Here is a 72,089-nt window from a genome sequence, read left to right as displayed (position 1 = left end):
GATCAGGTTGTCCCACCGGGGGCTGATAGTCTTAATCCCCATTTTACAGATGAGGTAACTGAGGAGCAGAGAAGTAAAGTGACTTGCCCAAAGTCACACAGCTGACAAGTGGGGGAGCTGGGATTTGAACCCATGACCTCTGACTTCAAAGCCTGTGCTCTTTCTATTGAGCCACGCTGCTTGCTATGTGTCAGACACTGTATTAAGCGCTGGGGGGAATGCACCAAATTGGGTTGGACACAGTCCCTGTCTCACATCAGGTTCACGGTCTTAATCCCCATTTTACAGATGAGGTAACGGGCCCAGAGAAGTGAAGTGACTTCCCTAAAGTCACACAGCAGATAAGTGGCAGAGCCAGGATTGGAACCCATGACCTTCTGACTCCCATGCCCATTGCATCTACCAACTCACTGCAGTCCCAGGTGACTATTGCTGCAGCTCAGCTGGTTTTGTGGTTGTTTCTCCTGCCCTGCTTGATGTAGAATAGTAAACTTCAAGGAGCAGACATGGGAGGAGAAATGATTCTAAGCTTAGCTGGGCTGTAGCAGTAGCCACCCATGGCTCCAGAGGCCTGGAGCATATGGGTAGCTCTAAAGTGCCTAGAGATGCATGAGTGACAGAAACAGTGGAGAAGAGATCGCTCACCTAGGAGTTTTCTGCTAAGAAGAGCTGAACTCAGGTTTAAAAACAAAATTTACCAAAGCCCCTCAGTAAAGGGAAGCAGCGAGCCCCAGTGGAAATAGCACAGGTTTGGGAGTCCTCTGACCTGGATTCTAATCCCAACTCTGCCACTTTACCTGCTCTGTGATTTTAGGCAGTCATTTAACTTGTCTGTACCTCAGCTTCCCCCATCTGCAAAATGGGGATTCAATACCTGTGCTCCCTCCTACTTAGAATGGGAGCCCCATGTGGGACCTGATTTTATTGTATCTACCCCAGTACAGTGCTTGGCACGTAGTAAGCGCTTAACAAATACTACAATTACCTCATTGATTAATACAGAATACTTAATACTGAAGCACTATGTAAAGAGTTTCCTTCTGGGGCATTAAACTGTGGATCATCCACTTCCCTGTTCCTCATGCAGGGACATAGTGAACACTTTTGGAAATGCATAACCAACTGTAGTTCAAATTGGGTCCCCCAGCTGGGTAAAATATTGTTTCAAAATATCAGTTACCAACAGTCCATCTGGGCCTGGCAGGTTCCCTGAGTGTACCACCAGAATAGCTGTAATAATTTCATCTTTGGAAATTACTGGTCTAGAGTTTTTGTTTGCTCTCCAGGAAGTTCATGCCATGCAAATTGGTTGGGTGAATGGATGGGTTGTGATGCATGGTAGGAGACTATGATTTTACACAAAATTTCATTAGTAGCTTTAGAATTAAAAATGACTCCTGAATTGGCAGGAATTGCTCTGGCTCCCTCATAGGTTTGAAGTGCCCAAGTAGCTTAGTGTTTGGATTAACTCATTCCATCCTTTCTCCAGCAATCTCGCTCTCATTCTAAGAGCCATTTTCCATCATTACTACTCCGGGCCTGGGGCCCAGGAGCATCAAGGTAGCCCCATTGCATTCATGTCATGATTCAGCTCCACGGTAGCCCAGACCAGGGAAAGGAGCCTCCAGAAACCCTTCTCTCATTGCCTCTTCCCCACCCCCACCCCAAAATACCTTCCACATCTCTCTGTGTCCTGTTATATGTGTCATGCTGGTGAATGTGGAATTGCTAAGCCCAGTGAATGGAATTGGATCTAACAACCTGGGTGTACTGCCACTGGGTTTTCTCCAATACACTGGCTTCCTATAGGTACATGTTGCCAGAACTGGACTGACTCAGAAAATCTTACTGGGAAATCTCCAGTTTGAAAGCTCCTCTAACTTCTGGCTGACACTCTCAAGCTCCAAGCAGCCCACAGAGACACCAGATAATTGTGATTTTCCACATAGCCCAGTGGATCAGTCTGGCCCTGTATATTTTTCCCAGAATTTCTTCCTCCTTCCAAGTACAGAAGTGCCAATATAGTAAGCATTAGGTGGGTAAAAAGAGTTGAGATTCACTAAACTTAATTTCCTCTTTACCAACACTGATATTATTCTATTCCATTGAATGACTATTTCATAACTGCTTTTCATTTTAATTGCTCTTTACATTTGAAATTTCCTTTTCATTCAAAAATTAGAATGCTACAGCACCAGGCAATACATCCTTTCAGAATTACCTGAAGCAGCATGGCTCAGTGGAAAGAGCACGGGCTTTGGAGTCAGAGGTCATGGGTTCAAATCCCAGCTCCCCCACTTGTCAGCTGTGTGACTTTGGGCAAGTCACTTAACTTCTCCTCAAAAATCTCCAGTGGCTACCAATCAATCTGCGCATCAGGCAGGAACTCCTCACCCTCGGTTTCAAGGCTCTCCATCACCTCGCCCCCTCCTACCTCACCTCCCTTCTCTCCTTCTACAGCCCAGCCCACACCCTGCGCACCTCTGCCGCTAAACTCCTCACCCTAACTCGTTCTCGCCTGTCCCGCCGTCGACCCCCGGCCCATGTCATTTCCCTGGCCTGGAATGCCCTCCCTCCCCACATCCGCCAAGCTACCTCTCTTCCTCCCTTCAAAACCCTACTGAGAGCTCACCTCCTCCAGGAGGCCTTCCCAAACTGAGCCCCCTCCTTCCGCTCCCCCTCGCCCCCCCCACCATCCCCCCGTCTTACCTCCTTCCCTTCCCCACAGCACCTGTATATATATATATATATATGTTTGTATGTATTTATTACTCTATTTTACTTGTACATATCTATTCTATTTATTTTATTTTGTTAATATGTTTGGTTTTGTTCTCTGTATCCCCCTTCTAGACTGTGAGCCCACTGTTGGGTAGGGACTGTCTCTATATGTTGCCAACTTGTACTTCCCAAGCGGTTAGTTCAGTGCTCTGCACATAGTAAGCACTCAATAAATACGATTGATTGATTGATTCTCTGTGCCTCAGTTACCTCATCTGCAAAATGGAGATTAAGACTATGAGCCCCCCGTGGGACAACCTGATCACTTTGTAACCTCCCCAGTGCTTAGAACAGTGCTTTGCACATAGTAAGCGCTTAATAAATGCTATTATTATTATTGTTACCTGGAAGCCTTCCTGTGTGATCTATCTAGAAGCAACATCTGTTTGTTTTTTTTAAATAAATCACTGAATTCCATTTGTAAGTAGAGGTAAAATTTACTTTGAACCATATTCTTAAATTAACATTGCTACCGTTTGGGAGGGGGAAACAAATAAGGCAAAAAGAAAACCAAGATAATTGAGGTGGATGATAGGAGATGGTGGCTGGGTAATACAGAACATTTCTGATTAGTGATGCACAGTTACATCAAATATAGTATTTTTTTGTGTAAGAATCATGTGCAGCAGAATAGTTTGATCGTCATGGTCCACATTTCCATTATTCAAGGTATTTTAGAACATACTTTAATTGTATTTTTTTGACTAAAAATATATGTGCAAGAGGTCTCAGGTTTTTTAAGTTCCTTTATCATAAAGTAATCTTTGGGGAGTGGTGGTGGTTGCATCAGCTGTTATTTTTTCCCTTATTTTCTCTTGTCATTGTTATTCCAGTCCAAAAAGAGCTCCTGGTCACTGCCATGATGGCCACCACCACCACCACAACTGCAAGCAGAAATATTGCAAGACTGCAGAGAGGGATATAGATCAGGACTGGAGATATAGGTTTGGGAATCATTCACATAGAGGAGGTAGTTGAAGCCATAGAAACTAATGAGTTCTTTAAGGGAGTGGGTATTGGTAGAGAATAGAAGGGGACCCAGAACTGAACCTTGAGGGACTCCCACAGTCAGTGGGTGGGAGGCAGAGGAGGAGCACTTAATAAATACCATTGATTGGCCATTGATCAATCCGTGAAATGTGGCAGAGAGCTCCTGAAGAGGTTTCTGATATGGCTCAGTAAAGGTAATGAGGTTGTCCCACGTGGGACTCACAGTTTCAGTTCCCATTTTCCAGAGGAGGTAACTGAGGCCCAGAGAAGTCAAGTGGCTTGCCCAAGGTCACCCAGCAGACAAGTGTCGGAGCTGGGATTAGAACTCACATCCTCTGACTGCCAGGCCCGGGATGTTACCACTATTCATTCATTGTCATATTTATTGAGCACTTACTGTGTGCAGAGCACTATATTAAGCGCTTGGGAAGTACAAATTGGCAACATGTAGAGATGGTCCCCATATCCATAATTCATTTTAATATCTGTCTCCCCCCTGTAGACTATAAGCTCCTTGTGGTCAAGGAGCATGTATACCAACTCTGGGGTGTATTGTACTCTCTTAAATGCTTAGTACAGTGCTCTGCATGCAGTAAATGCCCAATAAATGCCACTGATTGATTGATTGAAGCTTATCTTAGGAGAAGTGAAGAGAGCAAGTTTGGGAATTGCAGATGGAGAGCAGGTTGAAAGCATTTACATAGAGAGATTAAGACGTTTAGATATATGAACTAATATATCAATTATTCTGCTTTACTATAGAACTGATTAAAAATCCCAACTCTACAGTTCAATTGAAAGTGGCATAGTTTGACATTTTTTTTCCCATCCAAATTCCATCTCCCAAAGCAATATAACAAAGAGACAAGGAGCATAGAACAGGAGACTTAGTTTAGTTTTCAAACTTATGAATCCATATTCAGCATAAAACTTATCAAGTGACAATTTTTCCTTAGGGTTCAGGAAGAAATTCTAATTAAACACTATCACTAACCATTTACTTTCCTTGATACTCCTAATTTTTCAATATAGATTGGTAATGTTTAATATTTATGGCCCTAATATGTAGATGTTGTATTGAGTGTACAAATGATATTGACCTTGCTTTCTAGAAACCTCACTGTAAGGTGGAATAACATATACAGCATCCAGGGCATTATACAAAGAGCACAAATGTATAGTGATTGTGTCTTTTTAAAAATTGTTTTAGTGCTTTATTTTTTTCAAGTTTGCTATCCTTAGTATGTATATCAGAGGAAAGGACCTTTGCCCAACTGGTTTGAGTTCTCATCTGACTTGCGGAATAAACAGGAGGTTGCTTACATCAACACAGAGGTCATGAAACTTGGTAGAGAACCTAGAGGCAACATCCTGGACTATTTCAGGCAGATGGGTGGGTGGGGGGAGGGTGGCTAACTTTCTCTTTCCCTTGGAGAATTCAGACCTTTTCTGGTCGGCCTTTTCTTTGGGCAAACCACTATTTCAGAGACTGTGTTACATAGTCAGCTTTCCAAAATAAAATCTTCAGAGGTTTGAAAACTGCAGGCGATGAGAAATAGAACAAAATATTCTGAGGACCATAGGCTGGCTTCCAGCTTGAACCTCTGAGTCCAAGCATCTGCTGTAAAATTATTCATAGTCTAACATAGCGATTATTGGGTATTCTATAGCAGAAGCCTAGTGCACTGGCTCTCATCCAGATTTTAGAAAGCTGAAATGTTTTTGTTTTATTTTAGGACTGAGCAACACTGATGGAGTACAGTGGAAGATCCAGTGAGAGATCAATCCTTTTTTCCTGACCACCAAACATTATAATGAATATTTGTCCTGTTGTTGGTCCAGTGGGAAGGAGCAATGTCTTAAGGATGCAGGAGACCTGGATTCTAGGCCTGGTCCTGCTGATAGCGGCTGATGTAGGTGAAGATTGCACATGCACTTGGCAGTGTGTTGGCAGTGTGCCTGTCTACTTGTTTATTGCAACAGAAACATGGGTACTAGGGATTTGAGAGTGAAGTGCCAGCCACTAGTGCTATAATCAATTTCTCTGCGCAGATCTTCAGGACTGAGGCTCATCCATCATTCATGCCAGGAGACTCCAACATCCTAATGAGTATTCAAAAGGACTTAATCAGGTTTATTGATATTTACTGAGCACTTACTGTATTTAGAGCACTGTGCTAAGTGCTTGGAAGAGTACAAGAGAGTTGGTAGATACTATCCTTGCCCTCAAGGAGTTTACAGTCTAGTGGAGGAGGCGGACAATAAAATAAATTACAGCCACAAAATATAAGAATAATATTAATTAATAGTACCTGTGGAATTTGAGCATTTTTGTGATTTTGCTTTATGAGGACATGAATGGGCAACCATTAGAGGTCCTTGAGGAGTGGGGTGACCTGCACAAAACTATTTTTTTAATAGAAAAATTATCCAGGCAGTACAGTAAAGCATGGCCTGGAGAGGGAAGAAGCAGGAGACAGGGAGGTCAGGTAGGAGGCAGATACAGTACTCGATGAAGGATATGACAAGTGCTTGGAACAGTATGGTAGCAGTTTGGATGGAGAGGAAGAGGTAGATTCTAGTGATGCTGTGAAGGTAGAACTGATAGGATATGATAATAATAATTCTGGTATTTGTTGAGCACTTACCGTGTGCCAGGTACTTTACTAAGCACTGGGGTGGATACAAACAAATTGGGTTGGGCACAGTCCATGTCCCATATGGGACTCATAGCCTTAATCCCCATTTTACAAATGAGGATTTGGCGAGAGGTTGAACGTGCAAAGTTGAAGGAGAGAGTTGAGTTGAGGATAATGCCAAGGTTTATGGGCTTGTGAGACAAGGGAGGATGGTGGTGTTTACATTGTTGGGAAAGTCAGGGAAAGAGAGGGTTTGGATGGGAAGATGAGTAGTTCTGTTTTGCACATGTAAAGTTTGAGGTGTCAGATATTCAGGATATCAGTAAGGATATTCAGGATATTCCGTTAGAGAGGAGAAGCAGCGTGGTCTAGTGGAAAGAACATGGGCCTGGGAATCATTGTACCTGGGTTCTAGCATCATGGCTTGGCAGATAGAGCACGAGCCTGGGAGCCAGAAGGTTGTGGATTTTAATCCCGGCTCCACCATTTGTCTGCTGTGTGACCTTGGGCAAGTCACTTCACTTCTCAGTGCCTCAGTTCCCATCCTTCATCTGCAAAATGAGGATTCAGTACCTGTTCACCCTCCTACTTAGACTGTGAGACCCACATGAGACCTGATTATCTTGTATCTACCCCAGCACTTATTATAGTGCTTAGAACCTAGTAAGCACTTAACAAATATCATTCTTCTTCTTCTTCTTCTTCTTCTTCTTATTATTATTATTATTATCATCATCATATGTTCTGAGGCAGTAGGAAATGTGAGACTGCTGAGGAGAGATACAGGGTCTGGAGAGGTAGATTTGGGAGTCATCTGGTAGAGACAGTAGTTTGAACAAGTGGGACTGAATGAATTCTCCCTGGGAGATGGAAACTAGAAGGGGACCTAGAATTGAACTCTGATAAGCCTCCCCCGACTCTACCCCCCAGTTAGGGGGTGGGAGGCAGAGAAAGAGTTTTCAAAAGAGACTGAAAAGGAATGGCTAAAGAAGAAGAAGGAAAATCAGGAGAGGACAGTAGGACAGTGTCAATGAAATCAAGTAGAGAAAGTGTTTACAGGAGAAGAGAGTGGTCCACAGTGTTGAAGGCAGCTGAGAAGTTTAAAAAGATTACGATAGAGTAGAGTTCATTGGATTTGGCAAGAAGGGAGGTCATTGGTAACCTTGGAGATAGCAGTTTCAGTGGAGTGGAGGGGGTGGAAGACATTGGATGGAGTTGAGGAGAGAGTTAGAAGAGGAATGGAGGCAGCCAATGTAAACAGCCTGTTTAAGGAGTTTGGGAAGGAATGGTAGGATGGGGTGATAACTGGAGGGTGCATTGGGGTTATTTTCAGGGATATGTGAGCATGTTTGCAGAGAACTATACTAAAGGCTTTATTGTATTCTATCAAGCACTTAGTAGTGCAAATAGTAAGCTCTCAAATACAACTGATTGATTGAGGGTACAGTAGAGTTAGCAGATATTATTCCTGCCTTCAAAGATCTTACAACTAGCCAAGGAGTCAGATACTAAAAAGAAACTGAAGGTAGGGGTAAGCAATAGAGTTCAAAGATCTGCACATAAGTGCGTTCGAGGTGAAGGGGCAGGGAAGAATGAGGGATGCTACCCAAGTGCTTAGGTGATGCAGAAATGTTAAAATGGCAATAGGTGGGGAGATGAGACAATAATCTGGTAAGGCCTCTTGGAGGACATGTGGTTTCAGAAGGGCTTTGAAATTGGGGAGCCCTGTGGTCTGCCAGATAATTGATTATTGTAGTGTTCATTAAGCGCTTACTATATGCCACACACTGTGCTAAGTGCTGGGTTAGATACAGGGCAGTCAGGTCCCTCATGGGGCTCACAGACTAAGTAGGAGAATGTGAAGTGCGAGGGTGTTCCAGGCTCAAGGGACGATGTGAGCAAGAGAGGAGCAGGAAAAGGGATGAAAATGAGGCACAGTGAGGTGGTTTTCTTGAGAAGTGTTCTAGGGAAAGATTTGAAAGCTTTTGGAATTTAAGATTCTGTATTAGATGCTTTGACCTCTCTGCTGCTGCCACAGCTAGATAGCGGTGCCTCAACATCTATTTTTGTGCTATTACAGGACTATGCCAGTCTAGTTTAACAGGGGTTATGGAGTTGTAATCATGGAATAGCACAACAAAGTAACACACAAGACTGGGAAAGAGCAGGAGATTAAAAGGAGTGGAAGGTGTATATTATATTTTGGAGGGTGTCCAAAACCCACCACAAAGCAGATGTTGAATTTTTTACAGGTTTGTGGGGTTGCAATTATGATACTTAGAGAAGCAGCGTTGCCTAGTAGAAGAGCATGGGCTTGGGAGTCAGAATCAATCAGTCGTCCTACCTCTGTCCTGGACTGCCCTCCTTCCTCAAATATGCCAAACAATCACTCTTTCCCCCTACAAAGCCCTACTGAAGGCACACCTCCTCCAAGAGCCTTCCCAGACTAAGCCCCCCTTTTCCTCAGCTTCCCCTCCCTTCCGCTTCACCTAGACTCATTCCCTTTGTTCTCCCCCCTGCCCCACAGCACTTATGTATATATGTATGTATCTATAATTATATTTATTTATATTGATGCCTGTTCACTTGTTTTGATGTCTGTCTCCCCCATTCTAGACTGTAAGCCCAGTGTGGTCAGGGACTCTCTCTATTGCTGAATTGTACTTTCCAAGCACTTTGTACGGTGCTCTGCACACATTAAGTGCTCAATAAAGGTGATTGAATGAATTAATTAATCAAGCATACTTATTGAGCACTTACTATGTGCAGAGCACTGTATTAAGCACTTGGGAGAGTATAACTGAATTAGCAGACAAGTTCCCTGCCCATAATAAGCTTACAGTCTGGAGGGGAAGACAGGCATTAATATGAATAAATAATTTGTAATACATAATTTAAAGATATGTTCATAAATGCTGTGGGGTTGGGGAGAATATCATGTGCCTAAAGGTCACAGATTGAGGTGCATAGGTGACACAGAAGGGAGGGTGAGCTGGGAAAAGAGGGCTTAATTGGAGAAAGCCTTTGGAGGAGATGTGACCTTAGTAATCCTTTGAAGGTGGAGACAGTAGAGGTCTGGCATATATGAAGGGGGAGGGAGTTCCAGGCCAGGGGGATGATGTTGGAAAGGGGTTGGTGGAGAGATAGATGAGACTGGGGCACAGTGAGTAAACTGGTACTAGAGGAGAGGAGTGTGAGGGCTGTGCTGTAGCAGGATGTCAGTGATGTGAGATAGGATGGAGCGAGCTGATTGAATGCTTTAAAGCCAATGGTAAGGCATTTCTGTTTGATGTGGAGGTGGATGGGGCATCATTGGAGGTTCTTGATTAGTGGGGAGAAATGAATTGAACATTTTTGTTGATAAGTGATATGTGCAGCAGAGCCAAATATGGATTGGAATGGGGAGAGACAGGAGGCCAGGAGGTCAGCGAAGAGGCAGATGCAGTAGTCAAGGTGGGATAGTTTAAGTGCTTGGATCAGCGTGGTAGCAGTTTAGATGGAGAGAAAAGGGTGGCTTTTAGCAATGTTGTAAAGGACCTGGGTTCTAATTCCAGCTCTACCACTTATCTGCTGTGTGACCTTGAGCAAATCACATCTCTGTGCCTCAGTTCTCTGTAAAATGGGGATTAAGACTGTGAGCCCCATGTGGGATAGGGACTGTGTCCAACTCGATTTGCTTGTATCCACCCCAGCACTTAGAACAATGCCAGGCACATAGTAAATGCTTAATAAATTATTATTATTGCTATGTCTCTCTGATTTTACCACAATCAATCGTATTTATCAATCAATAGTATTTATTGAGCGCTTACTGTGTGCAGAGCACTGTACTAAGCGCTTGGGAAGTACAGGTTGGCAACATATAGAGACAGTCCCTACCCAACAGTAGGCTCACAGTCTAGAAGGGGGAGACAGAGAACAAAACCAAACATACTAACAAAATAAAGTATGACCACAAGTCACCCAGTTAATTGTATAGTCGTAAACAGTGGAAATGACATGTGCATGACTAGTTGTCTTGATTTGTAGGCCTTTAATAGGTAAGTTTTTAATGATGATGGTGCTGTTTTAATCACATTTTGCTATTTGTGTAATTAGGAGAGGAAGCCCAGCAGACCGTTTTAGGGTTAATGTTTCAAACCGGAAAAATATTTCCCCTTTATACATAGAATTTGTTCAGCACAGCTTTATTTCTACTGTTTTATTCATAGATTTTATATTCAAGATGGGGAAATTTTGTGTATTCTTATGTCTCAAATTCAAAAGGAAACTAAGGAGTCCAGGAGTTCTCATTTAAGCTAATTTATTTTTTCACTCTCCTAGATTTTGGTAAACATTTGATTTCTGTTCCTTTCTTTCTCTTAAGATGAACATTGGCTTGCTTACTCCAACAGAGTATATCTTTGTAAAAAAACTGACAGGGAGGGTAGAATCTGCCTCAGGGTGAAGTTTCCAGAAGAGCCTATTTACTGATTCAATAAATACGATTGAATGAATGAATGATTATTTAAAATCCACTTATGTGTTAAACTAAACCAAATGAAGCCTGTGTCCACCTTGAGAACACCTACCACATTATAAACCATTTTTTTTCTGCATCATGATAACTCAGGGTCACATCCATCTGTGACGTCTGTTCAGTTTTGCTCATTTTGTACATTATTTATGTATCATGCGGATTGTGAGGGAGTGTAGAAGGAGATGAATCATGGACAAAAACAGACGGAAACAGATTGCACAAGCTGAACTTCTCTCATTTGTGTCCCTTTCTTCCCCCGCCCCACCCCCAACACACACACAACATTGAGCCTCTTAGTATGCTGCTCCCTCCATGCCCTTCAAGTGCTTACTACATCTGAACACAGTACACAGCTTGGTGACTCGATTGTTTTCCATAGAACTGTCCATAAGCAGGTATACAGCAGGCTTAAGTACACAAAGACTTTAGAGAAAACATATGGGAAACTTGTATGCATGGCCTTAGTAGATGCTAATGAGGTATACTGAATGGTCTGAGCAGCCTGTAAACAGCACTGCTAAGAAACTGGTGATTCACAAGAGATTGAGTAACCCAAGCCCAGCAAGCTAAACTCCTGCTTTAGGGCATCTTCTTCACTAGCCGATTATTGGTTACTGCAGGCTTAAGTGGACCAGCAGTAACCTAGCAATTAACCTCTAGCTTTTCTTCTGAGAACATGTGAAGGGAGGGCAAGCAATGGAGGCTTTTAAAGCAGAATATCTCCTTGGACTAGCAGGAAAGAACTCTGGTAAAGGGCCTTCATTCTTCCCAACCAAGTTTAGCTTTACATCTGGACCATGGGGACATGGGTAAGAGGCTTGGGCATCCGATGGCCTGGATTCTAATCCCACCTCTGCCAATTGCCTGCTGTGTGACCTTGGACAAGTCACTTCACTTCTTTGTGCCTTAGTTTCCTCATCTGGAAAATGGGGATTCAGTGCCTGTTTTCCATCCTATTTAGACTGTAAGCCCCAGGTGGAACAGGGACTGTATCTACCCCAGTGCTTAGTATAGTGTTTGACACATAGTAAGTGCTTAACTATTATTATTATTATTATTATTATGTGTATGGTGCAATGCAAATCAGCATTTCTATGAACAATGCAAGTGCAAGCCTTGCTATTTGAGTTAACCATAGCAAACAATATTGACGGAAGCATTATCTTCAAATGAAAAGGGCTAAAATATCATTTCTCTGTGTCCTGTCCTGCTAATGCCACAACTTTATATACATTGTATTTATGTGTATGTGTATATACTTATATATGCATAGCTACAGTATAAACAGATATAAGCTATGTATGTGTGATTATGCATATATATATATATATGCTTATTTCAAAACTGCTCTGAACTGCTATGCAGATGGAGGTATATGCTAATGAATGCAGTGAAAGCCTGCAGAGCACATAAGGATTCCTCCTATATATGGTTAAAATAGAATTTTTGCCAAGGTAGTTCTCAAAACTATATTTATGAACATTTTGCTTATTTGCAGGGCATTTAGAGTTGTTTATGATTGCACAATGACTTGGTGGCCTAGTGAATGTGGGCTAGTAGTAATTCTGGCAAGAATGATTGGAAAACTTGTGTGGGAAACAAGGGATCTTTCTGAAGTAGCATTAAGACATATGGAGGGGTTGTTTTAGTTGTAAAGGATTCAGTCCTTAGAGGGATTGGCTGCTTATGCTGATCAAATTTCTTTACTTTTTTCCCATTAGCCTTTGTACTCCCATAATAATCATTTATCTTCATTTGCAGCTTTTATCTGGGTGTATTGTCTATATCTGTTCACCCAGAGATGTACTGCTCTACAGCAGTCATGTGATTCAAGGCAATTCTGTTGTTCTGATGCCATCTGAAGTGTCTTAACAGAGAGCAAACAAAGCCACAGATTTTCCAGAATAGAAGATGGATCAACCAATGCCATGTAAAATGGGGAAGATAGGGTTTTCTGGTTCATAAAGCAAACAGGTGACTTGATGGAGCCTATTTACCCCAGTGCAAAATTAGGATGACCCCCATCACTGCCATAAAGAATTATTAGTCACTGACTAGGTGCTGTAATCTCACACAGGTCACAAACCCTGTCCTCTAGGAGGTGTTATGATAGGAAACAAGGGAGCGAAAAAGGATCTGGGACTTTGAGTCTTTGCAGAGCTGAGGCTGGTTTACAATCAAGAAACATCATAAGAGTTTGATGCTGGAAAGCGACCAGTCGAGTGCAATTTATGGGGGTGTAGAAAAAGGTATGATCTTTTTTCTTGGGTAATCTGTGGAGCTAATGTGATCCTATTTTGAGCCAAAACAAAGAAAAGGCCAGTTTGGACCATCTGGTTCCTTTTCATCTGTAATCTAGGTTAATGACTTGCCCTGCCTGTTAACTATTGGTAAGTGAGTAAAAACTGACTCTTCAGGAGAAAACAGCTAAATAGGACTAGGTTCAAGTGGGATTAACTTTTCCAGACAAGACAAAATGAAAGATTGTCCAATGTGGCTGAAACCTTTCTACAAGCTAATTATTTTCTGAGTACAACAAAGCGTACATCAGGAAAATAATTCTGTGGAAAACCTATATGGAGAAAAGATCAGGTACCATGGCCCAAATTAAGTAAAACAATCCCTTAACCATAAGTAAATAGTAAACAACACAGTGTTCTAGCCAGATTCTCTAAGAGCAAAAAACTACCAACGAGGACTCTGTTACGCTTTTTGGGAATCAACATGAACTATTTCAGACCACTAGGGTGTTATTTAGTTGTGACCTTGACTGGACACAGAAGATGTCCCCATATATGAATCTTAAAAGGAATACCCAGAAGAGGGTTGGGAGAGGAGGAGCTGGGCTGAGATTAAAGGGGCTGAGGGGGACCAGGTGGGGCCAAGAAGGACTGAAAGGGTACAAGAGCAGAGTGAACTAAGGAATTGGGGCTGGGTTCTTTGGCTCACTGGTGACCATCCCTTGGGAGAACTCCCAGTGTGGTGCCTGGATGGGGCGATATCCCCATGTGGAGCATGGACTGCTTTGAGCAATAAATGACTATTGCTCGTTGGAAGCTGGGGGTACCTGGGGTTGGTTGTCTCCGATGGAGGTGAGGGTGACAACATTAAGTAGGTTGAGTTGAGTGGGATGAAGTGTGTGGATTGGGTTGTAGTGAGAGAGCAGCGAGATTAGGCTGATTGAGTGGCTTAAAAGCCGATGCTGAGGAGTTTCTGCTTGATGTGGACATGTATCCTACTTATGGTCCTATCCTGTCTCAGAAGTCTGTCACTTTGATTTCAAAGGCTATCAGAAGGATAGAGCTGTTGAAAAACTGAGGAAAAATGCTACTGCCCCAGAGGCTGCCATTTTAAATTTCCTTCTATGATAGTGACAGACTTTATAGACAATAGAGAAGCAATAGTTATGATCATCTGAGTTTCAATAAGGCCATGTGATAAATCAATATTGTCTTTTCCACACTACTGTTTGTATGACTTGTACCCTTTATTCATCCCCCCTCCCAGCTACACAGCACTTATGTATGTGTCTGTAATTCATTTATTTATATTAATGTCCGTTTCCCCCTCTAGATTGTAAGCTCACTATGTGCAGGGAATATGTCTGTTTATTGTTATATTGTGATCTCCCAAGTGCTTAGTACAGTGCTCTGCACACAGTAAGCACTCAATAAATATGATTAAATGAATGAATGAATGTGTGTCCAGCTGGCTTGAGGATTGCATTTAGAGGATAGTTCTCAGTGGTTGGTTCAAGCTGTGTAGGTATAAGGGAGTGAAGTCTTAGAAGGTTAAGTGCGTCTAATAGCTATATCTTTTTTTCTCTACATCCCCAACACTAGGATGAATGTCAAAGAGGGCAACCATCAGACTGTCAGTCCCAGCTTCCTGTTATCATCAGAGCTAGAATATTAGGTTGGATGGAGCATTGGTGTGACCAGTATTAAAATTTCTTACATTCCTTTGTTGATCACAAGCTGAATAAAAGTTCAAAATGAAGCAGTGCCATTGCAAGCATCCTATATCAATCACTGGTATTTATTGACTACCAGAATACCAGAGAAGCAGTGTGGCTCAGTGGAAAGAGCACAGGCTTTGGAGTCAGAGGTCAAGGGTTCAAATCCCGGCTCTGGCAATTGTCAGCTGTGTGACTTTAGGCAAGTCACTTAACTTCTCTGTGCCTGTTACCTCATCTGTAAAATGGGGATTAAGACTGTAAACCCCCTGTGGGACAACCTGATCACCTTGTAACCTCCCCAGCGCTTAAAACAGTGCTTTGCACATAGTAAGCTCTTAATAAATGCTATTATTATTATTATTATTGAGCACTTAGTGTGTACAGAGCACTGTACTAAGTGCTTGGGAGAGTACAATACTGGTCTTTGGATGATTGAACAGGTTGAAACAGCAAGTGATAGCTGGGATGTAATTCTTACACTGCATTGTAAATTGGTCAAATGCCAATAAGAGTGTGTTAAAAGCCCCTTATGTGGGTGTTTGGGATCAGGGGAGATAACTGTGTTAGAACACCTGAATGAAGTAACACAGCTGCAAGGGTGAAATAGGTTGACCTTTTACAGACCTTTGGTAGTTTTCCAGAAGCTCAGAAATTTAACCTAACCCCCTCACCCCCCCCCCCCCCCCAAACACACACACCACCACAGACACTTTTTTCTGGATGGGAAATGGGTTAAAATTACTACTTGAAGATTATTTTTACCTTGCCTTGAAGGACCTACATACAAAAAAAATTTAAGGGATAGAAAATTGGTCACATGAGAAAAGGTTAACTGAATTGACATTCTATAGCCTGAGGAAGAAACGGCCAAGGATTAACTTTAAAACTCTTTATATATCTTGTATGATTTAATCATTAACTTCCTTGGAGGCAGGGATCTGGTCTATATAATCACTCATGTTTTCTTTCAGCACTGTGATTCTATGATTATAGAATAACTTTTTGAGTGAAACCATTAGATCTAGCCTGCTCTAAGGACAGTGGATAAGTCTGCCATGTTACTTTCTGAGTGTTTTTACTCGTCCCGCATTTTACTAGCAAGCCCAAAAAGTGCCCAAGTAATTCCTCCCGACTTGGCTAAACCAATTTCAATCTTCAGATGCTGGGGACGTTTCAAATGAAATTCATCATCATCATCAATTGTATTTATTGAGTGCTTACTATGTGCAGAGCACTGTACTAAGCGCTTGGGAAGTACAAATTGGCAACATATAGAGACAGTCCCTACCCAACAGTGGGCTCACAGTCTAAAAGGGGGAGACAGAGAACAAAACCAAACATACTAACAAAATAAAATAAATAGAATAGATATGTACAAGTAAAATAAATAGAGTAATAAATATGTATAAAACATATACACATATATACAGGTGCTGTGGGGAAGGGAAGGAGGTAAGATGGGGGATGGAGAGGGGCACGAGGGGGAGAGGAAGGAAGGGGCTCAGTCTGGGAAGGCCTCCTGGAGGAGGTGAGCTCTCAGTAGGGCCTTGAAGGGAGGAAGAGAGCTAGCTTGGCGGATGGGCAGAGGGAGGGCATTCCAGGCCCCGGGGGATGATGTGGGCCGGGGGTCGACGGTGGGACAGGCAAGAACGAGGCACGGTGAGGAGATTAGCGGCGGAGGAGCGGAGGGTGCGGGCTGGGCTGTAGAAGGAGAGAAGGGAGGTGAGGTAGGAGGGGGCGAGGTGATGGAGATTCAAATCAAATGACTTGAATAGTCTGCAAATATCTATTTGATATTTACAAATGAAAGTAAAAGTGTTTTTGGCAGAATTTTCAAAAGAAATTGTGCAAATAGGGGTTGGTTGCAGTTAGGATATTTCAAAAATGCCAATATAAAAGCCAGAGTCTTGCTGGGTTATTACCCAGGTTGGGCTGTGTCCAATCAGATTACCTTACATCTAGCCCAGCGCTTAGAACAGTGTTTGGCACTAACTATAATTATTCCTTGTTTTTAAAGATAATATTCCTGTCGATGAAATCCCATCCCTTCCTGCCCTTTCAGTTCATCCATTCTTCTCCCATGTCCCACCCAGAAGATCTGTGGTGCTGTGAGCATTGCTTTATTAATGATGTGTATATATCTATAATTCTATTTATCTATTTTGATGTTATTGATGCCTGCCTACTTGTTTTGTTTTGTTGTCTGTCTCCCCCTTCTAGACTGTGAGCCCATTGTTGGGTAGGGATTGTCTCTCTCTGTTGACAAATTGTACTTTCCAAGCGCTTAGTACAATGCTCTTCACACAGTAAGCACTCAATAAATACAATTGAATGAATCAATGAATAGCTGACTACCAAGACCTCACTGGTGGTAACTTTATCTTGCCATTTAATGGTGTGTCCTTTGTAAGAAATGCTTTATGCGCCTTTGGTGTCGGTCCAAGCCCCAGTCACACACAAGGTTGGACACCACAATAGCCTTGTAGACTTTTATCTTGGCGTGAAGTTGGATGTCCTGTTGTAGGCAAACTCTGTCTATCCTTGTTGTCTTTTTTGATTGTTCTCTACTTCTTTGGCTGTCCAAAGAGGTAGATAGTATATGTTGGAAAGCATACAACATAGGTATCAGAATTCAGTGATATTCAGTGCTGTGATGCCCATTGAAGTATTTGGTTGTATGTGTCACTTTTCAAGCATTGGCTTGTACATAAGGCTCAGACTTTTTCAGGTTTACTACCAGTCCATAGTACTGGACCAAATTCAGGAAGAGATTTATGATCATTTGAATGCCTTTTTGCATGTACCTCAAAAGCAGAGTTGTCAGTATATAAACAGTCCTTGGATGACTGTTTGTCCTTGGATGATGTCTTTGTCCAGAAACGCTCTGGGCATGTTACTCCCCTCCTCAAAAATCTCCAGTGGCTACCAATCAACCTACGCATCAGGCAGAAACTCCTCACCCTCGGCTTCAAGGCTCTCCATCACCTCGGCCCCTCCTATCTCACCTCGCTTCTCTCCTTCTACAGCCCAGCCCGCACCCTCCGCTCCTCTGCTGCTAATCTCCTCACCGTGCCTCGTTCTTGCCTGTCCCGCTGTCGACCCCCGGCCCACGTCATCCCCCTGGCCTGGAATGCCCTCCCTCCCCACATCCGCCAAACTAGCTCTCTTCCTCCCTTCAGGGCCCTACTGAGAGCTCACCTCCTCCAGGAGGCCTTCCCATTCTGAGCCCCCTCCTTCCCCTCTCCATCCCCCCTGCCTTACCTCCTTCCCTTCCCCACAGCACCTGTATATATTTATATATGTTTGTACGTATTTATTACTCTATTTTACTTGTACATATCTATTCTATTTATTTTGTTGCTATGTTTTGTTCTTTGTCTCCCCCTTCTAGACTGTGAGCCCACTGTTGGGTAGGGACCGTCTCTATGTGTTGCCAACTTGTACTTCCCAAGCGCTTAGTACAGTGCTCGGCACACAGTAAGCGCTCAATAAATACGATTGATTGATTAATTAACTGTCTCAAATATTTTCTATGGTACTTGTAACCTGTTGAATTGGTAGGGTTTCCTGGTGGATTTGAAATGTATTTTAGATCCAGCTTTCAGATCCCTTGATGCATCTTTAGGCGTGGTGATAGAGAATAAATTGAACCAGACTAGACCTATCACACAAGTCTGTTTTACTCCATTGCTGATGGGAAAGGTGTCAGACAGGGTACCTCCAACTCTGAATCGACTGACCGTACGGCCATCAACTAGCCTAAGGATTTTGATGAACTCAGGGCAACTGAATTTGCTTAACAGTTACCAGAGCCCAGGTCTGTTCCTGGCGTCAAATAATTTTGTAAGATCTACAAAACACACAGAAGTCTTTGCATTGTTTGTTTTCTTAACACTATTGTGTGAATAGTGATGCAAATCATATCTACTGTGTTGTGATTAGGTCTGAAGCCACAGAGATATTCTTGCAGTGCACAGTTCACTGTATTTTTCAATAATGTACCCAGGAGAATTCTGGCTAGAATCTTCCTAGCCATGGAAAGCAGTGAGATGCCCTGGTAGTTTCCATAATCAGCTGTCTTCCCCCTTTTTCTCGAAGATGATAATTATGGTGACATCTTTGATGTCCTGTGATATTTTCTCCGTATTCTATATGTTGAGGAAAAGGTCATGCAGACCTTTTATATCCAAGCATTATATCCTCTCTTTCTTATTACGGTATTTCGGTATTTGATAAAGCATTATTTTTGGTCAAACACTGTTCTAAGCACTGAAGATGTAGAGGGTAGATTTGTGTGGGAATGCTATCAAAACTGGGTGCTTTACCATTTTTCATGGCTTTGACTCTGGTCGTAATGTGACTCTGGTCACATTTTGGCTGGTTTTCTTGCTTCAAAGAGACTCCTCCTCAGTCGTGAAGGGCTTGTTTAGAAGATAATTGTAGTGCTCTTACCATCTGTGCAAGATTCCCTTTGTCTGTGCTGAGGGTGGCTCCATCTGTACTCTTCAGTCATGTCATGGTAGAGGGTATGAGATTATACAGCTTCTTTGGTGATGAGTAAAAATTCATATATAGATTATTTTAGCCCTTGGATTTAACATTCTAAACCAATGTTTCTCTAATAACTTTTTGTGAGACCACTATTGCAGCAACTGCAACATTTTTGTAGTGGAAGCTTTTCAAAATTTATGATGGTAATGTGTTTTTGGTTGAGTATCTAGGCAAATAAGAACTTAGTGAGATATGTGAAAAAGAACAATTATTATTTTTGTTATTCTGTTGGAACCTGGGCCAAAATGAGCAGGTGGAAGTGGTCACTGAGGCAGCACTTGAGAGCATATTCCAAAAGTGAGTAAGTGTAAGCAACCCAAAATCCCTATAACTTTAAAGCTTGAAAAAGGTTAATGCCTTTTACCCACAACTCTCTCTAGTTTACAGATTACCCTTCTATGCCTTTTTACTTGCATTTTATCACAGTGCTAGCAGAAATATCCATGCATTGTGTGGGTGTGAGAGAAGTAAAGAGGTGTACTTGAGAGGAACACAACAGAGAGATATAGAGGAAATCAGAAACAGACGTAGACAAAAAGCACATATTCATACCTACATGCTCCCTCAGAAAACCACATCCATACACACAAAACATCTTATCTAGGTGATTATTTGGCTTTCAATTAGATCCTAGCATAGTGATTGGTCCACATTGCCAAGCCTCTCTTGAATGGCATTTTGTGTCACAGACTTAGAATAACTGGAAGAATTGTAGCTTTAAACCCTACTGTGTTGGTTTAACTGCCCACACTATGCCTGACCCTTTGCTATACATTTCCTATTTAGCAAGTGATAGAAACCCACCAGACTATTGCAGTGATTCTACAGGGAGAAGTTTTTCCCCAGTTAATCACTTCTTGAATGAGAAATGTTAGGATCATTTCATTATCATGGAATTCCATGCCTCCCCCGCCCTCCTGAATTTGCAAATAAGAAGCGTTCAGGGAAATAAGCTTTCAGAAAAAAAAACCCCAAAACGCAGGGTAGTTTCATTTGGTTGTATCTGTCCAGTATTTTCACAGTGTTTTAGCAAAAACTTATAAAATTTTTATTTCTGCACACCACTTTTATTTTTGGCAACAACAGCATTTTGTCTTGTCTTATGCTGTCGAGTCATCTCTGACCCATAGTTACTCCATGGACACATCTCTTCCAGAATGCCCCACCACCATCTGCAATTGTTCTGGTAATGTATCCATATAATTTTCTTGGTCAAAATACGGAAGTGTTTTACCATTGCCTTCTTCCACGCAGTAAACTTGAATCTCTGCCTTCAACTGTTTCCTATGCTGCTGCTGCCCAGCACAGGTGAGTTTTGACTTGTAGCAGATTGCCTTCCACTTGCTAGCCACTACCCAAGCTAGGAATGGAATGGGTATCCCTCTGCTTGACTCTCCCTCCTGTAGCCGAGACTGGTAGAGTTCTGGAAATTCTCCAGGTGTGACTCTGAGAGGGGACAACAGCATCTTACAGGTGAATATATCACTGTAGAAGAATCCCATGACCTTTGGGGAAATAGCTTAAAGCCATGTTAGTGAGGTAGGCATATTCACCCATCTGGGGATCATCAAAGTCTATCTGATCAAATGGTATCCATGAAAGTGAAGCTCGAGAGAGAGAGAGAGAGAGAGTGAGTCCCCACTTTCTTCTATTTAGGCTGGTCGAAGTAGAACAGAATTCTTAGGGAAGCTTCCTTTTGCAATAAGGCAGCCATAAAAACCAACATGCACTTAGGACCCCTTAAGTGGTGGGCCTAATAAAAACCAGACAGCAGGCCTATATACAATGCAATATACTATTTACTGTCTATTTCCCCTTTTATTTTGTTTTCATGGGAATCTATCAGAAGGATATGGGGAAACTGGGAGTATTTGCTCCAGGCAGATACTGTACTTGTGTTCCCTTGGCCTAGTGATATGGGAAGCAGTAGAAGGAGGTAGCAACAGAGAGAGAGAGTGAGGGACCTTAGTAAATGATGGCTGGGACCAATGTATAGGTGATGGCCAAATAGAACTTCCAGAGCCAAAATAATTTTGAAAAGAACAATTGCCAGGCTGCATTAATAGCTTGTTGTCCCACTCCTGCCTGCCTGGGGATTCAGAAATGAACATATCCTGGTAAGGGAATGGTTTGAGGCATTTTTCTCATGGGTTAGATACGCAGCACCCAGGTTTCCAGAGGACATGTTCAAGGTAGGCAGTGATTAAAGTCTGGAACAAGTAAAAGTTGCCATGACTTTAGAAACTCCCCCAAATCAGGAGGCTTCATGAAACTCTTCTTATGTTTGGGAAGCATTGGTTCTTATTCCTTTGTTCTTTTTTTTCCCCTCTTTACAAAGCATGTATACAGAACAAAATGGCTATCAGAAGACAGTGAACAAAAGTAATTGAACCTAACATTCTGGGTATTACTCTGAAGAAAGGTGTCTGTTGTGGAAAAAAAAAAATAATTGGCAGTGGAGAGAGGCAAATAAATGTAGGCTTAAGCCTGCAAGGCACCAGTGTGATTTATATATAAAGCAACTGGAAGACCACAGGGGGAAAATCAGACTGAGTTTATTTTTTTATGACAGAATCGATAGAATCTAATCAAGTTTTGAATGTGATCAGAGTGGTGAGGAGATATACCGAATAAGTCAGTGTAAGCAGTGACTAGAACATAATAGTGTCTGGAAGGGATTACCAAAATGATGTTCCACATCTCGCCCTGAGATCTGCAGTGAAAGCAGAATCTGAAATTAAGACATGTTGACTTCTTTCTACTCCTTAAAAATTTAGTTCACAACTCCAGAGCTTAATGCTCTTTTTATTTTCTGTAAAAGTCCATCTTGGGTTGCGACTAACAAAGAAACTAAAACAACAGTACACTCATAATGGAACACAGGTAGATAGCTCGCTGTGGACAAGGAATGTGTCTGTTTATTGTTATAATGTACTCTTCCAAGTGCTTAGTACAGTGCTCCTCATGCAGTAAGTGCTCAATAAATATGATTGACTGTTCACGTTTAAATAAATGTGATGTAGTGATGTGCTCAAGGAAGCTGTTTCTCTTTGGTGTTCTTGTGTTCAGATGATGGAAAATGGAAGCTCCTTTCCTTTTTCAGGATTGGATTAGGGTTATAATTTTTGAATGGATGGGACTATTAGGGGAAACCCAAATAATGCATTTAGACCTTCATGTTGAATGGTGAGCTGTTCTACTAATTGAGTGTAAACCTGGGTCAGAAACATTATCGCAGGCAGGCAGTGTGTCCAAAAACTCTGTTTTATCATATGCTCCCAAGTGCTTTTTATAGTGCTCTGCACACAGTATGCGCTCACTAAATATGATTGATTGACTGATTATACCCTGACACTGCAGAAAATGCTCTTGGGACCAAACCAAGACCTAACTTTCCAAAGGGATTTAAAGAGGAACCAATAAGGAAGTTGGACAAAGTAACATTTGCCAATGTATTTGTGTTTTTATTGGTTTCATCAAAGAACTGCATGGCTGATGCCTATAAAAATTAGTTATTTACTGGCCCCACATTCCTAAATCTTAATTACCAAATGGTTGGAGGGCAGCTCTAAATTGAAGTCCAAATCTAGGATCTAAGTTTGTCTGAAATAGGAGGGAGTTGGACCTTTAAAAAATGGTCTCTCTTCAGCCTACCTTGTTTGGGTAGTTGATTTAGAACCAACTAATGGAGCTCATTTACCATATGGGTAAGTGAACTTTTTTTAAGTAGGTGTTTTATATCACTGCAACACTATAATCTGTTGTCGTAGTAACATTTGCCCCCCCTTGAATTACAGAATGAACAAATCCATGAAGCCAGTGGAAATTTAGGTCACTCATGGAAATCTGTTTAGTCCCCAGTTGGACACAATCCGTAATCCTTAGTATTTCTTGCTCCAGAGAAAGCTCCAACTGGCAGTTAGAATTCTCCAGGCCAGACCTGAGGAGCAGCATATTGGAACAGGGACACAGACAAGGACCAGCAGGGAAATGCAAGAGCAAAACGTGGGTGCTCTTTCCAGATTGTTGAGAAATGTGAGCTGAGAAGAGCAAGGCTGTTACAAGGTCACAGCCAAAGTGAACTTGGAAAATTGGAAGAGGCAGCATACTCTGCTCACTGAGATTTTTTGACAGGACTGAGTGTATGTTATTTCCTCCATTTCAGAAGCACTCCATTCACAAAGGTTGTTTTTCTTAACAGTATAAATGCTCACTGTAAAAGTTATGGCTGTTTTCAGTTTCAATAATTGATGTCTCCTTTGCCCTTTCATTCTTTACTTTTGTGAATTACTCCCAAACTCTTACCCTGTCCTTTTTCTAGTCTCACTACATTTGTTCAGTGAGTCAAAGAAACTTAAGTGAGAAATGGCCAGGTAACTTTTGTAAATTCCCTAAGGAGAAGTTAATAAAGTTGAGTATATTGTTCATAGGAATCAGAAGGACTCAACTACATTAAAGAAAGAGGAGAAGGATCAAGTTTAGTGGAAAAACCCAATAAATTTTTGTTTGTTTAAAAAAGCCAGATTGCTTCAGCCTAGTTTCACTTGTTTCATTTGACAGAGCATCGTTAGGTTACTCTGTGTCTTGGTTTAGCTCTATTAAGAATAATGTAAATGGTTTAAAACTGCAACAGGGGGATTTAAATTAGACCTAAACAAAACCTTTTTTGAATGGGAGGATTGTGAATGCAATGGAGTCCATTTCCATCAAGCCTTTAAAGAGCAGGACAGACATCTGTCCATCTGTCTCTCTGGGATGGTTCAGGTGCAGTCCTGACTGCAAGCATTGAGGAAAGGGGAAAATAGGAAGCAATGGGGATTTCCTTTCTGACATGGAAGACACAGCTTACTGCCTGGAGTATATAATTGCATAGATGAGGTTTCTAGGCCTCCAGGTTCCCTAAACCAGGACAATTTAAGGAAACTGGGACAGTTTCCTCCAAAAGCAGTCCTATACTTATTGTTCTGGTTCCAAATGTTAGTGATGGTTCTGCCTGACATGTTTGAGTATGCGTTGCTTTCTTCTAATGGCAGCTGGCTTCATCTCTGCAGCTAATCCAACCCACCTTCTCACCATTTCATGTATTTTTGTTTTCTGGCTGCTTTTCTGCTTCTCATCCCTTAGTTGCCTCCAACCCCTTGTCCACATCCACCCTCTGTCCTGGACCTCCGTCCCCTCCATATACAATACACTGCCACTATCCCCACAGCATGGCTTAGTGGAAAGAGCACGGCTTTGGGAAACAGAGGTCTTGGGTTCTAATCCCAGCTCTGTCACCTGTCAGCTGTGTGACTCTGGGCAAGTCACTTAACTTGTTTATGCCTCAGTTACCTCATCTGTAAAATGGGGATTAAGACTGTGAGCCCCATGTGGGGCAACCTGATTACCTTGTATCTACCCCAGCGCTTAGAATCAATGCTTGGCACTCAGTAAGTAATAACATGTCATCATTATTATTATTTTTAAATCACATCTCTTCCAAGAGGCATTCCCCAACTGAGCCCTCACTGTCCCTACTACTTTCCCCTTCTGCACTTCCCTTGAACTTGGATTTGTACTACTGAAGTACTTGATATTCACTCCACCCTCTTCCCCACAGCACTTATATACATATCTGTACTTTATTTTAATGTCTGTCTCCCTCTCCAGCCTGTAAACTCCTTGCAGGCAGGGAACATGTCTACCAACTCCTGCATTGCACTTTCCCAAGCACTTAGTACAGTACTCTGTACACAGTAAGCACTCAATAAATGGCACTGATTAATTGAGAGTTGGGGATGTACCTTAAAGCAAATGGTGTGGCTTAGTGGAAAGAGCGCGGGCTTGGGAGTCAGAGGTTGTGGGCTCTAATCCTGGCTTCTCCACTTATCAGCTATGTGACTTTGAGCAAGTCACTTAACTTCTCTATGCCTCAGTTCCCTCGTCTGTAAAATAGGGATTAAGACTGTGAGCCCCTCATAGGACAGCCTGATAGATAACCTTGTATCTATCCCAGCGCTTAGAACAGTACTTGGCAAATAGTAATTGCTTAACAAATACCATCATTATTATTCTCACTCTACATAGGGAGCTATTCCACTTACATGACTTCAAATACCACCTCTGTGCAGATGATGGCTATGTTTATCTCTGATAATTTTCAGTCTCGTTGTGGGCCGGAAATGTGTCTGTTTATTGTTATAGTGTACTCTCCCAAGCGCTTAGTACCAGTGCCCTGCACACAGTAAGTGCTCAATAAGTACGACTGAGTGAATGAGTCTGAGTCTCCTTTTGCTTCCAGAACAGTTCTACTTGGGTGTCTCACTGGCATCTCAAACTTAACGTGACTAAAATCAAACTATTCATTTTTCCTATCTTAGTAACATCCCCATTTTCCCTGTCCCAGTAGCCCACAGTCTGTGTCATCCCTGACTCCTCTCTGTCCTTCAATTTTCACATTCCGTCTACTGCCAAATCTTGCCTGGTCTTCCTATGCGATCTCACCTATATCTGCCCCCTTCTTTCCATCCAAATAGTTTCCACTGTGGTATACACTCTGGTCATATTACAGGTAGACTATTGTATCAGTTTCCTCATTAGTCTCCTTGCCCCCCGACTACTATCTTCTCCAGTCTTTACTATATATTCCTGTATGGGTCATCTTCCTGCAATATTTCACAGCACGTATCTCTCTACTCGTCAAAAACCCTCCACTGGCTCCCCGTGTCCCTCAGCATCAAGCAAAAGCTTCTCACAATTGACTTTAAGGCTCTCCACCAACTCACCCAGTCTTAGATACTTGCTTTCTTCATGTCCTCCCAAGCTCACCTTCTAACTGTACCTCACTCTCAACTCTCCTGCTTCTGTCTCTGGCTTACAGTTTATCTGGCTTGGGTCAGCCTCCCTTCCCAAATCTGACAGACTAAAGCCCACTTCATATTCAGAGCCCTCCTGAAATACGACTCACTTTCCCAATTAAATCCCTGTACCCCAAGTTGTATATATCCATTAACCTTTTCTAGCATGTTCTATATATATTCAAATAAACTGAATAAAGCACCTGCATGTATGCCTTTATTCAATTTATTTGATTATTTATTTTGACTACTCTGTAAATACCTTTATGTCTGTCTCCCCCATTAGAGTGTAATCAATTAATTAATGGTATTGAGCACTTACTGTGTGCAGAACACTGTACTAAATGACTGGGAAATACAATTCAACAGGGTTGGTAGATGATGATTCCTGCCTACCAAGAGCTTACTGTCTAGACATTAAAATAAATTCCGGATAAGGGAAATGGGCAGGAAATGTGTCAATTCCTTGTTTTGTACTTCCTAAGCACTTAGCACAGTACATTGCACTCAGTGGGTGTTCAATAGAGGCTATTACTGCTTCTAAGAATTTATATGCCACAACTGCTGTGGATGTAGAAACATAACATTTTTCCATTTATTCAATAGGGGAAGAAGGAATTCTCTGTAGATAGGAAGCGTCTAGATTTCTCTATTAAATTCTCATTTGTCACCACATCTCCTAAGGGGACTAGAGTGCCATTAATTCCGAGAAGCTTTTTGGAGGAAGGTGATTTTTTTTTTTCTTCTTCTTCAGTCTGTGATGGAGTATCTCCTTCTCAGGTCATAGAGTTGACTACTCTTTAACTTCTGAGTTCTGTTTCAATAAACATGTCTTCACCCAGAATATCTATAGCACCCCAGGAATTAAAAATGAGTTCTTAATCTTGTTTGGAAACTTTATCAGTGCTTATTCAATAACATCAATTTTTCAAGTATTCTCATTACTAGAGTCCGATACTTTTCCCTGTTGCACCCAGGATGCTGCCTGCCTTAATGCAGGAAGCACAAGACTAGAAGTCAAATGCAACTCTCAGCTTAATTCTAACCACTGAGTGGATAGAGTGATCAGAATGTTTGTTCTTTATAGGAAGACCATTGCCTAAGGGTCTGTCGTAAAGATGAGGACACTTTGTTTTATACAGCATCATTTAAGAGTTCAGCATACACATAGCCCATCTAGATCCAATTGGTGGAATGGCTGCTAAATTTTCTTTTTCTAATAGTCTTCGATTTGCTGAGATTTTGAAGTGATTTGTGAAGGGAAATTTCCTTTAGAATGCTTTTATGTTGGGTGTTGAGAAAAGGGCCATCTAAAGGAAAGATCAGTTTTTGTCATGTGAATAACTGTTATCAGAATATGTTCGCCAGGGTATATCCCCTGAAAGTTTCCTCTTTCTGTATTTATTGGGCTATGACTGGAATTAGTAGGACAGACTTGAAGGGGTATAACAATGCCCTCATTTGGGAACAAAACCAGCAAAATTCCCAGAATGTTACTTAGCTATGCCTAATGTATGAAGAGCAAGAAGCAGCAGATGAAGAGTGAGGTCACATTAGCACTGCTCAATCAATAGTAGTGGTTCCTTTGGGAGAAGCAAAAGTTTAATGTTTAGGAGGCAGGTATAACTTTTCCCTTCTACTTGAAGAAGATGCCACTGATGGTGAAATCACCTATGAGCACATGTGTGATACTTTGATTCTCACCCAGTCCCACAATACTTATGTAAATATTTTATACTCTACAATTTCTCCTACCCCTAATCTATTGTAATGTCTGTCTCCCCCTTCAGACTGTGAGCTCCTTGTGGGCAGAGATCATGTCTACCAACTCAGTTGTACTGTACCCTCCCAAGCACCTAGTACTGTGTTCTGCACACAGTAAGCACTCAACAAATATGATTGATGTGAGACTGAAAAGGGGGATAAGGGAATCACAGTCCTAGCCACATTGAATGAACAAGAAGGCTGGTTCTTGTTGTATTGTCACATTTGTTGTTTGCAGTACCTGATAAAGTTTTTGTTTTTGCCTCTTTGTATCTCCTCGCTTATGAAGCTTTTACTCAGAGAGTTATTTTTTTCTTGATAGCAGTATGCCATGCAGTTTTGACTCCCAGTTTTCAGCTTGGGATGTAGCATTATTTGAGACTTGGTTTTACTGTGTTCTTAAAGTATCCTCTAGCCTCCTGGTTTTGTTTCCCAATTTCAACTCAGCATACAACAGTTGTTTTCATTGTCATATTTATTGAGTACTTACTCTGTGCAGAGCACTGTACTAAGTGCTTGGAAAGTACAATTCAGCAATTGTCTAGAAATATTACAGTCTAGAAATATTCTGCTGTTCATTCTCTTTTTGTGTCCTATGGCTTCCTCCGGTTTGGGCCCCTTCTCCCTCCTGCCATCCCTCTCCAAACTCTTTGAGTTTTCTACACCTGTTGCCTCCACTTCCTCTCCTCCTATTCTCTCCTTGACCCCTTCCAATCTGTCTTCCACCCCTTTCACTCCACAGAAATAGCCCTCTCTAAGGTCACCATTGGCATCCTTGTTGTCAAATCAAACAGCCCTCCTGTCTCTCCCCTTTGTGGACTACATTTCACTCTGCTTCGTGGATTGTCTTTCTAAAAATAGTTCAGTCCACATCTCTCTATTCTTCAAGAATCTCCAGTGGTTGCCCATCCACCTCCATATCAAACAGAAACTCCTTACCATCAGCTTTAAAACACTCAATCCTCACACCCCCTCCTCTCTTATCTCACTGATTTCATCCTACAAACCATCCTGCACACTTCACTCTAACTCCACCTACTCACTGTGCTTCAGTCTTCTCTATCTTACCACTGACCTCTTGCCCATGTCCTCCCTCTGGCCTGGAACTCACTCCCTCTTCATAGCTGACACACCACCAAGCTCCCCACCTTCAAAGTCTTGTCAAAGTCACATCTCCTCCAAGAAGACTCCCCCAATTAAGCTCTCATTTCTCCTACTCCTTCTCCCTTCTGTCATCCTTGGACTTTGGATATTCACCCCACCCTCAGCCCTACAACACAATGTACATAGCCATAATTTCTTATATTGTCTGCCTCCCCCTCTAGACTGTAAGCTCCTTATGGGCAGGGAACATGTCTACCAACTCTATCACATTGTACTCTCCCAAGTGCACAATGCTCTGCACACAGTAAGTGCTAAGTTAATACCATTGACTAACTGCTTGATCCCACATATAGCTGTGATGAGGTGAGAGTAGCTTCAGTGTTAGAAGACTGACTTCACTTCTGAATTTTGTTGTCTTGCATTTGATTTTGAGTATGGCCCATAAGTGATGCTGCTGGAACTGCTCAAGTAGCCAGATCTGGTGCCTGTGTGTGCTTCGGATATAACAGCTGTAGAGAAGTTTGGACAACACTATAACTCTGTAGACCTTCATTGGTCGGGAGCCTGTTACCATGCTACTGCCACATTCTGTTTGACAGTATTGCGCAGAATGTGCTGGCCTTCTTGATTCAGTGTTCTATTTCCTTGGTCCATTACTGCATCATTGGTCAGAGGTTTGTCTAGGTAACAGAGTTGCTTGGCCACATTTACCTCTGCATTACCAATGTAAACTTTGGTGGTGTGTATGGCTTCCCTGGTGCAGGCCAATGCATCACCTAGGGTTTCTTTAGACTAATCAATAGGCCATAAGTCCTGGCTGATTACCTGAAGTGGTTTGCAATCCTTTGTTAGTCTTCTTGGGTGTAGGCCTCTAGGACACAGTCATCTGCTTTCAGTATATCTTCAGTATTTTGTCTCTGGGACTTTGGACCGTGCTTGAAGTCTGAGTTGGAAAAGTTTTCCAGAGGGGTCAAGAATATTCCTTGCAGTGATAAAAATCTTTCCACAGGAAGAATCCAATTTTTTTTAGCTTTACCTACAGGACTATATTATATTGGAAGGGATGATCAATGTTTCACTCTACTTATGCTCAGAATTACAAAGGTTTCAAGGAAGGCTTGGGTATTAGAGAAGAAAGGTACTATACTACTCTTTCATCCAAAAACTTACCGAAGTGAAAGCACACTACCTTTCCTCACTTTCTTGAGGCTTCCGAAGACGATCCCAGGTGTGAGGTCCTGTGAGATTCTGTCTGCTTTTTTTGGAACTCAGAGGAAAATAAGAAACCTGCACTTGAGTGACAAAGCCCAGAATCTGTTATATTTCAAACATCTTCATTCATTTCCTTTTTGCCCCTTCAATTCCAGAAGTTCAACTAAAAGCAGTACTCAAATATCATGTTTTGTTTTAGAGTGTAGTTTCCTTGGGACTCTTTTAGGAGGTAAATTTTTTGTTCCATCTGGTTTCCTGTCAACACTGAACGACCATCAAAAATTCAGTTAAATGCAGGGATGTGAGAAAGGTCAGTTTAAACCAGAATCACCAAACCTGCCTGTCTTCCCTGCTACAAAGTAAAACAAACTGGCCTCTTCACATTGAAAAGGTTTGGGGAGAAAGAACAGGAGAGGAGCTGTGGGTATTGGCAGAACTTCAGATATTTTTTTTTTCCTCCAGGAGAGGTTCAATAATTCTATAAGTCCAAATTTAGAAGCACAAATGAAGTGACCTGAGAAACTTGTACTGCGACAACTAGGCTTCTTAGCATTTTTTCCAAGGGATCTAATGAAACTACTGAACAGTCATTTTCCAAGGTCAATATTCTTTTAATAGTTTTAATGAGCTACTTGAAATGTTCCTGAACTTTTGTCCATTGAGGCTATGTGGTGTGGGGGATGGCGGAGGTTAGAGGGAAGTGGAGAAGGGAGAAGGGGGAGGATAAGGCATAAAAGAGGCATATGCAAAGTTGAATTAAATCCTGCACAGAAGATCTTAGAAACAACGATGGATCAATCAATGGATTACAATGTCACAAAGACTCTCCAGAGTTACTAATCTTGGCTCACAATAAACCGAGAAGCTAGTCCTTTGGGGCCAGATATTAAAAGAGGACTCTACTGCTTATTAACTCTATAATTCTTGCCTGGCCTAAACTATGAACTCCTTGGGAGCAGAAACTACAGTGAATCTTGCTCTGTATTTCCACCCTTAATCACCCAATAGAGTTATTGACAGTACTTTAGAAACAAGGTGGGATGTGTGCTCCCTGCCTAGTGGTGGCTGACCTTATATGCTTAAAGAACTCCCATCACTAGTAGTCTAAGTAGGCTTAGGGTGAGGAAGACAGCATGGCCTAGTGGAAAGAGCACAGGCCTGAGAGTTAGAGGACATGGGTTCTAATCCGGACTCTGCCACATGTCTCCTGTATGACCTTGGGCAAGCAACTTAACTTCTCTGTCCTCAGGTACCTCATCTATCAAATGGGGATCAATGTGAGCCCCATGTGGGACAGGGACTGTGTCCAACCTGATTACCTTATATTTACCCCATTGCTTAGAACAGTGCTTGGTACATAGTAAGTGCTTAACAAATACCACAAATTATTATGATTATTAAAGTTGAGGAGGGCAGCAGGGAATGTAGAGAGAGCAGAGGGAGCTGTGGAATGGTGGCAGTAGCTGAGTGGTGGCCAGGAGCAGGTGCTAGGCCCTGGCAGTCAGGATGGGGACTGCCGTACCCTCATTAAATGAATACAATGCTATGCACTTACGACTGCCCAATTGATATTAATTGATAATCATGATGGTGAATAGTGATGGTGAGAAGAAGCGTGGCCTAGTGGAAAGAGCATGGGCCTGGGAGTCAAGAGAACCTATGGTTTACTTCTGCCCCCACCACTTGTCTGCTGTGTGACCTTGAGCAAGTCAATTCACTTCTCTGTGCCTGTTACCTCATCTGTAAAATGGGGATTACGATTGTGAGCCCTATGTGGACTGGGACTGTGTCCAACTCAATTATCATATGAACTGCTCCAGTGCTTAGTACAGTGCCTGGAACACAGTAAGCGCTTAACAAGTACCACAATTATTATATTTATTATTAGTAGTACGATCAACTCATTAAGTGCCTCTTCATTGGAAAAGCCACTCTCCCTTTGCATAACCTGAGCTAAAGCTGATGCCCCTGCATCGTGTCAAATTTGCTTAATACTCTCCTGGTAAACCCGACTTCAGATTGACACTACAGCTGTCCCCTATCTGATCTAGCCAAAGCAATGGAGAAATATTTTTCTAACGCTTTTTCTCAAATAGGCAGCTTGTCCTACAGGCCTCCAAGGAAATGATAAAAATGGTATATGATCAAGACACTACACAGGCATTATTAGGGCTGTGTCATAGGTCCTGAAATATCTAGGCATTGTCTTGGCTTTCCCAGTGCCACCTTCTCCGTTGACAAAATGGTGGTCATCATTACCTTTGTTGGGTAGGGACTGTCTGTATATGTTGCTGACTTGTACGTCTCAAGCGCTAAGTACAGTGCTCTGCACACAGTAAGTGCTCAATAAATACGATTGAATGAATGAATTGCCAAATGACAACTGCCATTTTGCGATCAGTCGCCTTATTGGCACAGAGTAAGTGCTCAATATATACTGTTGATTGGTTAATAATTCCTCTTTTCCCTAAACTGCCTTCTTTGTCTTCTTGTCTCTGCTCATAACCTGGATACAGCTCATTGTTCATTGGTTTTGTGTCATCTTTGCTCCTTAGGCTCAGGATGCTTAATCCGAACCCTGAGATGGAATTTCCAGGTAGCTGGCTTGCTCGTGTAGGCTTTTAAATTAAGGAGGGGAAAAGTGGAGGGAGGCATAATTGATATCCCTCTACCTTAGCTAGGGTATATAAATATATTACCATGATCACTTTTAATTAAGATTTACTGTTTTTGATTCCCTCTGAAACTCATTGTTTGCATAAATTATTTTAGAATTTTGCCCTGTACTTCGATTGTAGTGCTGCAGATTTTGAATAACTATTATCTCTAGGTGGCTACTGCTATTTCTAAAATTAATCTTAAAGGCTGTTCAAGTGAAAACCATTATTACTATAATTTAAATTAACCATAATGAGTCAGCAAAATGCGTCTTTCATTTGGGGTCAATCTATACTTTTTAAAAAAACTCTACTAGATGAATGTACGAGTTTGCAAAGTATTGTGTTTTCTTTCGGGAGGCATCAGTATTTTGGTGTTACAGAAGGCATGATTGCTGCAGGGCTTCATCTCTTCAAACTGGAAAAAAAAAGTAAAGTCAATGATTGTGTTTCAGTAAAAATAACATTTCCTGGTACAGTGTACAGATCAATTATAATATGGTTATAAGCACTCACAGACACACACACACACACAAATATATATAATATATGTAATATACTCTCATTCACACATAACTTCCTTTAGGTTGGATGATGATGTTACTGACAGTGATTTCTATCAGGTTGTGCAAGTGTGGCTGATAAGACTGCCCTGTTACATTTGCTTTCCACGGTGTCAGACACTGATTTAGTTTCTCCCTTTTGGTGTTCTGATTGTCTCTAAGATGCTAGCTACTGTGTGCCAAGCACTGTACTAGGAGCTTAGAAACATATATCTGAAGCAAAAGACACGAGTGTCCTTAAGGTTACCATCTAACGGGAAAGACAAGCAGACAGAAATTTTCAAACTACAATAGGTAGAAGAATAAGAGCAGAGATGAAAACTGAAGCAAAAAAAATCAAATAATAAATTGATAGCTGTGCATGTCTCAGTGCTATGAACATGTACAATAACCTGATTCATGCAGAGGCTGAAGGCTTTGAAACACAGTAAGGAGGCTGGTACTGTATTTGATTTGGGAGGAGATGAGTCCTTGGGGCCAGGTGGTGGGCAGAAGGCTGGAAAGTAAGAACCAGTAGTATTTTGATTTGGACTGAATTTGAGAGATGAAAGACATGGAATAGTCAAAGACACTACCGAGGTTACGAGTTCCTGGGAAGGAGAAGTTGTGAGTATTGTTGACAGTGATGGTAAAGTTAGGAGGACAAATAAAGGGATTAGGAAGAATGATGAGTAGTGTCATTTTTGACATATTCAATTGAAGTTGCCCAAGGGTCATCCAAGTGGTGTTATCGTGAAGGAAAGTGGAGCTATACGATTATAAAGTAGCTGAGAGAACATGGCTGATGAGATATTTTTATGCTATTTATTAAGCATGTACTATGTGCCAGGCACTATACAAAGTGCTGGGGTATATACAAGATAATTGGGTTGGACACAGTCTCTGTCCCACATGGGGCTCACAGTCTTAATCCCCATTTTACAGATGAGGTAACTGAGGCACAAGAAGTTAAATGACTTATCCAAGGTCATACAGCAGACAAGTGCAGAGCTGGGATTAAAACCCAGGTTCTCTAACTCCCAGGCCTGTACTCTTTCCACTAGGCCATTCTGCTTCCCTTGATTTGGGGAATCATGTGCATAGAAGGAGTAGCTGAAACCATGTGAACAGATGAACTCCCCAAAGAGAACTAGTGTAAAAGATTAGAGAACTCAGGACTGAGCTGTGCAGTGCCCACCCACTTAAAAGATGAAAGGAGGATGAAGGGCCCACAAAGGATCAATCAATAGCATTAATTAGGCATTTACAGGGTGCAGACCACTCAACTATTCACATGGGGGAGTATAATAGAGTCAGAAGATAGGATCTCTGCCCACAAGGAGCTTACAATAAAATGAGAAATACAGACACAGAATAATTTACAAATAGGAGAAAGAAATGGTTAAATAGTAGATTATATATAACAATATGAGGAGCAGTTTGCCTAGTGGAAAGAGTACAGGCCTGAGAGTCAGAGGACCTGAACTCTAATCCCACTCCTCCACTTGTTTGCTGTGTGACCTTGGGCAAATCATTAAACTTCTCTGTGCCTCAGTCCCTCATCTGCAAAATGGGGATTCAATACCTTATCCCACTGCTTAGACTGTGAGTCCCATGTGGGACCTGATTTATCTTTTATCTACCCCCGTGCTTAGTACAGTGCTTGGGGCATAATAGCACTTAACAAATACCATTATCATTATTATTATGTAGGACATGGACTATTTCCAACCTGATCATCATTTATCTACCCCAGCACTTAATACCATGCCTGGCACATAGTGAGTACTTAACAAATACCATTAAAAAAATAAAAAGATATATAGAAAAGTGTGACTAGAGACTGTGAATGCCGAAGTGCTGAGATGACATTTGGCAGGATGTGCTCTGGGGAAAAATTAACTGGGGCCTCTTGGAGGAGGTAGGATTTCAGAATGGCTTTGAAGGGGGAGGAAGTTCCAGCAGAAATAAGGGCATGTAGGAGTGTCAATAATGAGGCACAGTGAGAAATGAAAGCCCGGGAGGAAGGAGAGTGTGAACTAGGGTGCAGCATAAGTTAAGTAGGCAGGGATCATGCCTACTTTACTCTGCACTTCCCAAGAGCCTAGTTCAGTGTGAACTGCACCAACTGGGTGTTCACTAAATTCTACTACTGTTAAGAGACTGGATAGGTTAGGGGAAAAGAGGTAATGGAATGCCTTAAAGACTATGTCCAAGAGTTTCTGTTTGATGGGAGCTGAATATACACTGGGGAGTGGAGAGAGATGTCCAGAATGACATTTCAGAGAGATGAACTGAACAACAGAGTGAAGCATGGACTAGATAGGGAAGAGACTGGAAACAGGGAGCCTAGTGAGGAGGCTGATTCACTAGTAAAGCCTGGATATGAACAGACATTGGACCAGGATTTTGGCTAGAGAGGAACAGGCAGATCCAGGAAATATTGTGGAGGAAAGAGCAATAGGATTTAATAGAGTGGAAGTGAGAATTGAGAGAGAGAGAGAAATCAAGGGTAATGTCAATGTTACTGGCTTGAGATAGTTAACACCTCTATCCCACCTGTGATGGGGTAGCTAAATGGCTGAGAAGATTTGGAAGGGAATATGAGAAGTTTAGTTTTCAACTTAAGCCAAACATGCCAGTGGAACATTAATGCAGAATTCAATCAGTGACATTAAGTGTTTTCTGTGTGCAAAGCACTGTTCTAAGTACCTAGGAAAGTAGAAATGTCCTGCAGGCAAGCGGGAATGTGAGATTGCAGATGGGGAGAAAGGCCAGGGCTAGTAAGAGATTCAGGTGGTAGCTGTATCCGAAGGAGTGGATGAGAAGGAGCTGTCTGAGAGGTTGGAAGAGGCCCAGGAGAATACTTTTGGTAAAGCCAAGGCCAGAGAAAGTCTCTAGGAAAAAAGAGTGGCTAAGAATATCAATGGCAGCCATGAAGTCCAGGATGATTTGAACAGAATAGAGCCCATCAGATTTAGCCAGAAGGAGATTCAGTTTGCTGATTCAGTTTATCACTGTCTTCATGTCTTCTCGTGGGTCTGCTCCCAGAACACAGTCGACTGTGTAAGAGATCTCATTTGACTGATCCAAGGACTTTTGATGGTGCCCCCAGCCCATTGTTAGAGAGTTTTCCGTAGTGTCAGAATCATGTTATTTCACCAGCTCCTAGATTCCTTGTTGCATTTTAAAATAAGGCTGCTTAGGATAGATCAAATAAGAGCTAACCTAGGACATAATCATGCTTGGTGATGGGGAAAGGTTCTGACAAGACCCATGCACTTTATGGGGGTATTTATTGAGCACTTGGTGCAGAGTACAATGCAACAGAGTTGGCAGATATGTTCCCTTCCCACAAGGTGCTTATAGTCTCATGGTGGAGTATTCTTAGGAATTTTATGAACTCAGAACAGCCAAACATTTTCACTAATTACTAAAACCTAGATCTTCTGCTGGTTTCAAATGTTTTTGTAAGATCTATGCACACCATAAATTTATTATTCCCTTTGTCTATGCAGCAGAGATCATGTTGTCACTGTTCCACTGTGATCTGAAGCTGCTTTGCAATTCTGGAGCAGGATTAACACAGTTCTTAATGATGTGAGTATCTCTAGGTATAATTTTGGCACCCATGAAGCTCTTACTTTGTAATAATTATGGTATTAAGCGCTTACTATGTGCCAAGTACTGTTCTAAACACTGACCATTGTTCTAAGCTCTGAATATACCACACACTTTTCTAAGCACTGGGGTAGATAAAAGATAATAAGGTCCCATATGGGGCTTACAGTCTAATTAGTAAGGAGAACAGGTATTGAATCCTCATTTTGCAAATGAGGGAACTGAGGCACAGAGAAATTAAGTGACTTGCCCAAGGTTACGTAACAGACAAGTGCTGGAGCTGGTATTAGAGCCCAGGTCTTCTGACTCCCAGGCTCGTGCTCCTTCCAGTAGACCATGCTGCCTGTCTCAGATTTTCTATGAAAATCCTGTCAAGGACAACCAAAAATTCCAGCTTTTTTTCCTGTTTGAAAATCATACACCTTTTTGGAAAGCTGTGCTAGGGGATGTTTCTAGACTGACTAATCTAATAAAGATGATGGCAGATAAAGAGAGTTCCCACTTGAGGAGAATTTTATTTACAGTATTTAGTGATTTAGTTCCTCTCTCTAGAAGATTGCATTTTAGAAATGCTGAACAGCTTTCTTTTCTTTTCCCCTACTCTAATGAAGAAAAGTACTGTCAGTAAGGACTTGGTTAGAAATCGGGATTAATACCTGTTAGCAGAGGTTAGTACTTTGGATAGTACTATTTAAAATCAAAATGAAAATTTCAGCTAGAAAATAATTCCTTGATAGAATGAAATGGGAATGGGGTCTTTTTTTTTGTTAAAAAAAAAAAAAAAGGAAACGTCTTCCACTCTGCAGAGATGTCAATCCTGAAAGAATGGAACCATTTATCATAGGCTAAGTCACTCTTTACATTTGGGAAGTTAGTGGAATGATAATAAGCAATGAACCAGGAAGGACAACTGCTTCTGATGATGTTGTAACTTCACCCTTACCAATAGTTTAATTCTCCTTTGGAGTTCAGGGAGCTGGAATAGTTTCTTCTAGTTGACTTCCACTGGACAATTCGGGGTCTTCCTTGAAGGTGGGTCTATTGACATTTGCCTTAATATATAATTAGTACTTTGGACTATTGAGAACCCTACAGTCATCAGTTTCGAAGGTGAGCAATACAAAATGCTCATCAGCCTTGCTTAAGTTAACCATAGTAAGCGTTCAAGAAATACTATGTGTATATAACCCTCAGCTTAAGGGAATTTCAAAGCCAGTGTTGGAGGCAAGAACTTGGACTGATTCTTGAAGCTTCCTTTCTAAAATCAGGGATGGACTTCTTACCCCAAAGGACTGTTTGGAGAATTGGGGAAGGCAAAGGGAACTTCATTTGAAATTGACCTTTTTGCACAGGTGACCACTGCCTTTGAAAGGGGATGAAAATCAAATCAGAAGGGCCGTCATTAGGATTGTAGGGGTCAGCTTCAGTAAAGTGAGGCAACCGTCTTAGGGTGCCAATCAGGGCAACAGTCTGGGATGGTTTCAGCATGGTATGGCACAGCAGTAGATGAAAATTTGAAAGGGCCCAGCCTAATTCACAGGCGGTATATGTATAAAGAGAACCCAGGAGGGGAATGCAAAGGATCTGGAACAGGCCTAGGTCAAAGGATCCCCCTGGAGAAATGCTCTAGATTTAGGGGTTTGAGCTGATTATTTATTGATGGTGTGTGGAATAGGGGAGGGGTGGCAGTATTTTTTACCCCTGCCTCAGTGTGGCCAAATGTCTGATGCTGATCCTGGGCATAATGATTTAGAATGAACTCCCTTAGCATTCCTATTTGGCAGATTTGGACTTAATGAGGAGTTAGATGGTTAGGTGGGAAGTTCATGGCTGAAATTAAGCTGGAGGAAACCTTCCCTGGATGGGTCTATTCTATGCCAACAACAAACATCTGACACTCCCTTCTCTTTACTAAAATTATCCAGTGTATTTATATTCTCTCCTTGGTAAATTAATTAAAGCTCCTTGAGGCCAGGGCATGTGTCTTTTACTTATGTACGGTCCCAAGTTCTGCACAAAATAGGACCTTGGTAAATAATGATGACATTGCCAATTATGATGATGCAGAAACTGTATTTTGAGGACTCTGGAAGAGAAATATTTTGCTAAATATTTTAGGGTTAATCCAGTCTTGCTGTATTTTCAGGTTCGGTTCAAGTGAACCAAATTGTCTCAAACATTGTGATCTCTTTGAATTTATAATAGCTGATCCTTATTTATCAACTATTATTCCCAACCCTTTCACCTTATAGGTCTTATGGAGTCTAATTTTGTTCCCTTGAGAAAAGAGCCTTATTCATAGCAGATATGTATGTGTGGTTCTTAACTGTGTATGAAAGGTTATTATGTTTTTCCAGACTTTGATTCTCCTGATCCTCCTGAAATTATTAAATTGAGTAACTGTTAGGTTTAGGTTCAGGTAAAATACCACCTCTCTTTTTTGAAAAGGGCTGTTAGTATTTAAGACATGACTCTCTTTGCTGAAGCAACAATTCATAAGTTAAAATAGGCATGTTAATCTTTATTCCATTTAAGACCATTATAAACATTGTCTCCCTTTGTTCAGCTCCTCTTTTCCAAGACCCAGGTGATTCTAAATGATCATCTCTATTGGTCTGAATTTTGTCAGTTCCCTTTTTGGTTCTCGAATCTTTCTTTTAGATTTGTGTGTTCGTATTTATTTTAAATTGCCCATTTGTATTCTGGGAATGGAAAAGTTTGAAACAAATTCCTACATCTCACTGTGCAGGCTGGCAAGAAGTTAAGTTCTAAAAATTAAAAGAAAAACCACACATGAAATCTGCCAACATAGTCTGTATATCTGGATTAATATAGCTGTCTTTCAGGTTTGAAGACAGCACAATCAATAGTGAGATACGCTATCCGTATGTGCACCCATAAAATTCATGATTTGCTATGTGGTCACTTTTGTCACCCACAGGGTCTTTCCCTATTTTTGATTTGATCTCCTATGTTCTCTTCCTGAAGCTTTGTTTGAAAAGATCCGCCCTATTACTGATTACTGCACATCGAATTGAGCCATATGCCATACTAGCTTCCTAGCAGTCCAGAGTTATGCTGAATCATTTGAGATTGGGCTTCCCTCCCTTCTCTTTTGTTTTTGGCTCATCATACCTCAGTGCCATGTGGTGGTCTTTCTTGTAAGTCATGCTGTCAGAATATCTTTGAGCCATCTACCCATTGTCACAGCCTTCTGTCTGGAATGCCTCAGCCTCCCTTTCTTGCTTGGGAGCTTATGGAGCTCCCAAACCCTGTCTCTTTCCAGACCGCTTCCTCCACAGTTTCCAGATCCTATAGTCTCCCCTCAGCCTGACTTCTGTAGACTCAGGTCTCAGGGTTCAGCGTTTACCAAGATTGGGGGGAGGGTATGGGGGTCTCCCTGTGCCTCCAATCAGGGAAGGGAAACTAGACTCCATCCCCTGCAAATTCTAGAGACTTTCCACAGCCAAAGATGGATCTTGGTTCACTGAGGAATGGAAAAGGTTGTGGTTTGGGGTTGCTGCCCCCAATCTCTGGGACAGCCAGACAAATGCCTATTTTCCCCTATTTTCCCCCATTTTCCCATGGGCAAGGGAGGAAACTTGGGAAGGGACCCACCCCAGTCCCATCTTGTCCCTGCCACCTCAGGGCTTTCAGGGTCTGAGAGGTGTGGGATGTTAGGGAACCCATCTGGCAAGAAAGGAGCAGGAGTGGCTGCAGTGGAATGAGGTTTGACAAAAAATCCATGGGTTGAGTTCAGTTACAAGTCATGAGGCTGTCCGGGTTGTGGGCAGTGAAGAGAGAAGGGAATGGAGAACCACATGGAGGAACTGAAGGAGGTGAAGTTAAGCATTATGGGTTGGGGGCGGGTACAAAGGATCTGTTTGTGTGGGTGGGTTGAGTACAGAAAAAAGGTTTACCTGGGTGAAAGGAGGGGCTGCAACAATCCACTATGCCCATCATGCATCCAAGTCCAACTAAAAGATGCCCATCTAACATACATTTCACTCTGAATGTATGCCATTAGTTTGTAACACCTTTTTTGGTATCCTGCTGTCATCTCTTCTCCTTAAATGTCCTGTTCTGTAAAGCTGTATTAAGGCAAGGCTTGTTTTAATTCTGGTGGACTGAATGAGTTTCAGGATAACATTGTTGTTAAGAGCTATAGGTTGCACAGTTATTCGTCCTTATCTGCTCAATAGCTATAGTGAAAATGTAAGAGAAGACAGTTTATAAACCCTCAGAGACATCTTCAATTAATCTTAATCCTCAGTATGTGTATTTAGTATTGCTAAGAAATAGCATTACATACCTTCTTATTCTATTTAGCTGCACCTACAGGTTTGCCATACAAGTTTTGATTGATAAATTCAACTGTGGGTGAAAGAATCTTTTTGGTATGATGAATCCATCAATGGTAATTATTGAGCACTTACTGTGTGCAGAGCACTTTGCTAAGTACTTGGGAGAGTAAAATGCTGTAGAGTTGGTACAGATAATCCCTACTCACAAGGAGTTTACAATCTAGAGAGGGAGGCAGGCATTAAAATAAATTACAGGTAGGGAAAATAGAGTACTATGGAGATAGTAGTCGGAAGACTTGCCTCCAAAGATCTTACATAGGCTGAGCACTGCTTGGCAGAGTAGAGGGGGAGGATAGGGACGTGATCCCTGCCCTCAAGTAGTTACTGATCTATTGGGGATATTAAAATTTAAGGGAGAGCAAATTTACTTAAGTTTTGAATAAATTATGATCTCTGGAAAATCTATTTTGATTTATTTTTCAGAGGTAAAGCAGCCTGTAAAGAATGTCTTTTGTGGCCTAATTGCTTCAGTGCAAAAACCTAGAGAGATGGGAAAGTGAGTAGTTTTCAAGAAGCCCAACTGCTGCCTCCTTGTCATAGTCCAGTATTCCTTATCAGGGGCAATATTACCTACATGAGTCAGCTGTGGCCCTAAAATTGTTCATTGCCCTGTTTCAATTTCAAATGCCTAGGGAGAACCTGTTTTCTTGGGAAAACCATACTGAGCTCCATTCCAAAACACAGAGGTTTCCTTTCCCTGGAGGCGGCTTAGATTAGATGGCCAATTTGCTTCTCAACTTTTTTAAGACCTATTTAATACTGGGGCCATGACAAATGATTGCCCAGGGAGTGATGCCCAGCACACTACAATCCTGGATGGTGAGGAAATGGGGTCAAAGAGAGAGGGAAAGGAAGGAAGAAGAGCAACAGGGATTCTGGTTGATTTTTTTCTCAATAAGTTTTCTATTTTTTTTCCCTCAATCTCAAATTGCTTCTCATGGATTTTCTTTATGGGGTGGGAGTCTCACAGGAAAAATTCCCAAGAAGAGACTTTAAGGTGAAGGGGAAACAAACATGGCAAACAATTTTACTTTTAGAAAAATCCAAGAATGCTGAAATCTCCCTCCTGGATCAATTGCCTCCCAGGCACTATGTAGCATAGGACATTGATCGATGCATGACACTCTGCCAGGAACCTGACTGAACTACGTTTATTCTTTTAATTTGAAGACATATTTATTATGTCTTCATTAGATTTACATAACATCTTCTGAAGAGCACAAGGTGATGTACAGGAAACTTTTAACTATTTCAAATGACCTTGCAACAAGAAGGATATTAATATAATAATAGTAATAATGATGGTATTTGTTAAGCACTTACTATGTGCCAAGCACTATACTAAGCACTAGGGGAAATACAAGGTTATCAGGTTGTCCCAGGTGGGGCTCACAGTCTTATTTTCCAGATGAGGTAACTGAGGCACAGAGAAGTTGTGACCTGCCCAAAGTCACACAGCTGACAAGTAGTGGAGCTGGGATTAGAACCCATGTCCTCCGACTCCCAAGCCCATGCTCTTTCCAGTAAGCCTTGCTGCCATCCCCATTCCTTAACAGGGAGAGTGGAGGCATTGTGGAAGAAAGTAGAGAGGAAGGAATGGCAAGAAGGGAATGAGAAATTTGGGGGACAAGTGACAGTAAGTCCAAATAATTATTGTGGTATTTATTAAGCATTTATTATGTACCAAGCCCCATCCTAAGTGCTGGGGGGTAGTTCCAAGATAATCAAGTCGCATACAGTCCCTGTACCATATGTGACTTTAGTAAGGGGAACAGGTATTGAATCCCCATTATACAGATGAGGAAACTGAGGTACTGAGATAAGTGTCTTGGCCCAGGTCACACAGCAGGCAAGCAGTGAAGTGGGAATTAGAACCCAGGTCTTCTGATTCTCAGGCCTATGCTCTTTCCACTATTCCATGCTGCCATTCTTCACTTTTTCTACCAGAGACTTTCTGCTTTGGTTGGTCTATCCCCAAATCTACCTTTATTTCCCAAGGGACTACAGCTGAGCATGTGCATCTTTGGTCCAAAAGACAATAGCTGCCTAAGGAGATGTCTTCACCTTCTTGAGTGAGTCACAGACACCTTGTTGCTCTTTCCCTGGAATTTCTTCCCTTTTAATGTGTTTTTCTCCTCCTCCTCCTTGTTCTCCCAACCCACTGATTCATCTTTGTTTTCTGGATATTTCCATTCATCGCTTGTTTCCTGCTTTCCTTCAGTAATTCTATTTTCTGTGGGTTTTCTATTTCTAGAATAAAAACATACCTTTTATGACTGGTGGATTATATATTTTTGTTTCACTTCATAAATCTCAAGTGCATTTTATAGTTGCAGAACAAATCTCTCTTCCACTTTACTTTCAGTAGTCAAAGCAGAGCAGGGCTTTCCAATCTTTAGCCCCTCTCCCTCCATTTGTTACATTTCTCTGCTTGACTTCTTTGCCACCTGATTTAGCAAGGCAAACCACAGGGCACACCTTGAAGGTAGACTGGAAACTGTCATAGCAAGGACCTATAGGACCCATTTACCTCACTCCAGAGTTCTATTCTTAATGTTTATTGCTGTATTGTATTCTCCTAAGCACTTAGTACAGTGCTCTGCACATAGTAAGCATTTAATAAATATGATTGAATGAATAAATGAATATTTCTATCTCCTGAGGAAGGATGTTTTCTCCATTGCTGGCACTTATTTCTGGAAGGATGCATTCCTAATATGTATTAAGTGGGTATATTTTTCCCCTCTCAGGGTCACACCTGGGGAGTTTCCAGTACTCTATCAGTCTTGACTATGGGAGGGAGAGTCAAACTGAGGCATACCCATTCCATTCATAGCTTGGGCAGTGTCTAGCGAGTGGAAGGCCATCTGCTACAAGTCAAAACTCACCTGTGCTGGGCAACAGAGGCATGAGAGAGAGTCTTAGGGCAGAGATTCAGGTTTACTTCCTGGAAGGAAGCAATGGTAAACCACTTCTGTATTTTTATCGAGAAAACACTATGGATACACTACCAGAATGATAGCAGATGAAGGTGGGGAGTTCTGGGAGAGATTTGTCCATGGCGCCGCTATGGGTCAGAGACAACTCAATGGCATAAAACAAGAGTATGTTTTTGGTGACACTGGTAGAACTATTACTATTGTTAGACCAACTTCTAGTTTTTATGTCTGTATTAATGTAGCTTAGGGCTGTGTTTAATATTGTGTATATTTTTTGACTTGACTATTCATTGAAGAATTGTACTAATGGGTGGTACTGTTTCTGCTGAGTTGGATATAAAGATAATCCAAACGACATTCTTTATCTTCCCTATCCTTGTAGAAGATGCAACTTTCTTCTAGGCTATGTCCACATATTCCACTGAGGACAGTAAAGCTACAGAATTAATCATGGCAGTGAACCATGCTTTTCATGGCATTCACCCCACATGTCCAATCCATCACCAAAACCTGCCAGTCTCACCTCCTCAACATTGCCAAGATCTGCCCTTTCCTCTCCATCCAAACTGACTCAAGGGTCAGTTCTTGGTCCCCTTCTGTTCTCTATCTACACTCACTCCCTTGGTGAACTCATTCGCTCCCACGGCTTCAACTATCATCTCTACACTGGTGACACCCAAATCTACATCTCTGCCCCTCGTCTCTCTCCCTCCAGGCTCGTATCTTCTCCTGCCTTCAGGACATCTCCATCTGGATGTCTGCCCGTCATCTAAAACTCGGTATGTCTGAGACTGAACTCCTTATCTTCCTTCCCAAACCCTCCCCTCTCCCTGACTTTCCCATCACTGTAAACGGCACTACCATCCTTCCTGTCTCACAAGCCCACAACCTTGGTGTCATCCTCGACTTCGCTCTCTCGTTCACCCCACACATCCAATCTGTCACCAAAACCTGCCGGTTTCACCTGCATGACATCACCAAGATCTGCCCTTTCCTCTCCATCCAAACCACTACCTTGCTGGTTCAATCTCTAATCCTGTCCCAACTGGATTATCGCATCAGCCTCCTCTCTGATCTCCCATCCTTGTGTTTCTCCCCACTTCAGTCTATACTTCACTCTGCTGCCCGGGTTATGTTTGTGCAGAAATGCTCTGGGCATGTTACTCCCCTCCTCAAAAATCTCCAGTGGCTGCCTGTCCACCTATGAATCAAGCAAAAACTCCTCACTCTTGGCTTCAAGGCTCTCCATCACCTTGCCCCATCCTACCTCACCTCCCTTCTCTCCTTCTACAGCCCAGCCTGCACCCTCCACTCATCTGCCGCTAACCTCACTGTGCCTTGTTCCCGCCTGTCCCACCATCGACCCCCAGCCCCATCCTTCCCCTGGCCTGGAATGCCCTCCATCTACACATCCACCAAGCTAGCTCTCTTCCTCCGTTCAAAGCCCTAGTAAGAGCCTACCTCCTCCAGGAGGCCTTCCCAGACTGAGCCCCCTTTTTCCTCTCCACCCCATCCCCCCTGCCCTACCTCCTTCCCCTCCCCACAGCACTTGTATGTGTATGTACAGATTTATCACTCTATTTTACTTGTACATATTTACTATTCTATTTATTTTGTTAATGATGTGCATATAGCTATAATTATGTTTGTTCTGATGATTTTGACACCTGTCTACGTGTTTTGTTTTGTTGTCTGTCTCCCTCTTCTAGACTGTGAGCCCGTTGTTGCCGACTTGTACTTCCCAAGTGCTTAGTACAGTGTTCTGCACACAGTAAGTACTCCATAAATATGATTGAATGAATGAAATGGCGTCATGAGCAAAGGAGCCACAGTTCTCTTCAGTAAATGTGGTCTATATTCATCAGGATGTATTATCAGAGTACTCTGAGCATGACCCAGGAGAGTCGGCATATATAAAAGCTACTTGCCTGTCTTATCATGTCACTGGCACTGTACCCATTAAATAAGCATTAACCCCTCTTTTTATCAGGACATTTAACTGAGATGGGTCAGCCAGACTGGATAACATGGAACTCACCGGACTCATACTTTCACAGTACCACACAACCTTCTAAGCTTTTCTTTTCTCAGCTCATAGGAATGATCCTATGGTTTCTAAATATTGCATCTCAGTTATAAATCTGAGAATTTTGGTGGTATTATCGTCATTATTTTTTTTCCTGTCCCACAAAATTAAGAAACCTTTATTCACATTCTGATCCTTTTTATTGTTGAAGACTTTCAAATCAGTGAGGAAAGTGATACCACATTAGCCATTTATTTCATCTGATTAAAAAGGAGAAAAACAGCAACATTGTGAAGATAGTGATCTTACTGTACCAGTGGACTTTTTTCCCTATCCTTTTTTCTCTGCTTATCTGGGTTGCCTACTGAAAATAACTTCTTAATGCAAGATATCTATACTAAGCAAATTTTAAACAATTTTAGAATAGGATCAACATTTAGGGGGGACTGAGTGCTGATATGTAATAATAATTTGAATTGTAGAGTGCTTTTATTTTTCCAAAGTGCTTTCACAAGTGTCTCATTTTGTCCTCACAGCAGCTCTCTGAGTTAGAAAGAGGTGAGCATTATTAGCCCCTTTTCCTGAGCTTTGAAGTGCCCCCATTGCACTTAGGTATATATCTTGCATACTCTATGGCTTCTTACTATCTGTAGCTTACATAAGTTCTTGACTCCCCAACTAGATTTTAAGCTCCTTGAAAGTAGGGATCATGTATGCAAATAATTTGGTATTCTCCCAAGTGTTCAATACAGTGTACTGCACACAGTAGGGACTCATTCGTTCAGTCGTATTTACTGAGCACTTACTCTGTGCAGAGCTGTACTAAACGCTTGGGAGAGTACACTATAACTATAAACAGACTCATTCCCTGCCCACAACGATCTGATAGTCTCAATAAATAGTACTGATTGATTGATTTTTGAAGATGAGGAAACTGAGTCCAGGGAGGTTGATTGATTTGCCCACAATCACACAGCAGGTCAGTAGCCGAATGGGTACAAGAACCCAGGTCTTCTCACTCCTGTGCCTGGGTCCTTTCCATCACACCATGCTGACCTCTGACTTCTTAAGCCTCCTGAGATTCTTCACTCACTTTTTTGAAGTTGCTTTTATGTAGGAGGAGAATTTCAAAACTACCCAGGTTAGGTGTCAGATGTGAAGTGTGCATTTTCCTAAAGTTCATTCTTGCATTCCAAATGCCTCGACAGTACCAGAAGAATCAATATGCAATAGAGTTTCTCTCGGTGGTTTTATCATCTGTGACACTGATGGCTACCAAAGGGTAAAATGTCTCTGAAATGACCCTGTTGAATATGACTGAAGTGCAGCTATCAACAGCCAAGCTGTTACCAGTGAAGTAACACTTTATAGGTATTCTTGTATTTGAAGAGGGAGGTTTGTAAAACCTTTTGCCTAGTTCTTGTTGACTTGCTTATATTAGCTTATCTTCTAGCAAATGAAAGGAAGGAATTACTTCCTTTCAAGTAGATTCACCTTTATGCACTCTTTTACTTCCATTTCATATTAAGGCTTCCTTTTTCTTTCCCAGAATATACTACAATTAGCCTCACCTATTTTATCAGTATCATTTCTGCAATGATTTTGAGATATGCTTTCATTTCCCCTTTGTTTTCTCAATGGATTTAATGTCACTTTTTTCCATTTGCCTCTTATTGGCCCATATTATCTAAAATTTCCAAGCATCATAGAGTGAGCCAATCATAATTCACTCTGCTCACTCCCATATTTCAAGTACTTTAACTTGCCCTCCCATGTCATTTTAATTACAGTTTGGTAATCTTGCCCCTACATTTAGTACTCCAGGCCCTCATTAGAGTTCACCTGCTAACTTTTAATATTTATATTCTAAGGGGAAACATGGGGAAATTGAAGAAGATCCAAGAGAGAGGAATGAAAATGATGAAGGGGTGGGGAAATAAGATTCAAAAGTCAAAGATGATCAGAAGCCCTTTATTAAATTTAGAGGAGAGAAGGCTGAGAGGTCACAACAGCCTTTGGGAATGTGAGGGTTCATTTAAGAAGGCTCAAGCTCCTCTGATGGTAGTCCTGCCTGGGAAAGGGGCTAACTCTGGGAGGAGCCTCTTAAGATGATTGAAATCTGGCACAATAAGAAGCAAGGGGCTCAACTGAGAACTATTGTTAATGCATAAAATTTCCTAGGGTAAGGGCAAGGCAGTTGGTTGGGGGTCCCTCTAGCAACATGCTGCAAGGTTCTGTGGATGTCTCCAGAAGGTTCAGTTAAACTTTTTAATATGGTTTCCCACTAGCCTGACCTGGAAAAAAGAGTTTTGGAGAATCATGGTCCTCTGTTCCTGGCTCCCCTCTAGACTATAAACTCATTGTGGGCAGGGAATGTCTCTGTTTATTGTTATACTGCACTCTCCCAAGTGCTTAGTTCAGTGCTCTGCACACAGAGCTCACTAAATATGATTGACTGACTGACCAGCTGACTCCCCAGCTGGTGTGGTGCAGACTATGGGTTTTTCAGTCCTTTAGCTCTTCTTCTTCATGATCTACCAGTGTCAATTTCCTATTGGACCTCCTCTGTTTGGGACACTGCATAACGAGAATTTTTTTTAATGGTATTTGTTAAGCGCCTACTATAGGCCACGTGCTGGAGTGGATACAAGGTGGTCGGGTTGGACACAGTCCCTGTCCTGCATCGGGCTCAGTCTTAATCCCCATTTTACAGATGAGGTAACTGAGGCACAGAGAAGTGAAGCAACTTGCCCAACGTCACACAGCAGACAAATGTCAGAGCCAGGATTAGAACCTAGATCCTCCTGACTCCCGAGACCAGGCTCTGTCCACTAGGCAACCCTGCTTCATGCCCAGAAAGTATGGTTTCAGATGTACCACATGGACGGGCCAGGCGAGACTGGACAACCTTATGAAGTGCATGTCTTGATGGCATTAGAACCCACCATAACCCTTTAGCCATGCTGACCCAAATGGCAAGGGGCCTGAAATGGTACATTCCTGTATTTTCATGGACAAAACATGTAAGAGGTTCTCTACCAAGGACACGTACACTCATGGATGAAGGTGCACCATAGGCAGCATCATCTTCAAACTAAGGGACAACCCGAATGCATTACATAACCTGGCTCTGCACATAATGTCTATCTGTTACTTCCATATTGGCTCTAAGGGCCATCATGGACTAGCCTGCTAGTAGAACAATCAATCAACTGAAAAGCAACAGCGGACCCATACAGAAAGATTCCATATCAAGCTCTTGGAGGACAAGAAAACTGCAAGGTGCTCTGTGGCAACACCCCAGCAACAGTATTGGAATAATAATAATTATGGTATTTGTTAAGCGTTTTCTATGTGCCAACTACTGTACTAAGCAGTGGCGTGGGTACAAGACAGCAGGTCACACATAGGGCTCACAGTCTACGTAGGAGGGAGAACAGGGATTGAATCCCCAATTTGCAGATGAGGGAAGAGTGTCACAGAGAAGTGAAGTGACTTGCCGAAGGTCACACAGCAAAGAGACAGAGCCGGAATTAGAAGCCAGGTCCTTCTGACTTCCAGGGCCATGCTCTATCCACTAGGACATGCTACTTCTCTTCTCCCTCCTGTTCACTTCTTCTCACTTCTAATCTCTCTCTGCCCCACAGAGAACCCCTCTATCCTACATGCTAGGGCCCGGCAAAGCCTAAATCCAGCCCTGACTCTCATTTGGAAAGAAGATAGCACCAATACTGTTCATCAAAAACAATTCAGAGATTTCAAAAACTACATGCAGCAAAGCAAGAATTATAGCTCCTCATAAGTCCAGCAAAGTGGAGGAAGCTCAAGCTAAAAAAAAAAAAAAATTAAAAATTCTGTGCAACAAAAGGTGGCAGGCCTAAACTGAAGAAAGAGATTCGGATTCATGCTTTCACCAAACTAAGAAATTTGCTCATCACTAAAAAAGTCTATTTGGCCTCATACCCTCTACTATGACACTGCTGAAGAGTAATACTAATGATTGTGGTTTTTGGTAAGTGCTTACTATGTGTCAGGCACTGTACTAAATGCTGGGGTGGATACAGGTGGAACCACCCTCATCACAGTCACAGGGAATCTTATGCACATGTTAAAGTACTGCAATAATCTTCTGGACATTCATTCATTCATTCAATCATGTTTGTTGAACACTTACTGTGTGTAGAGCACAGTACTAAGTGCTTGGGAAGTACAAATCAGTAACATATAGAGACAGTCCCTACCCAACAATGAGCTCACAGTCTAGAAGACATGTCTTCAACCATTGAGGAAGGTAACCCATGAAGCTTGGAAAAATAGCCAAAATGTGACGGCATGGCCCTAGAAGTTACTACTGTAGTAACTCTAGACTGTAAGCTCATCATAGACAGGGAACATGTCTACCAATTCTGTTATATTGTACTCTCCCAAGCACTGACTACAATAAAGCATGGTAAAGAACCCAGTCCTGATAGCATCCCCACAGAAATTCATACTCAAACTCAGATATCTGTAGGAGTGCTTCACCATGTGGAATTCAGAGGAAATGCCACAGTGCTTGAGATGCGATTATAATCACAATATTGAAGTAGAAAGGGGAGAGACTAAATATGGAAACTAGGAAATCTCACAGGTTTACATTCCTCACAAGGTTCTAGCCAGAAACCTTATGGTTAGGTTACCTGCATCTATCCCCTCTCAGGGTCACACCTGCAGAGTTTCCGGTACTCTACCAGTCTCAGCTACGAGAGGGAGAGTCAAGAAGAGGTATATCCATTCCGTTCCTAGCTTGGGTAGTGGCTAGTGAGTGGAAGGCAATCTGCTACAAGTCAAAACTCACCTGTGCTGGGCAGCAGTGGCATGGGAGAGAGTCGAGGGTGGAGACTCGTGCACTTCACTGAAGGAGGCATTGGTAAACCACGTCCATATTTTTACCAAGAAAACTCTATGGATCCACTACTAGAATGATTGCAGATGAAGGTGGGGCCTTCTGGGGGAAATGTGTCCATGGTGTTGCTATGGGTCAGAGATGACTCGACAGCGTACGACAAGACCTGTGCCTATCACAGTTACCACATCTAACTTCTTGAACAGTTCCATCAGTGTCATGCACTGTACTCAACATCAAATGGCAAGTTAGACTATAAGCCCCATGCGGCACAGGGACTATATCTGGCCTGATTAACGTGTACCTACCCCAGCGTTTAGAACAGTGTTTGACACATAGAAAGCGCTTAACAAATACCATAAAAAAGGACAGGCAACAAACAAGTCCTAAAATGGAATCAGCACTGAAGTTATGTGTACTACAACAGTTTTGCTGGGTGGAAAGCACTTAACAAATATCATAAAAAAGGACAGGCAACAAACAAGTCCTAAAATGTAATCAGCACTGAAGTTATGTGTACTACAACAGTTTTGCTGGGTGGAACATGTGAGGAGAATGGATGACGGTAGTATGCCCAAATAGCTGCTGTATGGTCAACTCATACAGGGAAACTGAAAGCAAGGAAATGTTTTACGGATACAGAAAAACCCCACAATATAAATGGAGTATGAATTTTGAAAATGAGGCTCTTTTCAAGGGTACATTTCCCATAGACTTGCATGTTCTAAATTAGGATCCAATCCAGAACCTCTGGAAAAGTAATATGAAAATCCTTTATGTGTTATATACTAAAATGATAGACTTCACTAAACTATTATAAAGTCTTAAAGAAATTCAAAAGCATAAGATTACAATAGTAAATGAATGAGAAGTTGTAATATGGCTATGACCTTTGCGGGAGCTGCCGAAGCTGTACTCTTTTGTGGTGGTGGTTTGTCAACTTTAGGGAAGAATTTTTCCAACTTAAATTGAATAATAGCCTTCTTAAGTTCCTTGTAGCAGACTAACTCCTTCTAAACACCCTTGAACATCTTTGAATTTCTATCCCTGTTAAGGTCTTCCTCAATCATATTTATTGTAACTGCGCTGCTTACCTGTAAGCTCCGTGTGACCAAGGATTGTGTCTGCTTACTATTTTGCCCTCTCCCAAGCCCTTATTACCATGCTCTCCCCAGAGTAAGAGCTCTGTAAATGCCACTGATTGCAGTACATTCACTCAGTTTCTTGAAAATTGATGCCAAGATTTTATCTAGGAGTGGAGAGTCAATAATGTTTCCTTCTGTTTCTGCGTCTTACAAAAATGTGATGGATTGTCAAATTTTGCTCCAATTCTGTCACTGGACAACACTTCCTCTGAATGAGATGCAACTAACTCACTGATATTTGCCTTATCCATTTATAGATTAAATTGCCTTCCCAGTTCAACATCTTCTTTGGCTATCTGCACAGGGGCTCTTCATTGTCATAAAAATCTGATATGAACTGTGGGCAGAGCTTTTTCCAAGATCAATTTACTGTTGATTTGCTGGTGGAGTTTAATAATAATAATAACAATAATTATAGTACTTGTTAAGCACTTTCTATGTATCAGGCACTGTAGTAAGCCCTCGAGTGGATAGAAGCAAATGAAGTTGGACACAGTGCCTTTCTCATGTGGGGTTTACAGTCTTAATCCCCATTTTACAGATGAGTTAACTGAGACACAGAGAAGTGAAGTGACTTGTCCAAGGTCACACAGCAGACAAGTGGCGGAGCCAGGATTAGAACCCATGACCTTCTGACTCCCAGGCCTGTGCTGTATCCACTACACCATGCTGCTTCTCTACGCCACGATGCACGGGATAAGGCGTTAAACTATTTAAGTTGTGTCTCTGTAGGTTGTACGTCTGGAGGGATGGCTGTAATTTAGGGTACACCTTATGTGGTAAAACATGACCTTAGAAAATGCTACAACTCAGTTACAACCTGACAGACAGCTAGAGCAGCATAGTGTAGAAATCAAGAAAGGAGTGGCTCTTTTGGAGCAAATGTTCCCAGAGGATCATGAGATGAGGCAAAGCAAAAACAGCGCCAGGTACTGCAAACAACAAGCAGAACAGCACAACAAAGGCAGCTTCTGTATGGACACAGTCTGGTAATCTGGATAATGGGTCTCATATTGACTTTGTTAACCACACACCCACCCATAGGTGAATTTTACCACCAGTAGCACTGTGGGAATCATCATCATCATCAATCGTATTTATTGAGCTCTTACTATGTGCAGAGCACTGTACTAAGCGCTTGGGAAGTACAAATTGGCAACATATAGAGACAGTCCCTACCAGCATGGCTGGAAAACAGTGTTACCTAATGGAAAGAGTATGGCTCTGAGAATCAAAGGACCTGGGTTCTAATCCTGGCTCTGTTACTTGCTGTGTGACCCTCTCGATTGGAAGCTTGTTGTGGGTAGGGAATGTGTCTGTTATTTTGTTATATTGCACTCTTCCAAGCACCTAGTGAAGTGCTCTGCACACAGTAAGTGCTCAGTAAATATGATTGGCTGACTGACTGACTGACCTTAGGCAAGTTCCTTAACTTCTCTGTGCTTCCGTTTCCTCAATTTTAAAATGGGGATTCAAAGCTGATAATAATAATAATAGCATTTGTTAAGGACTTACTACATGCCCAGCACTGTACTAAGCGCTGGGGTGGATATGAGTAAATTGGGTTGGAGGACACAGTCCCTGTCCCACATGGGGCTCACAGTCTCAATCCCCATTTTACAGATGAGATAACTGAGGCACAGAGAAGTGAAGTAACTTGCTCAAGGTCACACAGCAGGCAAGTGGTTGAGAGGGGATTAGAATCCATGACCTTCTGACTCCCAGGCCAGTGCTCTATCCACTATGCCATGCTGCTGTTCCTCCTATTTAGAGTGTGAACCCCATGTGGGACAGGGACAGTGTCTGACCTGATTAACTGTATCTAGAACAATATTTGACATATAGTAAGCTCTAAACAAATACCATAATTAGTGGATAAGCATGTTCTCTGAATATTTAGGACAACTTTGTAAATGTTTACGTATATACACAAATCGCAGAAGACACACCCAGCTGCTTGTACAGTTCCCCAATGTCTCCTACAAGCTATATTCAATATCTAGTGGAAGGCAGGAGTATCAACAGAGAGGTCCTGGGATGCAGTCAGCTTACCAGCACTGAGCTAATGCTCACTGCAACACAGCTTTGCTGTACAGGGCGTGAGAACTGTGGACAGTGTCAGGATTTACAACTAGTTGTTGCACAGACAAGCAAAGGGCATCCCACTCAAGCAGAGAGGACAGAACAAAAGTTTCAAAGACAGTGTAATGCAGAGTGGCAAACAACTTCACGTAATAAATGGACTGCTGGAAATCAATAGAAGATTGTTTTCCTTGAGCAAAAGGCTTCACAACAATATACCCTGAGACCATCTCAGACAGAGATGGGCCACGGACATCGGCAGAGAAAGGAACGGTCTTTATCTGGCCACCGCGTGAACTGAATTATCAGTTCTGCATCAATCATTTCTGCTATACCCACAATCATGGATAGTATTTTACCGACAGTTGCTTCAGCTTTGAAAATGGACAGCTTATCTGTAGAGAAAGCACCGACTCACAAGATAGAAGTCACTGTGTATGTGATTTGACTGTGTGTGGTCTGTGACAAACTGAATAAAAGTTGGTTAAAGTTCATTTTCCAAGAATTGTTTCTGGTATTCAAGAGGCTGTGAAATGCCAGTGAGCCCCAGGTGTGCTTGGAACAGAAATTAGGAAGCAGCGAGGTATGTGTGTTGATCTATTTTGGGGCTTCAATCACTTGTTCCTGGGCCCATGGGAGGCTGGCAAGCTCCTGCATGAAGGGCTTCCTTCCTTTTGTTAATTTTGAGTAAGCTCTGCATTATAGGCTGTCAGATGGGTCTTCAGTGAAAATTTCACAGTCATTGTAATACCTTTAATCCCTCTGTGGAAAAAGCAGAGAAAGTGTTAGAGAAGCCCAAAGTGGAGAAATGATGTGCTTTATTCCAGTTCTCGATTGTCTGTTTAGACGGGTGTCATTCAGGCCTCCTTTCAAGGGAAGGTCCCTGGAGGTCAGCTCAAGGAAATGAATCAAAATGAGCTCCTTCTTTCAGAGAGCCAAAAAAAGGAGGTGTTGGGAAGGCAAAACCATAATGTTCCTTGAAACATGAGTAGATAAAAAGGGACCAGGGTTGTGGGTAGATAAAATAGACTTCCTATCAGAGCTTTTCACATAAAATAGCAAACTAAATAGAAATCTTTGCTCTCGTCTGGCAAGCTAGAGCACAGAATGATATAAGTATAAAACTATTTGCCTTTTTGCCACCCTCCACAGATTCTTAATGTAATAGGGAATTTAGACATCATTATTTTGCTATTCATTTAACACTGCACCCACATTCCAAGTTCCTTTGCAAAATTATTGATTGGCTCAGAAGTTCCTAACTGGACTGGAAATCTAAGGCACAGTGATTTGGTTTTCTTTTTTACATGTGTATCTTTCAAACAATCTGGCTTCATTCAGAGGGAATGGTCCTTTGGTATACCTTTTATTCATAGGTGTGAGGGGAGTGAGGTATTTGAAGTTTTGGGGTAAAGGACTATGTTTGAGCTTAAGCCGATTAGACATTGGGACGTGTCTTCTCCAGTTGTGTACAGTGCCTAGCACTGTTAAAGGAAAGTAATGCACCTACTCCTTCAGTATTAGGAGCAACGTACTCTCAGATGGACATTACGATCTCTGCTTTGCAGATGAGGAAAGCCTATCCTGTTTCCATCCCTCTGTTCCTGCTTAAACCTGGTAAGCTAAATTCAGAGTTAAATTAAATCCCGTAATTATACCAAATCTGCTATATTATACTCTCCCAAGTGCTTAGTACAGCACTCTGCACACAGTAAGCACTCAATAAATAGGATTGATTGCTCTGGAACCAATTGGTCATCTTTGGCAGGCGAATTTCCCAGCACAAAGATACCTCCTGGTAAATGGCCTCTCCTAGGATGAAGGCTAGCAGCAACTGTCCCAGACACTTTTCAGGGCTTTGTTGCTTCCAGCAGCCCCAGGGAGCACTACCTGCCATCCCCTTTTCCACTCCTCTGGCCTGGAAGCAGCCCTGCCTGGGACCAGAAAAGGCAAGGAACAGGAGCAGTGATGGTGGCATGTGCCCATGCCAGGACCCAGTGCAGGACTGCTCCTAGACAGGAACATCCTGCTCAGGCTGGAGTGTGAAGCCTTTTCCATCTCCAGGGTGGCACTACCACTGCCTCCAAAGACTGCTGCAGCCTGTGTTGGGGCTAGGAGTGGGGAGAGATGGGGTCCCTGACATCATTGTAGGCTGTTCCAGACCAGGCTTTTCCCTCTGTCTCAGCTGCAAGCCTCTCCCAGCCTGGAAAAACAATCCATCAATTAATCGTATTTACTGAGTGCTTACTGTGTGCGTTACCATCAACATCATCAATGGCATTTATTGAGCACTTACAGTATGCAGAGCCTGATACTAAGCACCTGGGAGAGTACAACAGACACCTTCCCTGCCCACAATGAGCTTACAGACCACTGTACTAAGCTCTTGGGAGAGTAGCATTAGAGTTGGTAGACATGTTCCCTGCCCCCAAGGAGCTTGCAGTCTAGAGGGATACATGGGGCCCATTATTCATTCATTCATTCAGTCGCATTTATTGAATGCTTACTGTGTGCAGAGCACTGTACTAAGCGCTTGGGAAGTACATGTCAGCAACATATAGAGATGGTCCCTACCCAACAACGGGCTCGCAATCTAGAAGGAGGAGACAGACAACAAAACAAAACATGTAGACATTAAGTCATGATGTCAAGCTGTCGCCCTGGCCCTGCAGTAAGCTTCATCCAAGTCTGCCTATGACATCTGGATATCTCTGAAAATGCTCATTAAGCTTCAAAAGGTGCTTTGATGCATAGTTTGGGCAAATTTTCCAAAGTATACATTTTGTCTTGGTGGCTGATTTTTTAAATCATGAAAATAGGGAAGGTGAATTAGGTAAAGCCTGTTCTAAGGTTTATCACATTATTTTCTAAGAACCCAAAGCTTTGTTTCTGCATCTGGGAAATACTTGCATACCCCAGGTGTTACTGACATTGCAATTAGGATGTAATTTAGTTCTATTTGGAGACTTGACGAACCACTTGTTTGGCCTAGCCTCACGTGGTGGGCTCCAACGGTGCTGTTCTCTTTGTCTTTGAAGCTTTTTGAAAAACACTGTAATGAAGCTTGTCAGTGATCGTCGTATACATCCATGTCATAGATCGAGTCTGTAGTCAGAAGGCTCCTCTAACTATTGTAATTAACAGAACACTCTGACATGCCTGACAACCTTGGAATGCAAGATCCCACAAGAGATGAGCAAATTCTGCATCAAGGCATCCCAGTGGCTATGTGAAACTGGAAAATTTCCCTGAGCAGGTAAGCTTTTGGGTGATGGGCACATAACATTTTTAATAACTATTTGGGAAGTGATTGGATCACAACTGCTCTAAAACCACCTTAGCTAGCTCCTTTCTAGTGAAGGCATCACACCCACAAGTCACCCCACACCATCGCCCCAATGTTTAGCTTCCTTTTATAAGCATGGCCAGTATCAGAACTGAGCTGCATTTCCTTACCTCTGAAACCTTCTGCAATCTACACTGCCTAATGACATTGTTTCAGTTCTGTAGTAGTCTCTATAACTACTATGATATCAGTTACCCAGTGTTCCAAAGCAAAGGAATGAAGGTGCATGGGGGAACATGTATAGTGTAAATGCAGAGAGCAGCTCAATGGGTATAATCAAACAAACAAATGGTATTTTTAATGGCATTTAAGTGCTTACCGCAGCCCGTATGTACATATCCATAATGTATTTAAATGTATCAATGTCTGTTTCCCTCTCTAGACTGTAAGCTTATTGTGGGCAGGGAATATGTCGACCAACTTTGTTATACTCACCCAGGTGCTTAGTACTGTGTTCTGCATACAATAAGTGCTCAATAAATGTGATTGATTGATTCACTATTCTAAGTGTTGGGGATAACCTGTTAAGTTAATCAGGTCAGACACAGTCTCTGTCCCATTTAGGGCTCAAGGAAATCCCCATTTTACAGTTGAGGAAACTGAGACACAGAGCAGTGACTTTCCCAAGGTCACACAGCAGGCAAGTGGCAGAGCTGGGATTAGAACTCAAGTTCTCTTAATAATAATAATGATAATAATAATGATGGTATTTGTTAAGTGCTTATTTTGTGCCAGGCACTGTACTAAGCCTTAGAGTAGATACAAGAAAATCAAGTTGGATACAGTCCTTTTCCCATGTGGGGCTCACAACTTACTGAGTGCAGAGCACTGTAATAAGCACTTGCAAAAGTGCAATGCAGTAGAGTTGGTAGACATGATCCCTGCCTACAAGGAGCTATAGTAAGTGTAGTAATGTCCAGCAGGCCCTCTGAAACCCTTTTCTTGGTGGGTTCTGGTGTCGGTTCAGTAATACTCACAGTGAGTTAAATAGAAACTCTCCCAAGCATCAGTGTATTGCTTCTCATGGAAACATACTGTTGTGGGGTGGGGGAAGATAAACATAGGAAGAGGAGAAGGAAACTGGGGGAAAAGGAGGCCCATACAAAATTTAAAGGTTTTGGTGGGCAACTAACTTTGAAAAATGATTTCCAAGGAAACTCTTTTCCTGCATTAGACTGGTGTTAAAATACAGACAGTTCTTTGATAATATGTGTTTTCTTTACATGTTTTGGATAGAATGCTACTTGGAAATTAGGTAATGTTCTTCCCACAAGGCTCATCTCTGTTGTTACAATGTGATGTTGCACATGTATGCAGCATTGATCTGGTATGAGTATTTTAGTGTGGATTTTCCTTAAATTCAAGTTCTGCAAAAACATTACTGCAGCCTTTATAAAAGAACTGCCTTTATGGGAATTTAATTTAGTGAAAATCCCAAAAGGTAAGTCAGCTACGTGCTACTATTTCTCCATGACCCAAGGTTAAAATCTAGACCAAACTATGCTGAGAGAATAGTCAAAAGACTGATAGTTTATAAATTTATATGCTATTTAGAGTTTACTTAATCCTTTTTATCAAAGAACACATTGTGCTTTCAAATATAATATCCTTTCTGTCATCCTGTGAGTTAGGATGGAGAGACTTTTATCTTCATAGTGCAGGTGAGAAAATTTGAGCAACAGAGAGCTAAATGATGTGCCCAAGGTCTCACAGAGGCTGACTCAGCATTCCTGATTCATAGTTCAGTGCTCTTTCCATTAGAGTACTCTGCCTTCTCCTGGCATGCTTTACACATTTTTAAAAAAGGAGTGGGAGATGAAATAAAGGATTGTGGAGGCTAGATGGGATATGTCACCTCCCTTCCTTCTCTCTAGCCAGGAAAGGCTTCATTTAGTCCTCTCTCTTCCCCTGTCTTGCTGTGTGACAACGTCAGGAATCTTCTCGGAGCCTCGTTCTCCTCATCTGTAAAATGGAGATAAATAATACCCACTGCCCTGTGGCAGAGCTGGGACCCTAACCCAAGTCTCCTTAATCCCAGACCCAAGGTCTTTCTGATTTGCTATGTGACTTTGGGCAAGTGACTTATCTGCTTTGTGCCTCAGTTCCCTCATTCTTAAATTGGGGAGTGTGGTATCTGGATTTCAGGGATGTTTTGGAAAAATAAAAGTGCTCTATAAATTCAAGCTATTATTATTATGAGCAGGAAGGAAGAGCCTGTTGGAAGGAAGACCATTAGTTCATAGATGAAAAATGAATGACTACTTTGACACAAATGAAGCAGCAGCAACTTTAAATGTCTATGGGATTACAGTGTTCATGACAGTAGCTATATTTTATTTCTTTTTAACATTGGAAAATGTGATGAGAATTTTTAAAAATTGTATATATTGAGGAATTGCAATGCCTGATCTACAAACTATTGCAAGGTCAGTAAGTCTTTTTTTAGTTTTTTAACCTGGAACTGTCTAACTTTTTGTGACTGCTGAGACTCAATTATCATTGCAGGATTTCAAGTGCTACTATAGTCATCAAGCTCAGTTTGGAAGCTATTTAATGTTAGCAAAAACAACTTTTATGTAAGCAGAAAGAAAGGGATTAATGTCCAAAAGGAATTTCAGAAAAATTTCTTACTTTGCCCTTTTCTACTTCACCTAACAAGACTAGGACAAGAGGAGGGGAAGTCAAGGAGGGAAAGGTATATTAAAAACACACAGATTTCCTGAAAGATTTTGCTTAAATAGGAATTTAAAGGGTACTTTGTTATAATGATGTCATAGTGACAAGACTATCCTTGGATAGGGGGATTTGGGATAATCACCCTGTGCTTCATGCAGGGGATATACAGGACACCCAGACACATGTGACATCATTGGATTTAACAGTGGGTTTCTATTACCTCAATCCTGGAAGGACTTCATTGAGTACAGTTGTTTGTTTCAGTATCAGGTCCATCTACATTTAAGATGGCCCATGATGGCACTGAGAATTCCAGATACCTCTTTTCCATACTGCCCCCATCTTTTGTTTTAAATAAATAATTTAATAATCACTGTTAAAATAGCAAAAAATTAAAGCTTCTGAATTTTCCTTGTGGGAATGACTGCTTCTGTCCATTCCTGGCAATATTCGTTTTGTTGTTGTTGTTTTGAAATTGATTAGAAAACAACCACTCTCCTATTTATTGTTGTGCAAGCAACAGAATCAGTCAGTCAATCAATGGTATTGATTGGGCACTTACAATGTGCAGAGCACTGAACCAAGGGCTTGGGAGAGTACAACAGAAATGGCAGACGTGTTCCCTGCCCATAAGAATTTTACAGTCTGGAGGACTGGAAGTACATTATAAGAAGGCAAAAGAGCAAAGGTTCTTTGTGGGAATTTGTCAAACTTCTATGGTTGCTGGATGTTGTCCGCCAGCAAACTTGGCATGACTGACTCCAACTTGTGCATACCAACAGTAACCCTCAATTCTGTGCAGACCTAAAGCACTCCAGTGTGTAAAGTAACATTAACCAAAGTGACTTCTCTCTGTTTGGAATGTCCCCATCCTGTGTTGACCATTATCTCCTGATAACATCTTGTAAACACCGATTTTAACACTAACCAAACCATGAGAAACAAACGGTTGTACTTTAACTTAGGATCTAGGAATGCCAAGACTTCACCTGCAGCACTACTCGGGAATCCTTTGTGTAGCTCGGATTTGAAACCCAATAAAAGAGGAAGAAGCGGCTGGGATCGGGGATGCTTGCCACTCGTACCTCTCTTGGGAGGTGAACGGGCAGGTAGCCACTTTCCTTCTTTACTGCTCTATCTGAACTCATGTCTCCGAGTCATTTTTCCTATTTGCGTCATCACCTTGGGTACTCAAACCCTGAGGCCGATTTACACTGATTAACCTATTTTGCACCCTACTTTTCGATAACACTGGATATTTCAAAATGAAATTATCATCCATAAAATCTTCTAGGGCCAAATCATTACCAGGTAAGGGATAGACCAGATGAAAACCAGACAAATGGGGCACTCTGTCTAGACTGTTCCTAAATCAATCAGTGGATTTTATTTACTGAGTGCTTACTGTGTGCAGACCACTTTTCTAAGCACTTGTGTGAATACAGTGTAACAGAGTTGGTAGATAACATTCCCTGCCCAGCATGACCTAATGAAAAGAGCTTAGGGCTTGGGAGTCAGAAGACCTGAGTTCTAAGGATCTGAGCTCCACAACTTGTTGGCTATGTGACCTTGGGAGTCACTCAACTGCTCTGTGCCTCAGTTACCTCATCTGCAAAATGGGGATTAAAACTGTGAGTTATGGACTGTGTCAAATCTGACTAGTTAGTACTTACCCCAGTTCTGAGTACAGTGCCTGGCTCATAGTAAGCACTTAACAAATACCATTAAAAAAGCTTACAGTTCAGAGGGGGGAGACAGACTTTAATATGAATAAAAAATTAAAGATGTGTGCATAAGTGTGGTGGGGAAGAATCTCTGGAAGAATTTTGCAAAAATACTTTGTAAAAAAATCTATAGAAGAATTTGTTGGCACATTTGTCTACTGCGCTTTTGATTAGGCTCAGATGGAAAATTTTCCAAGTCTAAGGATATTTATTACTAAACTAATTTTGTGAGTGACAAAGGACACTAAAAAGCAAGGTTTTATTTGATTTCAATTCACACCATCTTTAGATTTAGTGATATTGAGGTTGGAGCTGAGACAGTGTATATGCAAGGAGACAAAAGTTGTACAAAGTAGATATTTTAGGCAATTATAATTCAAGCAAAGATGACGCATCTCGCAATTCAGTGAAGGTGGGTTTTTCTTCAGATTGAATTATAATTGTTTTAACCCTCTGCTCTGCTTTGCCTGTGTAAATAAAACAAGAATCACTGTACACCAAAAGCCCACCTAGTTTTCCTCTCAATTCAAATAGTCAGTTCTACAGTTCTCTGGTCCCTGATATTTGACTAGGGCCTACTTTTCTGTGGGTCAGAAAAATCCCATTTTGGATTAGTTTCTGATTGAGCACAATAATGTTTCTACGTTGAGCGTTTCCTTAAGCAGGTCATTTTTTATTTGACTTCTACATCATTTTTATTCACCCCTTTTTATGAAATATTTTGAATTCCCTGGTGAGAGACAAACCACAGTAAGAAGCTTTCAGCTTCATTTTATTTCTGAGGGTATCATTAATGGAGTTATTTTGATATATTTTTTCCAAGACAGCCTTAAGCTATAACCACAAGTGCCTCTTCAAAATTTCCTGATTTTTTTTCAGTTGAACTCTTGTCTTAGTTTTCATATGTTTTGATGTTGCCTTTAGAGGCTCCAAATGTATCCTGGACACATTAAAACATATTTGGTGCTTGTCAAGTGGAAAAAATAAGAGTAAAGCCAATAAATAAACCATTCTGAGCTTTTCTTTCTGAGACGTGTCACACCTGTTGTGGGATTAATGTTGTGAAACTTTAGAATGTTGGATTCTACTTAGTCTCTTTATTAATAAGAAAAAAAGCAAGAGCAAAAAAAATACAGTTACTTCAAAGAACTCCCTGCTTGATTGAGTTGAGAAGAAATTGGTTTATTGCTTTGATCCTTCCACCAAAAGGAATAACTTGAAAAGAAGAGGAAAACCCCCAGAAATGTGAGGCTTTGTGGAGTGATCTTACGCTTTCTCTGAGGATCATTAAAAATGTTTATTGGCTTCAGCAAACATGCATCCCAGTGTAGAAGAATGCAGTCAGAATTGCTGAAGGGAGAGCTTAACTCTGAAAATTTCAGCCTGGCTAGATAATGAATTGATTTTGCCGACTATGAGGCACTATTTCAAGGTAAATGAAAGGGTTGAGAGGAGACTCATTTGACCTCTTTAGAACTAATTTGTTGAATTCAAAGTTGTGATCAAATTTGAACATTTGAGATGGGATGGTGCTCCACAGTTTGTTTACCCTTGGCAAAGTCTATCTGTCCTAAGAGAACACATTTTTTAAAAGATTATGGAAAGCCTTCTTACAAGGCTGATAGCCTTTTCAAAACAACATTTTGATGAGTTAAGTGCAAACAAATTCAGATCAAATGGATTCAATTGATTTTCAAGGACAAAGAAGTTGAAAAAATTCAGGAGAAAAGTGCTTAGCAAAATGCATTTTTAGTTTTTCCAATCCTGATTATGGGAGTGGGATTTGTTCATTCCCTCAGTGCAAAAATAATACAGTCAGATTCGTTCTGGGGGTTGGAAGCATACTTATAAGTGAGGGAGTGGGCACAGTAAGGGAGACTCACCAAAGAATTACTTTCTTTCAGTACTGCTGGACTCCCTGCTCCTCTGCCTACAAGATCAGTCCTATCTCATTCCAGGATGCTGTAGGCCATGGTGTAAGCCCATTGAGCAAAGCTCCCTGGGAGGGCAAAGTTAGTATTTAATAATAATAATAATAAAGGTATTTATTAAGCGCTTACTATGGTCAAAGCACTATTCTAAGCACTGGGGAGGTTACAAGGTGATCAGGTTGTCCCACTGCGGCCACACAGTCTTAATCCCCATTTTACAGATGAGGTAACTGAGGCCCAGAGAAGTTAAGTGACTTGCCCAAAGTCACACAGCTGACAATTGGCGGATCGGGATTTGAACCCGTGACCTCTGACTCCAAAGCCCATGCTCTTTCCACTGAGCCACGCTGCTTCTCCAATTTCACCAAATTATAGAATTGGGCAGCCTTAAGTGACATAATGCTTGACTGGATCCTTTCCACACAAGAAAATTGCTTCAGTTTAAGACTCTGTGGTAGGAATTTTCATGTTTCCTGCCAATGGAGAAAAGACTAGTATATCAAACAATCAAGAGTATTTATTGAAAGCCAACTGCTTGTAGAGCTCTGTACTAAGCACTTGGGAACACACAAAATCATTTGCAGATATGATCCCTGCCCTTAAGGAACTTGTAATATTGTGAATTTAAACACTGTGATTTTACAGAAGGTACACTGTGACTTAATCACTGCAGTAGTGAGAAGTTCTAAGCATCTCCATTGCAGTTGATGTTGACACTTAATAAGAAGGGGTGTAAGTGCTTTAAAGGGTTGAGATTAGAAATGAGTATATGAATACACTGTTCATTATTTCAGTATTTTCCGAGATCAGCAGCAGCAGCAGCATTTGTTGTACCTACTGTGTGCAGAGCATGGTACTAAGCGCTTGGTAGTGTACGATAAATGTAAAGTACATGACCCATTCATTGCCTTTGAGAGGCTGAAATAGATACAATGAGAATGAGAGGAAAACTATAGATACAACTGGTAACAGTGAAAGTAAAAGATTGAAAAGTAAGTGAATGGAATAAAAAAACCTGATCTACATATATGAGTACTAAGAATAGCTGTTGGGATGACCTGAACAGAGAGGTAGGGATTAATTGGAGAGTGCCACCTGAAGGAGGTGGATTTTAGACTGGCTTCGATGGTGAGAGAAAGCAAAAATGATGTTGCTGATAATGGGACATACCAGTCAATCAGTCATATTTACTGAGCACTAACTGTGTGCAGAGCCCTGTACTAGGCGCTAGGGATAGCATAATCCAATAGAGTTGGTAGACACGTTCCCTGTCCACAAGAAGTTTACAGTCTTTCTGTGTGTGTGTGTCTGTGTGTCTGAAAAGACTTTTGTATGACCAACAGTTCCTCCCACAGTACACACACGATACAGTCCTTTGGTTTGAGTACTTGGCCACAGCTGTATGTCAAGCTGTTGCCTTCCATTAATTAATGCAGTGTTTGCGGTTGTGCTTATGATGCCTGCTCTGCTTTGATCCCCAACTCCAGCTCATCTAGCATCCTCTGCTTGTGCATCCTGGTTTCCCCATTATCGATATCATATTGTCCAGTCAGGTTGTGTTTCAAAATGTATGCTTCAGTGATGGTAGACTTGTTATGCTCCAATACCTCATGGATTAGTGGGAAAAGCACGGGTTTGGGAGTCAGAGGATGTGGGTTCTAATCCCAGCTCCACCACTTGTGTGCTGTGGGACCTTGGGGAAGCCACTTAACTTCTCTGTGCCTCAGTTACCTCATCTGTAAAATGGGGATTAAGACTGTGAGCCCCATGTGGGACAACCTGATTACCTTGTATCTATCCCAGTGCTTGGCACATAGTAAGTGCTTTACAAATACCATTATTATTACTATTACCCTGGTGTTGGTAATTTATTCCTATGCTTTGGTGTTGAATATAGCTTGTAGATGATGCTGATGAAAATATTCAAGAAGCTGAATGTGCCATCTTTGTTAGGATCATATCTATGAACCATAAAAAGTGTGTACACCACAACCACCTGTAGTTTTACATGGAACTTAAAACTACTAGAAAAACTAGTTGGAGTGTGCTATGTAGCCTGAAGTGGCTGTTATCCTAAAATTCCTCCTGTGAAGAATCAGATTCAGGCAGAAGGAGGGCAGCAGGAGAGGTAAACCCATTCTCTCTCTTAGAGTAATAGTATCCATTAGTATGTTATATGTTAATATTATCATGATATTATAATATTGTAATATATGCAGAGAAGTACCATGCAGAGAAACAGCATGTCTAGTGGATAGAGCATGGGCCTGGGAATCAGAAGGACCCGGGTACTAATCCCGGCTCCACCACTTGTCTGCTGTGAGACCTTGGGCAAGTCACTTAACTTCTCTGTGCCTCAGTGACCTCATCTGTAAAATGGGTATTAAGGCTGTGAGCTCTTTGTGGGACATGGACTGTGCCCAACCTGATTATCTCGTATCTACTGCAGCGCTTAGTACAGTGCCGACACATAATAAGCACTTAACAAATACCATTAAAATAATGATAATAATAATTAAAAAGTGCTTACTATATGCCAAGCATTATACTAAGAGCTGGGGTATATATAGGATAACAAGATCAGACACAGTCCCTGTCCTTCATGGGGCTCACAGTCTAAGTAGGAGGGAGAACCCGCATTGAAGTCCCATTTTACAGATGAGGAAACTCAGTCATATAGGAGTAAAGTAACTTGCCCAAAGTCACACAGCAGGCATGTGGCAGAGCAGGAATTAGAACCCAGGTCTTCCACCTCCAGGCCTGTGCTCTTTCCACTAGGTTATGCTGCTACTACCTCGCTACTCTCCTATTACAACCCAGCCTGCACACTTTGCTCCTCTAATGCTACCCTACTCACTGTACCGTGATCTCATCTATCTCACCTCCAACCTCTTGCTCACATCCTGCCTCTGGCCTGGAACACCCTCCCTCTTTATATTTGATAGACAATTACTCTCCCGTACTTCAAAGCCTTATTGAAGGCACATCTCCTCCAAGAGGCCTTCCCTGCCTAAGCCCTCTTTTCCTTTTCTTCCCCTCTCTTCTGTGTCGCCCTGACTTGCTCCCTTTACTCATCCCCCTTCCCATCCCCACAGCACTTAAGTACATGTTGTAATTTATTACTTTTAATGTCTGTTTCCCCCTCTAGACTGTGGGCAGGGACTGTGTCTGTTTTACTGTACCATCCCAAGTGCTAGTACAGTTACCTGCACACAGTAAGCCCTCAATAAATGTGACTGATTGATTGATGTTGCTTTCCTATCACGTGGTTATTTCTTGGGTTTTTTCCTGGGCTGGCCTCTTAGACTCAAGAAGGGTGAGAGACCTCTAGCCCCAAGAAGGCTATGAGTGATTAATGGAGCTGAGTGAGCTTCTGCACTGTTTGCCTACTTACCCTGTGAGCAGTACTTACCCAACCTGGTAGTTATGATGGTAATAATGATGAGCCAGTTTGACTGTTTCAGTGTCCCAGAATAGGAACAGTTTTGGCGGGGGCTGTGGACTCTGACCCAGAAACAATCTGCTGTGGAATCCCCCTTCCTGGCATTCTCTTCTCCTTGATAAGACTGACTGTCTGCCCAGAATCCTGAAGCAGTGAGGCTGTTACTGTCCCATGGCTACTTATTCTCTGGCAAGAAAACCTCAGGTTATACTCTAAACATTAGGATTCACTTGGTGTGGGACCAGGGGCCATTCATTGCCCTCTTTATCACACTAGTTGCTACTTGGGGAAGCAGTATAGCATAGGGGAAAGAGCACAGGCCTGGGAATCAGAGGACCTGGGTTTTAATCCTGGTCCCCCCGCTTGCCGGCTGTGTGACCTTGGGAAAGTCACTTAACTTCCCTCTGATTCAGTTTCCTCAACTGCAAAGTGGGGATGAAACATCCATTCTCCCTCCTACTTAGAATGTACACTCCTCGTGGGACAGGGACTGTGTCCAACCTGATTAACTTGTATCTACCCCAGTGCTTAGAACAGACAGTGCTCTGCACACAATAAGCGCTCAATGAATATGATTGATTGATTAACATGTACCATAATGATTATTATTTCCAAAGAATAATCAATGGTATTTACTGAACACTTACTGTGTGCAGAGGACTGTATCAAGCGCTTGGGAGACTACAGCACAACAAAGTTGGTAGACCCATTCCTTGCCCACGAGCTTACAATCTAGAGGATATGCTGATGGGAAGTTAGAAGAAGAAAAAGAAAAATCCTTTGCCATATTAAGCCATTTGGTGCCCTCCATATATTTAAATTACAGTACTCTGCAAAAGGCAGCTTTAGTTCTAAAAAGGAAGGAGATGAATTGCAATAAAAAGTAGGCTTTCTCATTGCCATCCTAGTTCAGGACAAGTTAAGTGCTATCAACTGCATAGTCAGTGAATTTCACCTCAAAGAGGCCCAGAGATAAAGAACAGAATCTTCAACCCTATCTTCGAGGAAGGTCATATTAACATTTTAATGTGATTCCACTGTAATTGAAATTAGTGCTTTTATTTTTCTTTCCATTGAGATTTCAGCCTTTAGATCCTCTGGGGATCACTGTGCTTGATGCAGTGCCAGCTGGCTCAGTGAAAATGAGCACAGCAGTGAAATAGCCTAACTAAGTTGGGGAGAATCAATAGGGGAAATCTAGTTCGGAAATGTTCTGGCCCCAGCAACTCCAAATCGTTTACAGTATGATGATGGAATCTCCTGTAGAGAACAACAGATGTCCCTTGAAGCTGAGTCTTCAGTACTGAGACTGTAAGCTCATTGTGGGCAGGGACTGTGTTTGTTTATTGTTGTGTTGTGCTCTCCCAAGAGCTTAGTACAATGCTCTGCACACAGCAAGCACTCAATAATAATAATAATGATGGCATTTATTAAGCACTTACTATGTGCAAAGCACTGTCCTAAGTGCTAAATACGATTGAATGAATGAATGAAAACCTGTGTGATGGAATCAATTTTAGCCCCTCTAGATTGTAAGCTCCCTTTAGACTGAAAGCTCATTATGGGCAAGGAATGTGTCTGCTAATTCTGTTGTATTGTAATCTCCCAAGTGCTTAGTACAGTGCTCTACACAAAGTAAGCGCTAAATGAATACGATTGATTGATTATTGACAGTGCCATGGTTTGCGCAGTACCATACACACTCTCTACCGCCACCCATTAGCTCCCTGCTGGAGCATGAGGTGGGTAGGGGTGTGGCACATTGTGATGCACACATAAAGGTTTTTTTACAAGTGGGACTCATCGACGGCCAAAGTGACCACAGCATAGCGTTGCTGCTGTGATTTAGTGCCATAAACCAGCAATCCCTTGCCTTGCCCGCATTAGCCAGCTTTTCTTCCCCATTCCTGATGGACCTATCCACTTCACTGAATGTCCTATGTAGTTCTTTGGCCAGAAACATTCACCACCGAAAGCACTTCCCCTAATTGCAGAACTGAAATTAGAACTGTGGTCTCCTGATTTTCCGAGCCATGTTCTTGCCATTGGATCAACCGCAGAGCCCAGGGTGGAATGTCATTTCCTAAGTTTCCCAAAAGAAACTTCACTTCACTTGCTTCACTGAAATATACAATCAATCAGTGATATTTAATGAACGCTTATTATACGCAGAGCACTATACTAAGCACTTTGGAGAGTACACTACAACAGAATTGATTGACATGTTCTCTGCCCACAAGGAGGAGACAGATATTAAATTATGGATATGTAAATAAGTTCTGTGGGGCTGAGGGTGGGATGAATTTCAAGTGCTTAAAGGGTACAAATCCAAGTGCATAGACAGTGCAGAAGGGAGAGGGAGTAGGGGAAATGAGAGCTTTTGGGAAGGCCCACTTAGTTGCTGGGTTAATCTTGGTCTTCATGTTGTGGGACACTGCTGGGTTCCTGTCGGGATCCATTAAGAACTGGAACACTGAGCTCAGAGAATAAAGTTCTCCACACTGATGCTAATCAAGCAACTTTTCTTCACTACTCACAAGTGCAGACAATGATAGGATAGAGAAGAAAAACAACAAACTTTCACTTCAGGAAAAAGATACTATAGTAAGCTTTGTACCAATTAAGGGAAATTTCACTTCAGGTTCCATTATGGCCCAAAGAAGCCCAGTTTTAATATGGTACTCACCCCAAATTGGCAGATACTTTACTTTTCCAGTAAAAAAACAATTTGAAGAAACTCAGAGGCATACAGTACAGATGCACTAGGTAGCCCACTGTGATGGGAGTCATTGGAGAAGAGGAAGAAATTAGCTAATTCATGCTAATTTGCAAACTCTTACAAAAGTGCCAGGGAATGTGGAGAGGCCAATTCCATAGCTCTGCACAGCCCTAGGATCTAGGACCTCATGTGGAGGTATTGGGCCCCATTACTGAGTTGTCAGGTCTCGAAATGTACTGTGTAGTTTGTTACTCAGAGCCAATATTCTGCACATGAATTGCTGTACTTAAATTCAAAACCAACCATACAGTGAAATTGTCGCCTGATCACTGTGGAGGAAATCTCATCTGCAGTGTTGACAGTGTCCTGAAAGAAAACTCTTTTGTCTCCTTCAGTGGAAGTTAGAAACACCTGAGCAAGGAAATTCCTTCCATAGAGTGAGTGCGGAGTGGAAGAGGGCAGAGGGAGTGGATTGTGGAGAAGGATATTGCTCTCATCTGTGAGAGTGCTTGGATTTAAATGATACAGTCCTATACAAACAATAAAGAAAATGTATTCAAATCTGGAACAAGGCAATCGAACAGTGAGCACTGTAATCTTTGACCTTTCTGAAGAATTCTGTGAGGTTCCAGTTTGTCATCTAAGAAACTAGTCTTCTCACTGGTGCATTTGAGGTCGGTGAAGGAACATTAGGTTTCTTTCTCTCTTTCCTTTCTTTCCCCATTACCCTACAAATCCAAGGCAGACAGATCCAGGTATTACACCTGATGCCTGCATTAAATTGTCTGTTATCTGTTGGAGAATGTCCTTGTCATTGTGATAGTAGAAAAATAATACCCACAAGACAATGTGGTAATACCCACAACCCTGTGCTTTTTGGCCATAAAATAAGAGTGCCTCATTGAAGCTCCAGATGCAAATTTTATACTTAAAGATAATTAATGAATGTCAAATGATATAGCAGCTCAAATTTGGAATCATGCCCAGATGAAATGGACTCTTCCAGCAGGAAAACTATTTTGAAAACAAAAATTAGTCCCTCAGGTAAAAATGAGTTCATATAAATGGCTTTAAAACCAGAAAAGAAACATTCAAAAATACTTTGTAATTGTCCCTTCTTAGATAACAATGGTTATCAAGAAAAAACACCACCCATATCTTTTATTTTTCATGGTTATGTTGGTGCATTTAATCTGTGATGGGGATAATTGTGTGTATACTTTGTATTTTAAATTTGGCATATGATTAAGTGGCAAATGAGGATGGAAATATCATTTAATTTGCCTCACAATGCAATTCTCTATTGCAGTATTGAAATATGCTATTAGGAATACCTCACACCATGATAATGAAACATTGTGCTCCTCAAAGGACTGGAATTAAATTTCTCAAGATTCTGGAAATTGATACCTCTAACTCTACATTGTCATTAAAAAATAAGACTCACCTTAATTAAAATATCATTTAATGCTACTACAAATAAGACCATATAAAATTATACGATAGGATGCAGTGAATACAGCTTACATTTTTCTTTGGTCACCATTATGCCATTTGTAACTGGTTTATAATGTGCCTGTTGTTGGGTTTTGGTTTTTTTTTTCCTTCTGGATTTCTTTTGCCAGGAAAATAATTT

The 72,089-nt window shown here is 41.7% G+C and overlaps 1 long non-coding RNA gene and 2 other non-coding genes across 3 annotated transcripts; 2 read left to right on the top strand and 1 right to left on the bottom strand.

The window, feature by feature from the left end:
- Positions 1-20,756: 20,756 nt before the first annotated feature.
- LOC119920299 lies at positions 20,757-20,894 on the bottom strand. Its single transcript, XR_005448055.1, has one exon. It is a non-coding gene; the product is annotated as a small nucleolar RNA SNORA7 (small nucleolar RNA).
- A 25,320-nt stretch (positions 20,895-46,214) lies between these two features.
- LOC119950046 lies at positions 46,215-61,643 on the top strand. The gene is made up of 4 exons (XR_005457329.1): positions 46,215-46,248; positions 56,184-56,232; positions 57,760-57,871; positions 61,603-61,643. It is a non-coding gene; the product is annotated as an uncharacterized LOC119950046 (long non-coding RNA).
- On the top strand, positions 51,193-51,330 carry LOC119920097. The gene has a single exon (XR_005447863.1). It is a non-coding gene; the product is annotated as a small nucleolar RNA SNORA7 (small nucleolar RNA).
- Positions 61,644-72,089: the final 10,446 nt, after the last annotated feature.

The sequence above is a fragment of the Tachyglossus aculeatus genome, chromosome X1, assembly GCF_015852505.1.
Source record: "Tachyglossus aculeatus isolate mTacAcu1 chromosome X1, mTacAcu1.pri, whole genome shotgun sequence".
NCBI lineage: Eukaryota > Metazoa > Chordata > Mammalia > Monotremata > Tachyglossidae > Tachyglossus > Tachyglossus aculeatus.
The sequence above is the reverse complement of the archived record's forward strand: the minus strand, read 5'-3'. Positions and strand labels throughout refer to the sequence as shown.